This window comes from Oncorhynchus tshawytscha, linkage group LG05, assembly GCF_018296145.1.
Source record: "Oncorhynchus tshawytscha isolate Ot180627B linkage group LG05, Otsh_v2.0, whole genome shotgun sequence".
NCBI classification, from domain to species: domain Eukaryota; kingdom Metazoa; phylum Chordata; class Actinopteri; order Salmoniformes; family Salmonidae; genus Oncorhynchus; species Oncorhynchus tshawytscha.
In genome coordinates, this window is record NC_056433.1 from 14,081,924 (window position 1) to 14,154,012 (window position 72,089).

The 72,089-nt window shown below is 42.1% G+C and overlaps 2 protein-coding genes across 3 annotated transcripts; one reads left to right on the forward strand and one right to left on the reverse strand.

Moving 5' to 3' along the window:
• Nucleotides 1-4,752: 4,752 nt before the first annotated feature.
• LOC112249977 (protein FAM177A1) lies at nt 4,753-9,565 on the reverse strand. 2 transcript variants are annotated; one of them, XM_024419758.2, is made up of 5 exons: nt 9,412-9,565; nt 8,901-9,098; nt 8,689-8,755; nt 8,463-8,560; nt 4,753-6,739 (listed from the first exon to the last, which is right to left on the reverse strand). In XM_024419758.2, the coding sequence occupies exons 1-5, from the start codon at nt 9,478-9,480 to the stop codon at nt 6,527-6,529; spliced, it is 645 nt and encodes a 214-aa protein (XP_024275526.1). In that variant the 5' UTR covers nt 9,481-9,565; the 3' UTR covers nt 4,753-6,526. The 2 variants fall into 2 exon arrangements, with proteins under 2 accessions (XP_024275526.1, XP_024275525.1); XM_024419757.2 differs by having other exon boundaries at nt 8,895-9,098.
• A 20,355-nt stretch (nt 9,566-29,920) lies between these two features.
• On the forward strand, nt 29,921-56,693 carry LOC112249839 (doublecortin domain-containing protein 2-like). Its single transcript, XM_024419560.1, has 9 exons — nt 29,921-29,991; nt 30,562-30,693; nt 30,973-31,122; nt 31,270-31,330; nt 43,920-44,043; nt 45,297-45,397; nt 45,688-45,807; nt 48,111-48,281; nt 56,637-56,693. Exons 2-9 carry the CDS (start codon nt 30,650-30,652, stop codon nt 56,691-56,693), a joined length of 828 nt encoding a protein of 275 aa, XP_024275328.1. The 5' UTR covers nt 29,921-29,991; nt 30,562-30,649.
• Nucleotides 56,694-72,089: the final 15,396 nt, after the last annotated feature.

Consider the following 72,089-nt stretch of genomic DNA (forward strand, 5'->3'; position numbering starts at 1 on the left):
TCCCTCCCACCCACAACTCCCTGACCTCACCCATATGACCATGGGGTGGCAGGTAGCCTAGTAGTTAGAGCATTGGGCCAGTAACCGAAAGGTTGCTAGAGCAAATCCCCAAGCTGACAAAATCTGTCGTTCCGCCCCTGAACAAGGCAGGTAACCCACTGTTCATAGGCCGTCAGTAAATAATAATTCGTTCTTAACTTACTTTCCTAGTTAAATAAAAAAAAATGTAGTGTGGGACGTACTGTAGCTCTCCCTCCCACCCACAACCAAGGCTTGGAGTACTTCCTGGTCCAACATTTTCACAACACCCAAATCTCACCATTCCCTAGCCGCAATCCAAACCACGTGTCTTCAACACGACGGTAGACCTACACTACTATGGTATCACCATGAGCCTGGCAAGGAAGGCTTTATTCACCCAAACTATTTACTTTCAATTTCTTAATTATCTTAGTTTCTTAAGTCTGGTGGCCAGGGTTTTTTCCTCAGTTGATTAGAATTATTGCAGAGATCAACAGAACACAAGACCAACATATATAGATATAGATATAGGAAAATGTGAGGAGAGGAACACTTTTCTTTGTAGAGCCAGACCGTGTCATTGAAGTGCATTTGAGAGTTGGACAATCGGAACATCTTGTCCAGGGCAAAAGGATGGTGAAAAGGACTACAAACCTCCTGAGTGGGACAGGAGGAAATTCCCTGCTTTTGTTGTGCCTTACAACAATCCACGCAACATGGGGCGGTAAAACCATACATATTTTTAGCGCAGGTGGGTATAATTACCTGCTAGCCATACTCATTAAAGTCTAAACTGTTATTCACATTTTTTGTACTGGATTTTCATGGCGAGTTAAGGCTTTGAGTGGCTGTGTTTGTAGCTGCATGCTGCGAGGCTCTGCGGTGAGATTATTTTCATTCTTCCCTAACCAGAGTGAGGAGAGGACACGTGGTGAGGTGTAAGACCTTGGGGTATTGCACTTTATACTTCTGAGCTGAAGACAGAGCTTGTCTCTCCCTCAGATGCAGTATATTTACCTTGACTAGGGCTTTTATATCTGGCTCTTTCAACCTCCCAACACAAAGGCATTGGTCCCGCGCCTCCGTCTGTCCATCTGTTTGTCTGTCTCACTGTCTGTCTGTGAGGAAGTGAGGATAGATGCATAGAATTGGGGGAAGGATGGGGAGATGAATGATTAACGGAGGAAAGCGAGCACCTCCCTTTGTTCTGACTTCTTCAGGGAATCATTATACTAAACAACGTGTGGCGGCACAGAGAGGAATTCCCCCTGTTCAACTTCAAACTATCACAGATGTGCATCTGGTCTATTTGTACTACATACAGCTGGCCCAGAACTACCCAGAACCCCCATCCTTCTCCACGGTATAGTAGTGCTATTGGCCTCCGCTCTGCCCTGCTCTGAATCTGGAAAATCACTTTAGCTGGACATAAACAGAGCCAGTACCAGCCCTAGGCCAATCCTACTACACACAGACAGAGGCAGAGCTAGCAGCAGCTCAAGCCCTACTTCTAGCCAGGCCACCAATTGCAGACTCAGAGCAATTGGCGGATGCATGGGAGTCAGTCTCAGTCTCAGTCTCAGTCTGTGAAGCACATTATCTGCTGCAAGCTGGTATAAAGGATGAAATGTGGCGGAGGGAAAGTCTGGGGGATTTCAGAGAGATCTACGGTGGCCAAATCAGGAAGTAAAAGTCCTACTAGAGGTCAATGGTCATTTGGCACCTCGCTCTGTGAATTAGTGAAGTAGTGTTTCTCATTACACACTGCAGAGTGTGCATCCCAAATGGTACCCTATTCATGACACCCATAGGGCTCTGGTCAAAAGTAGTGCACTATATAGGGAATAGGGCACACACTAAGAATTTCTCTGCCATGTCTGATGAGAAACAGTGTTAGCCAGGGCTTTAGAATTGGTTTATGGTTTAATGGACATTTGGCCCATGAATATGTCAGCAGCTGCAGGTCAGTATAGTTTGTGAATGCATGGTTGCATATTATGTGTCAGCTATGGTGGCACCTACTGTATGTTATTAGCGGCCTTGCTGCTGTGTGTAGGCTGTGCAGAAAGGAGGCCGTGCAGATCAGTGGTGTCTGGGACTTTCCAGACCAGGGTTGTGTGTGTGAAGTGCACTAGTACAGATTGTGCCATTACTGAAGAACTCACTTAGCAAGTCTGACCAGACAAGCAACATTGACCTATTACAAAACAGTCTGCTCAAACGACAACAAAAAAACAGCCTATATGGTACTCATTAAGGATCTAAAATTATCCCCATTTCATTTTGCCTTTGATGCCATTAACAATTGTTTGAAGTTATAAGAACTATTAAAGAAATACCACCATGCTGTTTAGGTTGCTACTTTATGCTGTTTTATGGAATGTGCCTCATGTTACTAAAAGACCAGTCTTCTCCTAGCAGTATGCAAAGTATACAATTCAAAGCAATAAACTTCAGATTATGACTAGAATGTAACATGCAAAGTTGAGAAGTTAGACACAATAACACTTTGCATGAAACTGCGCAATACCAACTAACATGCATATTGTCCCTTTCCTCCATTTGGTCTGTAGGAATGTGTTAAAATGTTCTTGAAGGGTGTTCCTCAGCTCCAAGACTTCCATGCCATGCATTCCAGGTTTGTAGTATTCTTATTCTATGTTGTTTTGCCCCAGGAGAGACAGGGAAGAAGAGGAGACCACGATTTTAGTCAGGCTGTTAGTAACCTTATAAGGAAGCATTCACACACATACACACAGACAGACAGACAGACAGACATGCACACACGACTGAGTGGTGTGGAAATCCCCTTCTCCTCTGACTGACAGTAGGGCCTAAATAAGAGGCTTGGCTGACCGCAGCAGAGCCCCACTGTGGAGGAGGCAGAGAGGGGGATGGCTGCTGCTATTCTCATCTCTCAACTCAGTGGGCGTCTGGCTGGGCTGGTTGGCTAAGCAGGTAGCTGTTCAACTCTGCTATGCCCTCCTATTAAAGAGTCTGCTCTAGTGATTACTGTGCCATCTGGAACTAGAGGATGTAGTTACATCAGATATGAGAGCTAGAACCTGGACGACTGTGTGTTTCCGCTTTAGCAAAGTCGTCAGGCCTTGTCTGACAGACTCAACCAGCCAGGTACCATTCGTCTGGTCCTATACTACTCTATGAGCTGCAGCCAACTCCTTTATACTGGAGTTGTCATGCCAAACAGTGGGACCAGGCTAAGGTACAATGGCTGGATGAGGGAAATGAGGAAGATGCACGTGTTGTTCCCAGACTGAGATATATGTAAATATTTGAGATATAAAGTATAAGCAAATATTTGACGCATGCATGCAAACACACACGTACACACACACAAGAAATGGCATTGTGGCGTTAATCTGGATTTTCCCTCCTTAATCACACACATTATCACACACACTGTCCCAGATGACTGCTGTGTTTATCAATGTCTGCCAAGCTCAGGCCAGGGAATAAGAGGATCTTCTCTTCACACACAACTGCCAAAAGACTTCCAACAGGCTTAGAATATTTTATACGTATTGTTCTGAGATAATCTTCCTCAGCTATCACTTTTTGTGAATTGTGAAGTATTTGTGTAATCAAAACAAGCACATAAAGGCTTCATAATTCATAGAGGTCATGTTAACTGACTGATATTATCCTAAACCCCTGTTAACCTCAGACCTTATTTTTGGCATTTATCCCAAAACCCAATTCATTACCCCCATAGCAATGGCTGAACGAACCAGAGGTAACTCATTTCTGTTTTTTAGAACTACAAGATGGCGAGCTCTATTCGTTGTCTCACAGTAACCCCTCAGCCTCCTTTATAATTATACAATACCACCCTCTGGTGGAATATTTGTGTATTGCTAGTATTTGGTCACTAGATTAGAATTTCTAGAATCTAGTGGAATGACAGTGTGTAGCGTCTCGAGTTGGTCACCCAATAGTTACAGAGCTGTTACTCTAACATATCATCTAAACCCCAAAATACATAATGATCCACTGCCAGTCTCAGTCTGGTGTATGAGTGCCACTCTGTCTGTCTATAGCTTCTTTTGTTGCCGTAGTGAACTGTCCGTGAGTGTCACTGTGTCCGGCCGTGCTGACTGGACAGTGGGATGACTGAGGGTTTGTTTGCAGTATAAGGCTGTCCTTGTGTAGTTTGGCTGGATGCTTTCATGGCACAGACCCCCATACGCTACGCAACGCTGAGTAACGATGAACTGTCTGTCTCACCATGGTACAACCACCCAGAACTACAGTGCCATAAAGTATGAATAAGCTTAGCCTAAAACGGGTGAATTGCCAATATGGTGTATAAATTAAATATAGTTACTTTTGGCTATTATGATCCATAGGGAAATCACACCTACATTCTCCTATGAGACACTATATGTTCTATGGTAAGTGAATGGAGATCAGCTGGTCACGGTGTATGGGTTTCTAGCTATCTCTTAATGTTGACAGAGGTCATAGCTGTAGGTCATTCTGGACTACAGAGAGAAGCCCACACACTGACCTGACCTGGGATTGGCTGCATTGGGAGGTTAGCCAACAGAATGTCACCTCAAGCAGTTCCAGAAAAGAACACAGAAGTCTTTGTTAACCAATAAAGACAATCACGTGTCACTCACTGACAGTACCACCACATGAGCCAGAGAGAATCCACCACAGATCCTAGCTGACTGGCCAACATGACAGACAGATGAGCAAATACTGTAGTTAAAGCATAGTTAAGTATATTTATTAACAGTTTATCAAGGTGTTGTTACATAAAGTACGTTGTAAAAAAGTGCTCAGAAAATACAAAAATAATAATAAATATGTGAATATCAAAATAAAAGTTTAACATAAAGTTCCTTTACAACAAGGGCAACTGTGCATTAGGCCAATGGACTAGTAAAAACAAATATGACAGATTATACTGCCTTTACAAAATCTCAGCTACACCAACAGCCTGAAAAGATGTTCCAAATTACAAGTCACCAAGTGACCACAAGCCAGTAATGCTACACAGGGAAACAACACACCATGTTTAGGTCAGTGCTCAACAACGTATTTAAACCAATGTTGTCTAAATTAAAACAAAGTGAGTGGCATGCTAGTAGTAGTGTATAAAGGAGGAAGGCTTCCTGTGTTCGAGTGCATTAAGGTTTAGGCTACTACTTGGCTCTGTGGTTTAGGTTAAAAAAACACAGCCCTTCAGAGGCACCAGATAGATAGACACGAGGTTGGAATGTTAGGACCAGCCTCCAGTTAGGGGTAAGGCCACTGGAGACACATAGTTAAATGACACAGTACTCCTACCGTACCACACTGTGCCTGTACTATAGGACTACAGAAAGGACAGTGGCACTGCCCACTGAAGGCTAGCCCTGGTAGTCGGATCACTGAAGGCTAGGCATGGTAGTCGGATCACTGAAGGCTAGGCCTGGTAGTCGGATCACTGAAGGCTAGCCCTGGTAGTCGGATCACTGAAGGCTAGGCCTGGTAGTCGGATAAGCTTCTGCTTCAACCGACTCAAACTTCTTTGTCGCTACTCTGTCATCGTCCTTCACGGTTTGTTGTCATAGTTCTTTGTAGTCTGGTATTAATGACATGACAGAGGCGTGGACTAAAGCAGTAGCAGGTCTGACTCCCAGGTTTATAGATGGCTCCTTCATATCCACAACCAAATGTGAGTTCAGAGAGTAGTGCTGAGCGATTAGTGTTATTTGAGGTCGGTTCTGTTTCGGTTCGATCATTCAAAAATAATCATGGTTTTCAATTTCGGTTTCAATAATTTTTGCAAACATTAAATGCAATATGCATTATGTGGGTTGAATGCTGTAACACAGAATACAACTATTAATAAAAGTACCATGGTGGTAGTGACGGCCCATTACACTTATTAACCATCATTTATTCACATGACTTTAATCAAATATTTCAGTTGTGTATATTACATTTGTTTTATTTGATTAATTTATATTCAATTCCAAGACATATCTGTAGAGCTGCTGCTTGACAAAATCACTATTTATTAATGTAGTTCTTAAAATGTAAATAAGGCATACTTTTTGACGGCTGAATACCAAGTGATTCCTACCAATATCAATCACTTAGATCATGTATTTTCAGGTAGATACACCGCAAAGCAACAGCTGCTCTCTAGATCACCTCACAATCTCGCATTCTTCTCTCTTCCGTAGAAGCAGTAAAAGAAACAGACTGAACAAGTAGATGCGCAATGGATTATGGGTATTATAGTTAATTACCACATTTTACACGCTAAACTATGTAGAATATTGGCCTGTTGGAAACTACAATGCCGTACTACATCGCACAGTTCAGTCTGGATCTGATTTATCTCTAGAGAAACTGTGCAATGTGCACACAAAATTTCAGTTAATCGTTCAGCACTATCAGAGAGACAGACCCCAGAGCGCCTCCACCTCCTTGACAAATTAAAACAAAACAAACATGGACAACACATAATCATCTCTCCAGAAGTTAGTTAGGTTGTTGTCGTGACAATGGCTGGGACACTGATGGCAGTAGGCGTGGCCTTGGCCTCTTTCTCAACTTGATAGGTGTCCGTGGAGTGGGGGGTGGTAGCGGTTCCCTCTGGCTGATCCGTCATTGGTCCATGGATCTCCTCGTCCTGATTCTCGACAAAGTATTGCTCCGCCTCCTCTGATAACCGGTTGTCCTCATCTTCCTCCTCCTTCTGCGAAGAAAAGACAAGAAGTTGTTAATGGAACGCACATAAACACAAACATGTGAACCATCAATGCCCTTTAGGCATCCATTTCAAGTGAATGTGGCTCCGTCTTAGTGATCTCATAACCGAAACCCCAGCCAGATGTAGTGTGATCAACGTGAGACTAGTAATTTCATACTGATTTAACCATACTGATTTGACCATCTGTACTTGGTCAGGGAGGTGACCAAGAACCCGATGGTCACTCTGACAGAGCTCCAGAGTTTTTGTCGAAATGGGAGAACCTTCCAGAAGGACAACCATATCTGTAGCACTCCACCAATCAGGCCTTTATGGTAGAGTGGCCAGACGGAAGCCACTCCTCAGTAACAGGCACATGACAGCCCGCTTGGAGGTTGCCAAAAGGCACGTAAAGGACTCTCAGACCATGATTCTCTTGTCTGATGAAACCAAGATTGAACTCTTTGGCCTCAATGCCAAGAGGAAATCTGTAACCATCCCTACGGTGAAGCATGGTGGTGGCAGCATCATCATGCAGTGGGGATGTTTCTCAGCAGCAGGTACTGGGAGACTAGTCAGGATCGAGGGAAAGATGAACAGAGCAAATTACAGAGATCCTCGATGAAAACCTGCTCCAGAGCACTCAGGACCTCAGACTGGGGTGAAGGTTCACCTTCAACAGGATAACGACCCTAAGCACCCAGCCAAGACAACGTAGGAGTGGCTTTGGGACAAGTCTCTGAATGTCCTTGAGTTGCCCAGCCAGAGCCCGGACTTGAACCCGAGAGAACATCTCTGGTGAGATAGCTGTCAGCGATGCACCACATAGAGCTTGAGAGGATCTGCAGAGAAGAATGGGAGAAACTCTCCAAATACAGGTGTGCCAAGCTTGTAGCGTCATACTCAAGAAGACTTGAAGTTGTAATCACTGCCAAAGGTGCTTCAACAAAGTACTGAGTAAAGGGGCTGAATACTTACGAAAATTGTATATTTCTGTTTTTTGTTGTTGTCAATATGGGGTATTGTGTGTAGTTTGATAAGGTAAAAAAAAACAATTAAATCCATTATAAAATAAGGCTATGACCAAATACTTATTTTCCACCATAATTTGCAAATAAATTCATTTAAAAAATCCTACAATGTGATTCTCTGGATTTTTCCCCCTCATTTTGTCTGTCATAGTTGAAGTGTACCTATGATGAAAATTACAGGCCTCTCATCTTTTTAAGTGGGAGAACTTGCACAATTGGTGGCTGACTAAATAATTTTTTGCCCCATTGTATATATATATTTTTTAACCCATTGCAATTCCCCCGGGTGGCAACACCAATTTTGAATACCACTGTCGTAGTATACTAGTGTTTTTGACCTGACCAAGATCTGTTTCTGTTTGAAACGTAGTCAATAAAGTGGTGAATTAGGAGCTTTAACAGTGTGAGGGCCTTATTGTTCTATACTAGTATTCTTTATTAGCATTTTTCAAAGTCCCATCTAATATACCTGCAGCAGGCTCGCTCTCCCACCCTTTCAATTTCCACTTGTTGCACAGTGTTTCCAGGCTCTATATGCAGTAGCAAATGAGCCTGGGGATTAGGTTACTGTTACAACAACACTCTTATAGACACATGCAAAGCATCTATGCCCTTCTATAATTCTATACACTTTAGGCATCCCTTCCAAGACGTAAGCCCTCTTAGTGATGGCCCTCATCTGCTTGTCGTGTACATACCTCTTTCCTCATCCTGTAATACTCGTCGATGGCGTACTGGTATTTGGCCGATGTGATTCCAAAGAGCGAGGCCATCCTCTCCCCGAGGTAGTCACAAGCTGAAATACACATTCGGGAGTTTTACCAACAGCATAGTATTCAAGGCAGTATCAAGGTAGTGTACGGCAGGAGAAGGCCATCAACCCTAGACGTTTATAATACATATTGTCTCATATCAGGCACCCACCTGAAACAGTGGAGGTAGCTGCTCTCCACATATGGAACCAGAAGTATGGGCCCCAGGTCAGCTTGTTCTGACACACAAACGTGGGTTATTACCAGGTTTTAGAACACATATTATAGGAAGTACAGACGTTAATCGTACATTTCAGTAAAATACACACAAACTAAAAACACACACACACACACACTTCTATTTAACACACTACACACCCTCACCGCATCGACAGGGGGGGACAGTAGGTCCTTCTTCTCTGGTTCCTTGTCCTCCCCCTCCTCCTCGTCTGTACTGTATTCTTCCATGGTTTCTCCACTAGAGAAATGGATGATCCTTCGTGGGGCTTTCTCTTCTTTCTGATCCCCCTTCTCCAGGTCTCCCAGCTCGACACTCTCAAAGTCCTTCCCTGTACTGGGGATCTGGGACACGGACACGCGCGCACACGCGCGCACACACACACACACACACACACACAGCTTGTTGATGACAGGCTGCTGCTTACACACAATTAGATAATCAACCATGTTTATCAATGTCCGAATTTTACATAGGCCTACCCGTAGTATGGCCTACGTTTTAAGCGTCAGCATGAGACGATGACAGGCACGAAAACATAGATGCACTGAATTGTAGTAACGTTAACTAGCTAACGCTAGCCAGCTGGTCTGAAGACACCGAAATATAAAGGACCGATAATAAACACTTTTCATAATCTTGACCTGCCGAGCCTACCTTCTCTGCGTCCATCGTTTGGCCCAGAGACACATTCACGTTGGTGAGATACAGAGATATTTCGGCCATGATGCCTCTTTCTTTGTATTCTCGGATGTTTAGTCTACCCTACACACCCATGCTTGTGGGCATTTAAGCCCTGAACGATGCCCGACAGGCAGCGCTGTCTCCTACGCTGCGTGCCGCCCCCAAGAACACAGCAAATCACATGCAAGTAACACTGTAGCTAACTCAGCTAGTCTTGTAAGCAAACGAGCTAACTAGTTAGCTATGTAGTCTTGTTAGCAAACTAGCTTGTTATCTGTACTGGTTGTTAGCTTGCATAACTGATTTGTGTATAATTATAAGAGACAGTTCATATGTTGTGGATTACATTTACAGAGTAAGTGAGCTCCATTCCTGATCAGATTCAATTTCAGCCTTAGAAATTGATCAGATTCAATAGCAGCTTCAGAGGCTGATAAGTCAGGATTCTGCCTAGATACCATAGACAGCAAGACCACCTAGTTAACTAGCTAGCTCACAAGATTAGCCAAGTTAGCTGCTATGTTCCTTGAATGCGATTGGCTGTGGTCTTGGGGGCGACGCGCAGCCTGGGAGACAGAGTTACCTGTCAGGCATTGTTCAGGGCTTAAATGCGCCATCACCTTCTTCTTCAACAATATATTGCTGTTCGCACAATTGAGTGTGCATGTCGCCACCTACTGGCTAGGAACATAACAATGGCAGTACATTTCTTGCCATCTGTAATCTTGACTTCAATTTGTGAGGTAGCTGTGTGGTCTTAGAGACCACCAGTAAGGTCCTTCTAGTGTTTTGATACTGTGTTAATTCGCAGGTTAAATGTAAGTGTTTGCTAAATGTATATTCATGCTTTGTAGTATTGTGTACACTTTGCTTGTGACTCTTTTTATACTAGTTAATTGTGCTTTCACCTGTGTGCTGTGCCATTGAGATACATTGAGAATTAAAACTGCTTGTGAAGACTGATTGTACTAGCCTCTTAGTGAAGAGCCACTGACAAGACCTGTGGCTCTTTGTGGAATCCTGCCAGCCCCGTAACCCGTTTCAACAGGTTAGGCTGTTGATGCAGGGTGATCCTGTAAGAGCATGGACATCTCCAAATGGGATATTTTTGTTGAAACAGAAGTATCCTGGTCAGGGACAGAGGTTGTTTCTCTGTTGAAGCAGAGAAGTGACCATGGGAGGATATGACAGGGTTACGAGTTATGTGATCCCAGGGCACAATCCTGAGATAGAAAAAAATATATATTCCTGCAGGTAAAAAAAATGTTTTTTTTTAAAGAAAATGTATTAATCAGTGTACTGGTAAGATTTTGAAACCAGCTATAAATGTAAGCTATAAAATGTAAAATGACAATAATAAAAAATAAAAAATGATCTAATTTGAATTATAAGAAGGAAGACGTTCTTAATTAAACACTGTTGTTTTGCTCAAGGCTATTTGCCACAGATAAAATGACATCAAATCACGTTATATCTACAGTAGCTTTGATTGGACTGTAAAATATTTTTTAATCCTTGTCATATGAAGAGAATTAATGATGAGAAATGATAGATAAAACGTATCGGTGCTCATCAGCCATTGGACAATAACATTACACAACAAGTTGGAAATCGCTAATTCACTAGCCTGCTATTCAGTGGAGTGGCTGTATGGTCCCAAATCTGGGATTGTGTCTCTTTTCCAAGTTTAAAATAATAAACGTTCAACATTGGCCATGCTGTCAATGAAGCATGATATGTGCTTGACTTCAGTGAGTTCAAGACAACTGGGAATTCCGGAAAAAATTAACTCCATCTGGGAAATGTGTGTTGAACAGTCATCCAACCTGGAATTGTAAGTTGGGAACTTGGGCCTCTTTCTAGAACTATGACTTGAAGATCAATGACGTCATCATGATTCAACCATGTTTTTTTCAGAGTTTCCAGTTCTCTTGAAAACACCATAAATCCAGAGATTGCCAGACTTTGATGACAAAATTTGCCCATGAAGGACCGCCTTTCCACTTTCCTGTTCAAGTGAGTACAGCACCACAAGGTGAGTCCAAAAATGTCTTGTATGCCGCTGAAATGATGTAATATGCCAGGGAGATATGTACAGTGCCTAGCGAAAGTATTCGGCCCCCTTGAACTTTGCGACCTTTTGCCACATTTCAGGCTTCAAACATAAAGATATAAAACTGTATTTTTTTGTGAAGAATCAACAACAAGTGGGACACAATCATGAAGTGGAATGACATTTATTGGATATTTCAAACTTTTTTAACAAATCAAAAACTGAAAAATTGGGCGTGCAAAATTATTCAGCCCCCTTAAGTTAATACTTTGTAGCGCCAACTTTTGCTGCGATTACAGCTGTAAGTCGCTTGGGGTATGTCTCTATCAGTTTTGCACATCGAGAGACTGAAATTCTTTCCCATTCCTCCTTGCAAAACAGCTCGAGCTCAGTGAGGTTGGATGGAGAGCATTTGTGAACAGCAGTTTTCAGTTCTTTCCACAGATTCTCGATTGGATTCAGGTCTGGACTTTGACTTGGCCATTCTAACACCTGGATATGTTTATTTTTGAACCATTCCATTGTAGATTTTGCTTTATGTTTTGGATCATTGTCTTGTTGGAAGACAAATCTCCGTCCCAGTCTCAGGTCTTTTGCAGACTCCATCAGGTTTTCTTCCAGAATGGTCCTGTATTTGGCTCCATCCATCTTCCCATCAATTTTAACCATCTTCCCTGTCCCTGCTGAAGAAAATCAGGCCCAAACCATGATGCTGCCACCACCATGTTTGACAGTGGGGATGGTGTGTTCAGGGTGATGAGCTGTGTTGCTTTTACGCCAAACATAACGTTTTGCATTGTTGCCAAAAAGTTCAATTTTGGTTTCATCTGACCAGAGCACCTTCTTCCACATGTTTGGTGTGTCTCCCAGGTGGCTTGTGGCAAACTTTAAACTACACTTTTTATGGATATCTTTAAGAAATAGCTTTCTTCTTGCCACTCTTCCATAAAGGCCAGATTTGTGCAATATACGACTGATTGTTGTCCTATGGACAGAGTCTCCCACCTCAGCTGTAGATCTCTGCAGATCAGATCAGGCCCTGAAGCCAGGATATGCATATAATTGGTACCATTGGAAAGAAAACACTTTGAAGTTTGTAGAAATGAAAATAATGTAGGAGAATATAACACAATAGATATGGTAGGAGAAAATCCAAAGACAAACCAACCAGAATACATTTGTTTTGAGAGACCATCCTCTTACAATGGCAAGTATACGGTCATACGGAAAATTAGCTCCCTGGATGCACTTCCTTTCTCTTCCACGGGGTGTCAGCAGTCTATGTTCCAGGGTTTAGGCTTGTAACTTCAAAAAACGAATAAGAAATAACAGTTTTAGTAGAAGGACACAGTCTTGGAAATTCTGGTTTGCGCACGCCATTAAGATAGGACGCACCTGCTAAAATCGGTTTCCTATTGAACATACTTCTTTCCGTAAGAAATATTATAGTTTGATTACATTTTGGGGTATCCGAGGAGTGATTAGAAACTTTTAACTTGTTGAAATAAATTTTAGGGGTAGATTTTCAGATTCCTTTCTTTTTTTGTATGTTGAACGAGTGGATTACTCAAATCGATGGTGCCAACTAAACTGACTTTTTGGGATATAAAGAAGGATGTTATCTAACAAAACGACACTACATGTTATAACTGGGACACTTTGAAAAATCAGAGGAAGATTTTCAAAAAGTAAGTGAATATTTAATTGTTATTTGTGAACATATGAAACCTGTGCTGGTGGAAAAATATTTTGATATGGGGTGCTGTCCTCAAACAATCGCATGTCATGTTATGACTTTAATAGCTACTGTAAATCAGACAGTGCAGATAGATTAATAAGAATTTAAGCTTTCAACCAATATAATACACTTATATGTACCTAAATGTTTAATGTCCACAATTTGTATGATTATTTAGCGGGACGCCAAGCCCTAAAAGGTTTTATATCCGGTTGCCTGGGGCCCTTTGGGAAAAATGCAAATTTGTTTTCTTCACGTCTGCCGATAAAAGGAAAAATATATGTTGGTAATGGTTGACAGTTACTCCAAATGGGTTGAAGTTTTTCCCACCTAGAGTGATGTGTATTGTTTTCCCCACCTCTAGTTTTATATAAAGAAGTGCATTGCTGTTGTTGTGTTTTTTTGTTTGTTGTTGTCTTGCTTCCTTAACAAATCTCATCAGATTGGGTCTGCTGTATCTCCCTAAGGGTTGGCCCTCTAACTCCCTGACCCTGTAACTGCAGTGAGATTGCCAAGATGGTAGGAGAATATAAGCCAATTTCGTAAAAAATGGTTTCAACTGTGTATTCTTATTCTCTTTGACAGTTGTTTTAAAAATTTGTATTAAGAATGTAGCTAGATGTAATAATTTGTCATACAGTAAATAATTTGTCTGGATTTCCTGATTCAGAAATGCCCTAAACTAAACTGTTGTTCTGGTCTGTCCTCTCTTGAGGTTATAGTGACCACAGATGGTATAGATGCATGGAAGGGCTAATTTTACCAAGAACAGTGAACCTCAACCCTCCCTAATCGGCTGAAGTAATGGCGACAATGGCGTTCAGTATGGTCCTGCACCACTTCTACCTGAGTCCGAGCCAACAACCTGTACACAGCATCCTGTCAAAGCTATCAACTGCCTTTTCTCACATGCCTTTTCTCTCAGGAGTGCGACATTAGTCCACTTGGAGTGAGTATAGAGAGAGATCCCGTCAAAGCTTCTTTGAACATGTGCCAAACAAACTGAAACACTGTCTGAAGAAGAACATGAAGAAGCGCCAGAAGGATGAATGGTGGGAGGGAGGGGGGCTGGTCAATTGTTAAAGTTTTCTTGTGCTTTTTATGGAGTTTTCTTAATGTTCTGGGAACAATTTGAGAACATTAATTTAAATTTAACCATGAAGTAACCCGTAGGAAACGTTATGCTGAAGTATTGAAATTCCCACTGAAGAATGTTGCTTTTTAACGGTCTCTGAACTATTATATTTGAGAACATTCCCAATGTAACCATGTTTGAACTTTTAGAAAACCTTCTGTTAAAGTAATGAAATTCCAAGAAAATAACTTGTTTGTCAAGTTCCTTAAATGTGCTGAGAAAGTTCCAAACCCAAGAAACTATCCCGCACCATTCCCAGAAAGTTGCGGGAAGGTTGTATGCAAAATAACCATAGGATAGGCACACTCTCTGTGCTAGCTGTGTAACGCTTGTCTGTGGTGGAAGAAGAGGAGGACCAATGCGCAGCGTGGTAAGTGTTCATATTTTTTTATAAAGTAATTGAACACTGAACAAAACAAATAGAATGACAAACGAACAGTCCTGTATGGTGCTGAAAAAACACTGGACAGAAAATAATCACCCACACCACACAGGTGGGAAAAGGCTACCTAAGTATGATTCTCAATCAGAGACAACTAACGACACCTGCCTCTGATTGAGAACCATACCAGGCCACCACAAAAACACCACATAGAAAAAGGAACATAGACAACCCACCCCAACTCACTCCCTGACCAACCTAAAACAAAGACATAACAAAAGAACTAAGGTCAGAACGTGACAGTACCCCCCCCCGCCCCCAAAGGTGCCGCAAAACCTGAACCTATAGGGGAGGGTCTGGGTGGGTGTCTGTCCGCGGTGACGGCTCTGGCGTGGGACGTGGACCCCACTCCACCATAGTCTTAACCCACCTTCGTGGAGCCTTTCGAGCAGCGACCCTCGCCGCCGACCTCGGACTGGGGACCCTAGCAATGGGTCCCGAATGGACAGGAGATTCCGGTAGCAACGGACAGGCGGAAGACTCTGGCAGCTCCGAAGTGAAAGGCGATTCCGGCAGCTCCTGACTGACCGGCGACTTGGCAGCTCAGGACAGACGGGCGACTCTGGCAGCTCAGGACAGACGGGAGACTCTGGCAGCTCAGGACAGACGGGAGACTCTGGCAGCTCAGGACAGACGGGAGACTCTGGCAGCTCAGGACAGACGGGAGACTCTGGCAGCTCAGGACAGATGGGAGGCTCTGGCAGCTCAGGACAGACTGGAGACTCTGGCAGCGCTGGACAGGAGGAAGACTCTGGCAGTGCTGGACAGGCGGGAGCACCTGTAGAGGGAGACGGAGAGACAGTCTGGTGCGGGGGGCTGCCACCGGAGGGCTGGTGCGTGGAGGAGGCACCGGATAGACCGGCCCGTGGAGGCGCACTGGAGGACTCGAGCACCGAGCCTGCACAACCCTACCTGGCTGGATACTCCCCGTAGCCAGGCCAGTGCGGCAAGGTGGAATAGACCGCTCTGGGCTGTGCTGGCGAACCGGGGACACCATGCATAGGGCTGGTGCCATGTACCCCGGCCCGAGGAGACGCACTGGAGACCAGATGCGCTGAGCCGGCTTCATGGCACCTGGCTCGATGCCCACTCTAGCCCGGCTGATACGAGGCGCTGCGATGTAACGCACCGGGCTATGCCTGCGCACCGGGGACACCGTACACCTCATGGCATAACACGGTGCCTGCCCGGTCCACTTCTCTCCGCGGTAAGCACGGGGAGTTGGCGCAGGTCCCCCCCAAGACATTTTTGGGGCTGCCTCTCGTCCCAGCAGCGCTGCCGTGCTAGCTCCTCATAATGCCGCCTCTCGGCTTTCGCTGCCTCCAGCTCTACCTTGGAGCGGCGATATTCCCCAGCCTGTGCCCAGGGTCCCTTGCCGTCAAGTATCTCCTCCCATGTCCAGGAGTCCGGAGATTTCTGCTGCTGCCCAATACCACGCTGCTTGGTCCTTTGGTGGTGGGTGATTCTGTAACACTTGTCTGTGGTGGAAGAAGAAGAGGACAAATGCGCAGCGTGGTAAGTGTTCATATTTTTTAATAAAGTAAATGAACACTGAACAAAAAAAATAAAATGGCAAACGAACAGTCCTGTATGGTGCTGAAAAAACACTGGGCAAAAAATAATCACCCACACCACACAGGTGGGAAAAGGCTACCTAAGTATGATTCTCAATCAGAGACAACTAACGACACCTGCCTCTGATTGAGAACCATACCAGGCCAAACACAAAAACACCACATAGAAAAAGGAACATAGACAACCCACCCCAAACTCACGCCCTGACCAACCTAAAACAAAGACATAACAAAAGAACTAAGGTCAGAACATGACAAGCTGGGTATTTTGCGATAATACTGTGTGGTGTGTTTCCAGTTCAGTGCCCAGTTCAGGTCTACATTAACTCCACCCTACCTAAAATAACCTTCTTGTTACATTAATTCATAGCCTTGGTAATGAATATATACAAAGGGAGACATTTCTACAGACTATTTTAACTGGGATACCTTCTTTAGGTATGGGTGATAGATGGGAGACTGTGGACTAGACAGACCCAAAAACGTGGAGGTAACATCTGAGCTCAGAGTTTGGTACATGCTGTAGAATGGACTTATGTTCAGTAGACCAAGACCCCAAAATTATTTTCAAAGGAAACCATTTACTGCAAATGCAAACGTTTACTGCAAACGAGAGTTTCTATTGGACAAATTCAGGTAGGTTGGTCCCCTTTTCTGGTCCCCGTTTGCTTTTGTTGCCTTCCATTTGGTTCGTAGTAAATACACCCCCAGCGCAATAGAGACAAATAATTTCAAATAGAGTAGTTAGGACACACACACACCATCCCTGGTGCCCTCTTTTCACTCACACTGAACCACTGTAGTCAAATACTAGATTTTGAGTAGTCTGCCAAGTTACAATGTTACAGGCATTGGTTACATGTTATTATAATGTAACAGGTTAGGTTACACAAGCTATCACAATGGAAACATCCACAGGTCGTGGTAAACACATTGGCCCACTGTACATACGGTCTACTGAGATGTAAGTCATCCCACCAGACAGAGCTTGTGTTACTCTAACTGTATCATGATGTCAACATGATGAAGGAAACTTCCCAGACTCCTGTAAGATCGAAGCATGCTATTTGACCCGTGAGGAGTGGCATCATGTGGCTGCGTCCGAAATGGCACCCTATTCCCAATATAGTGCACTACTTTTGACCAGAGCCCTATAGTCAGTAAGCCCTATGGGCTATGCTCAAAAGTAGTGCATCATTTAGGGAATAGGGTGCCATTTGGAACACAGACATGTGAGTTGCAGGTGGAGCAGCAACCATGGACACAAGTGGCAGGGGCTCCTGCCCCCACAGAAAGCATGTCAACCATTTCCTTAACATTCACTCCATTTGATTCAATGCATGGACATTTTCCTCTGGAAAGTATATTATTATAAAGTCAACATCTTAATGAATTGTGTATTTAAATATCCATATTCCAGACAGATGGAGAGAAATGCAATTGTGTGTTTAAAAGCTTATTAGTTAATTAAACAATATTCAATGTGTATGTACTGTATAATGAATAAATCAGGTCTTGGCAAATGTAAGGAAGATAGATAGATATGTCTTATTCGAGAGGTGTTGTGCTTGACAATTATTCTCTCTCTAATGAATTGCAGCCAAGTTTCTGTGAAGTGAAATGGCTGCCAAGTTGGTCCGGCAAGTCGGACATTTTACCCTCCATGCACCAGTATATTCTGCCTCAGGACTAAAACGACTATTAAAACCAGTGATGATATACAGTAAAGGTATATCAGCCAATCTTAGTCTTTCGATCTGTCTTCTCTCTCTGTCTTTTTCTCTCTCCCTCTTTCATATTGTCTCTCTATAACAAACTATAACACATCAATTTTATGTATTTCCTTTCCGTTCTAGTTTCAGGCCCATTACATGCACTTCTAGGGGTTCGGGTGATTCGCTGGTGCTGCCTGGACCTGTAAGTCACACGAGTCTGGTCATTACCCCAGATGAAGTTATTAGATGAATGAGACTCTGAGGTCATCCAACCTCCACCTTCTCTACTAAGCAGCCAAGACACAGAACGTGAGGCTTGGAAAAGAAAGTTTAATCTACTAGGCCTAGTTGATGAAAAAGAGTGGAATTTAATATGTCATGTGTTATATTGAATTGAGAGGATCAAGTAATAGGCCCTAGGCTTAATTTGAAGACCATAGATTATAATTGTCGCTGGTAGGATTTAATGTCTATGTATGCACTAGTAACATTCAGATAACAGATGAGCAAATTCCAAATAAAAAAATTCTATGCCCCTTGGTTGATTATGACATCATAAACACTTAGCCTCCGTTACCTGATTAGTTTCCATGACAATACACTGTATCAATCACCTTCTGTGTGTCACAAACAAAATAGCTTCTGCAAACCTATCTGTCCCTAGATAAACTCCATGAATACCTGATAAGATGCTCCTGCACAGTCGGTTGAACACTGTAGCCTTGATTCTAGATACCCCAGGGTATTACCTAACCACTGGCTAATTCAACTTCTTCTGACACTTGACCTCTGTGACAGGCTGAAAGGAGTTCCACCATCTGTGCTGCCTGTCTGCTAGTTTGTAACCTGCTGAGAATATAGAACCATGTCTGCAATCCCAGGTAGAGCGACATCTCGCTCCCACCCCTCACCTATCAAAACCGTGGTGGTCTACAGGAACGGTGATGCGTTTTTCCCCGGAAGGAGGTTTGTGATCAATCCGCGCCAAGTGTCATCTTTCGATAGCTTTCTGAACACCGTTACTGGAGGAGTGGAGGCACCATTCGGAGCTGTGCGGAATGTTTACACACCTAGGGAGGGACACCGGATTCAGAGTTTGGAGACTTTGCAGCATGGAGAGATATATGTTGCAGGTGGGACAGAGCGTTTCAAAAAAATGAAGTAAGCATTTTTTATGCCATATATTCCACACGGTTAAACATATCTTCCTTTCTCTATGCAATAGCCTAATGTTAATAAATGATCACTTTTGTTATAGTCAAATGAAGAAAAAAAAGCCTATAGACTTAGACCAATATCGTGTGAAAGTAAAGATGTCACTTGACTCACATCGTTTTGGTGCCCTTTAGTTACTTTCACATCACTTTGAAGAAGCCCCAAAGAAAGAAGAGTGATGTGGTAAGTAAAGTGTCATTCAGGTGCTACATATTCTCTAACTCTCAAAAACTATAGAGCCCCACATTGGAGGTGTCATAACCAGAAAACCTTGCGGTCAAACCTTGCGGTCATACAGTTTTTCCACCATTCATTTTCCCCGTAAGGAATTTTAGAAACCCTTAACATAAGGGCTGTGTTTAATTTAGTCTTACCCTGGCGTGACATTTTGATAACCATGTAAATCTCTCTCGGACAAGGTGAGCTTTATCAATACATTCAGCTCTATTTACTGTCCGATTCCAAAATGCTAATTAGCATCAAAATCATTGAAATGCTAATTAGCTTTATTATATTTTTTTTATCGACATCATGCCAAACCTCAAATCCCTGCAAGTTCCTGCATATCATCTCTAGCTGACACCTTTGCTAACAGGTATTGTGTCATTTTAAAACTTACACAATTTATTCATTACTACATTTAGCTAACATTAGATAGTTATCCAGAAATTCTTACCTTTGCCTCGATTCGGCTGTTTTGTCCAGATCATCATTTGTAGTTCTTTATGATAGCCACATTAGCAGCTAATTAGCATTTCATTTTGGGGGGTAAATACAGGTGAATATATTGATAAAAGTCACCTTGTCTTAGAGAGATTTACACAGTTATCAAAACGTCATGCCAGGGTAAGCCTACACAGCCCTAAAAATCCCCTATGGGAAAAATGAATGGTGGAAAAATGATTGGAACCATTTCTCTGTTTGACCAATAGGTTTTATCAGTATTACCACTCAAACTATGGTACTCCATTGGTGGCATTGCAACCTGGTCTCAGATTATTTCATATTATTCTGTACATAAATGCGGGACACCCCATTTAGTATCATATGTTACGGTTAGTATGGTATGTATTAATTTGTGGATGTCATCATTCATTTTGTATGATATGTTACGAATTATAATTAGTATAACATGTTATGAATTTACCAAAAGTACAACAGAAGGCTTGCAGTTGATGTACGATGCCTAGTGGCGGCCATGTTGGAAGACCACCGCATTAATTCTGCAGGACAACAACAGCCAAGTGGCTACTCCAAACTGTATGATAACAGTGTCTAAAACTAGTTGATTTTCCCCACAGTGATTATCTGTGGATTATTTTGCTATCCTAATAAGGCAGGAAACACAATGGGAAAAAATGTGAGCCGTTTCAGGAATCTAGGCATATGTCGCAAGACTTCACAGGAGAGGCATTTTAACCATTTAAATGTTTTTAAAAAATCAAAATGTGTTTTTTGGCAGAAATGCCTTCTGGAAAATGTGAACTTTCATATGCCTTAATAACTAATTTGTATGTCATCTGTAAATGCGAATCAAATTGTTAAATGACGAGCCTTGCTGTTTAAGCCACAGATAAAGGAAGCAACCTTCCCACTAGCCATGATTGGCTGAGATAATGAGTGGGCTGGATATGCCAAGAGAGGAGTTCGCATTGGTCTGCCATATAGAAGGCTTCTGTCTATTTGAGCTGGTCAGTCTGTGTTGGTAATCCTGTCTAACGCGGCTTTAAAAAAAATGTATAGTGTAGTGGAGCTGCATAAGTGTTGCTCTCGACTTTCTGGAGGATCGAGTTTTGAAATCAGTGGAATTAGAGTATGATAGCTAAAGAGATGAAGTAGACACCTGTTTCCGGATTACATCTTCAAACCAAGGGCAACCGTAGCATGACATCCATGACAGGGAGACGCGTCCATCATGCATGATGATGAGGGAGTCTAGCGTTAGCTAGCTACATTTTCAGATATTACACATTTTATAATTTTGACAGAAAGTGGTTTAATTTCAAACTAAAATGTACTGTTAGCTTGCTAGCTAACGTTAGCTGGCTGGCTTCCTAGCCAACGTTAAGAGTATGACGTTATTATTCGTATCCCAGAACCGTTTGCTTTGCTAGTTAACATTTAACCTGGTTGGTTAGCTCCCAGCAGATTCATGCAGGGTAGTCACGACATGATTTGGCACTATATTCATTGTTGTTTAACTAGCTAACATTAGCTGGCTGGCTCGTTAGCTAACGTTACATGACAAGTGTGATCTTACACGTTGTTTACCTAGCTAGGTTCATTGTTTACCTAGCTAGCTAGCTACATGTCTTAAGCTAAAGTGTACAACACCTGTTGAATATGGCCGGTGTCAGTAAACATCGGCAAAATAAAAGTCGGTAAAAAAGTGCAATGAAATTGTTGCCAGCAGAGCTGGTTAGGCTGTTTCCATGTTATCTAGAGGTTAACAAATCATTGGCCAAAGTATCAAGTGTGCGAGATGGATGGGGCTAAAGCTTAAAAGGGTGTGAATGATGCTGAATGGGTGTTGACAAACAAGAGCTCTTTACTAGATAGCATAACATTCAAAGGCCATTTTCTCGAAAGTTTATCAACTTTCAAAGCAGAATTACTTTCTCAGTGTTCCTCAAAAGTGTAGTGTACCATTTTGTAGCTCTGAGTCTACTTTTATCCAATGCAAAAAAAAAAATGAAATTTTGATACACAAGACCGAATCCAGGTGGTGAGTCACAAATATGATTACAGATTCCCCGCAATTATGAAACACCATTGTTGATACCAATGAGATAAGACTCAAGAACTCTCAGAAAAGCGAAGAAACCTTTATGCCTGTCAAGACCTAAACCCAGACAGCTGTCAGTACAGGGTCTACAATGATCATTTCATCACAGGTAAGGCAAGTCTGATTGATTTCGAGTTTAGTTTAGCTGTTATGCTAATCAGCTGTTTACAACACTACAGTACGTTTGCCAAAATTTGCCAGCTAGATTGCTTAAAGTCTAGCTATTAGCATGTGTTGTGTGAGTTACATGTTTGGGGAAGAAATTATTTTCACCATAAAAACTTTGCTTTATAACAAAGGATTGCATGCCTCTATCATCGCATTTACAGACTAATGTAAGCCTACTATTCCTAATGTGATGAGTAGATTGGATAGTAATAATTTAGGCTATTAATAAGAGTGTAGTGGCATAGGCTTATAGGCTATATCAGAGATGTTTCTTTCCTTTGCACGGGAAAAATATGACCTTTGATATACATTTTATGCTACTACTACACTTTATATGACTGGAGATATTAGCATATATATATATATATATATATACTCTACTGACACTGACAACAGGTCAATAAAAACGACCTTGTCTTGAATGCAGCCATGTAATATAGGCCCGAAAGGGGGTCCTGGCTAAAAGGGATCCAGCCTTTGTCAAATGAACGTCAAAAGTAATTTTGGGGGATTTTAGCTAACCCTTTTCTTAACCTTATCCTAATTATCCTAACCTGCTACGCTAATCCTCCTAACCTGCAGCGTACATTTTCCTAATCTGCTATGAAATGTCAAATATTACGTTAATTTTACAAAAGATGGATCCATTTCAGCCATGACCATGAAAAGGGGAGACACAAATTCTACGATATGATGCCCATATAGCCTGGAGGACATTATTGTCCAAAAAACTTCAGTGGTTACCATATATTCATATAATAACCCAATGATAATTTGTTAAGAACTTTCTTCATAAGAGGAGGGAAAATGTATGGTCATAGGACTAAGGCCTCAATGGGATAGGACAACCTGCTGTGTTGACTATAGATGTATTTAATCTTTATATGACTAAAACACCTGAATGAATTTAACACAACCAAACACTTAAGTGGCCTGATGGTATAGGTGACCTGAAGAAGTGACATTGTAACATCAGGCGTTTCATTTGTTGATGTACTATTGTAGGTTCACCAGCGGATCTTTATCAAGACACCCATGTTGACTGGATTCCCACCTTTATCAAGACACCCATGTTGACTGGATTCCCACCTTTATCAAGACACCCATGTTGACTGGATTCCCACCTTTATCAAGACACCCATGTTGACTGGATTCCCACCTTTATCAAGACACCCATGTTGACTGGATTCCCACCTTTATCAAGACACCCATGTTGACTGGATTCCCACCTTTATCAAGACACCCATGTTGACTGGATTCCCACCTTTATCAAGACACCCATGTTGACTGGATTCCCACCTTTATCAAGACACCCATGTTGACTGGATTCCAACCTTTATCAAGGCACCCATGTTGACTGGATTCCCACCTTTATCAAGACACCCATGTTGACTGGATTCCCACCTTTATCAAGACACCCATGTTGACTGGATTCCCACCTTTATCAAAACACCCACGTTGACTGGATTCCCACCTTTATCAAGACACCCATGTTGACTGGATTCCCACCTTTATCAAGACACCCATGTTGACTGGATTCCCACCTTTATCAAGACACCCATGTTGACTGGATTCCCACCTTTATCAAGACACCCATGTTGACTGGATTCCCACCTTTATCAAGACACCCACGTTGACTGGATTCCCACCTTTATCAAGACACCCATGTTGACTGGATTCCCACCTTTATCAAGACACCCATGTTGACTGGGTTCCCACCTTTATCAAGACACCCATGTTGACTGGATTCCCACCTTTATCAAGACACCCATGTTGACTGGATTCCCACCTTTATCAAGACACCCATGTTGACTGGATTCCCACCTTTATCAAGACACCCATGTTGACTGGATTCCCACCTTTATCAAGACACCCATGTTGACTGGATTCCCACCTTTATCAAGACACCCATGTTGACTGGGTTCCCACCTTTATCAAGACACCCATGTTGACTGGGTTCCCACCTTTATCAAGACACCCATGTTGACTGGGTTCCCACCTTTATCAAGACACCCATGTTGACTGGATTCCCACCTTTATCAAGACACCCATGTTGACTGGATTCCCACCTTTATCAAGACACCCATGTTGACTGGGTTCCCACCTTTATCAAGACACCCATGTTGACTGGGTTCCCACCTTTATCAAGACACCCATGTTGGCTGGGTTCCCACCTTTATCAAGACACCCATGTTGACTGGATTCCCACTGTGAAGATCAGCAATGCTGCAGCAGCATCAGTTTCTACTTTGTCCTTTTCCAGATATGAAAGGAGACATCACTCAGTTATGCAAGATGGTTGATATATGAATGATTCTGTTGTGCCATTTGAGCAGAGAGCACCTTCACCTTGTCTTCATGACTAAAGTGCTCCCTTAAACCGTATGAAAATAGAAGATGTAATTTGGAACATGTAAAATACTATTGTTCATGATATTGTAAACATACTGTACTTTAATGATAGGCTATATTGTTGTATGTGTGAAATTAAAATGATTTTGTCATCTCTGCTTTGCCCCATTGAATAAAAAAGTATTTCTTATAGCCCAACTATTTTCTTTATTTTACAATTTAAACACATTTAGAATAGACAATGTACCTGTTGTGTTAGTCTTAGGCAAACCATCTTCATTATCACGGTAGCACCTCCAAGTGCCACTCAAACCTTCTGGGAGAAAAGCATCTGGCATTGAACTTGGTGGTGTTAGTTGTGTGTATGTTTTAAGATAAGGACCCCATCATCTCCTACTTCCAGACATTTTACCACCTAGATTACAAGGGTTGGATTTGACAAAACAATTTCATGTAAGCACAAGGCATGTACAAAATACAGGATAATGGTGAGCCTCATATTCTGTACATTGTCCACCGGTATCATTTTTAAATTGAGAACATATAGCTGAAAAATATGTAGACAATGTGTGAGTTAAGCTGTTCTCTGCTTCAGATGCACAATGTCAAGGGGTGCATTGCAAATGTTCCGTAAGGCTAATGCCATCATACTGCAGGGCAGTGGTTTCCAACTCCGGTCCTCGAGTACCCCCAACAGTACAGTTTATTGTAGCCCCGGACATACACACCTGATTCAACTTGTCAACTAATCATCAGGCCCTTGGAGTTGAATCAGATATGTTTGTCCGGGGCTACAACAAAAATGTGTGCTGTTGGGGGAACTCAAGGACTGGAGTTGGGAACCACTGCTGTAGGCCTATGGCTGCATTGGCATTGCATGCCATTATCAGCTGCAAAATGGGTTCACATGGCTCATATACTAAAAACATTGTGACAATCAAATAAACTAACTGGAGAGCTTATGACGGAACCGAAAAGTCATGTTCATTTGAAAATACAACGCAGAAACAGATTCCCTTCTATATTGCAGGATTGTGATCTGTGATTAATCGACATTAGTTAGTCTCGAATAATAGTTAAGTTATTATTTAAAACAAGTTTAAAATTTAACTTCAAAGAATCAACACTTTCATATAATTTCAAAGTGTACAAGTAGGCTAACTAATATGTAAAGGTCAGACATTTTATTAACAAGTAGGCTACTATTATTATAATATATTTTAAAAATAAATGTAGGGGTTGGAACATCTTTAATATTGCAAATCGATTGTGGCTTCTATCAATGTGACTGTCTGTATCATTTCCAATCCCACATATACAGTGCCTACGGAAAGTATTTAGACCCTGACTTTTTCCACATTTTGTTACGTTACAGCCTTATTCTAAAGTTGATTAAATATATTTTTTCTCGTCACAATCTACAGACAATACCCCATAATGACAAAGCAAAAACATTTTAAAAAAAATGTTTGCTAATTTATTGAAAATAAAAAACGTAAATATACATTTAAATAAGTATTCAGACCCTTTACTCAGTACTTTGTTGAAGCACCTTTGGCAGTGATTTACAGCATTGAGTCTTCTTGGGTATGATGCTACTAGCTTGACACACCTGTATTTGGGGAGTTTCTCCCATTCTTCTCTGCAGATCCTCTCAAGCTCTGTCAGGTTGGATGGGGAGCGTTGCTGCACACCTATTTTTAGGTCTCTCCAGAGATGTTCGATCGGGTTTAAGTGGTTGGTTGGGTCACTCAAGGTCCTTCAAAGACTTGTCCCGAAGCCACTCCTGCATTGTCTCAGCTGTGTGCTTAGGGTCATTGTCCTGTCCTGAACCTTTGCCCCAGTCTGAGTTCCTGAGCGCTTTGGAGCTGGTTTTCATCAAGAATCTCTCTGTACTTTGCTCCATTCATCGTTTCCTCGATCCTGACTAGTCTCCCAGTCCTCGCTGCTGAAAAACATCCCCACTGCATGATGCTACCACCACCATGCTTCACCGTAATGATGGTGCCAGGTTTCCTCCAGACATGACGCATGTCATTCAGGCCAAAGAGTTCAATCTTGGTTTCATCAGACCAGAGAATCTTGTTTCTCATGGTCTGAGAATTTTAGGTGCCTTTTGGCAAACTCCAAGCGGGCTGTCATTTGCCTTTTACTGAGGAGTGGCTTCCGTCTGGCCACTCTACCATAAAGGCCTGATTGGTGGAGTTGAACTCAGGAGCTCTGTCAGAGTGACCATTGGGTTCTTGGTCACCACCCTGACCAATGCCCTCCCCCGATTGCTCAGTTTAGCCGGGCGTTCAGCTCTAGGAAGTCTTGGTGTTTCCAAACTTCTTCCTGCTAAGAATGATGGAGGCCACTGTGTCCTTGGGGACCTTCAATGCTGCAGACATTTTTTGGTACTTTTCCCCAGATCTGTGCCTCAATACGGAGCTCCACGACAATTCCTTTGACCCTCATGGCTTGTTTTTTGCTCTGACATGCCCTGTCAACTGTGAAACCTTATATAGACAGGTGTGTGCCTTTCCAAATCATGCCCAATCAATTTAATTTACCACAGGTGAACTACAATCAAGTTGTAGAAACATCTCATGGATTATCAATGGAAACAGCATGCACCTGAGCTCAATTTTGCGCCTCATAGCCAACGGTCTGGAATACTTATGTAATTAAGTGTTTTATTTTAAATAAATTAGCTAACATTTCTAAAAACCTGTTTTTGCTTTGTCATTATGGGGTATTGTGTGCAGAATAATGAGGGGGAAAAAGCAATTTAATCAGCTTTAGAATAAGGCTGTAACATAATTTTTTTAAAGTCAATGGGTCTGAATACTTTCCGAAGGTACTGTATATATTTTCCTTTATTATTTTCTTTCTATTTTCTTCCCCTAATTTGAGTAAATCTAATTGACAACAACATTAGTTTAAAATGGTGCCAGAGAAGAAGGCTGATGTTTTATATGTCCCTAAACGATTGTGTTTGTTTGTTTCTTTGCGTTGTTTGCAACTTATTTTTTTACTTATTTTCCACATAATGTTGCTGCTACCGTCTCTTATGACCAAAAAGATTTCTGGACATCAGAACTGCGATTACTCACCACTAACTGGCAGAATCCTTTTTTTCCTTTAATGAGTCCGTCGAGCCTGACGTGAATGACATACTACTTTCCAGGGAACAGACCCCGATCCCCATCATTTGCAGGAAGAGAAGGCAGAGAAAAATGGGTCGGAGCATGGGCTGCCTTCTGAGAATTTGTAGGCGATCGAATAAACCCCCCACTGCCTTCCATTCTGCTAGCAAACGTGCAATCTTTGGAAAATAAAATCGATGAACTACACAGAAGATTAAACAACCAACGGGACATTCAAAACTATATCTTATGCTTCACGGAGACGTGGCTGAACGACGACACTATCAACATACAGCTGGCTGGTTATACACTGTACCGGCAGGATATAACAGCGGCGTCTGGTGAGACAAGGGGCGGCGGACTATGCATTTTTGTAAATAACAGCTGGTGCATGATATCTAAGGAAGTCATGCGGTTTTGCATCCCTGAGGTAGAGTATCTCATGATAAGCTGTAGACCACACTATCTACCAAGAGAGTTGTCATCTGTATTTTTCTACATACCACCACAGACTGAAGCTGGCACTAAGACCGCACTCAATGAGCTGTATTCTGCCATAAGAAAACAGGAAAATGCTCGTCTAGAGGTGGCCAGGGTCTTTATTGCAGGGAAACTTAAATCTGTCTTCCCCTTTTTCACTGCCTTCCCTTCATGCAAATGATGGGGATCTGGGTCTGTTCCCGGGAAAGTAGTATGTCATTCAAGTAAATGTGCAACCAGGGGGAAAAACACTCTGGACCACCTTCACTCCACACACAGAGACGCATACAAAGATCTCCCCCGCCCTCCATTTGGCAAATCTGACCATAATTCTATTCTCCTGATTCCCGCTTACAAGCAAAAATAAAAGCAGGAAGCACCAGTGACAAGAAAAAAAGGTGGTCAGATGAAGCAGATGCTAAGCTACAGGACTGTTTTGCTAGCACAGACTGGAACATGTTCCGGGATTCCTCCGATGGAATTAAGGAGTACACCACATCAGTCATTGGCTTCATCAATAAGTGCATCGATGACGTCGTCCCTACGGTGCCGTACATACCCCAACTAGAAGCCATGGTTTACAGGCAACATTCGCATTCGAGTTAAAGGCTAGAGCTGGAGTGGGACTCTAACCTGGAAGCTTATAAGAAATCCCTCTTGCAAGTAATTGTAATTGCAAAGTAGCTAAAAAGCAGTTGAAAAAAAGCTGATTTGAACACGCAACCTTTGGGTTGTTAGACACCTATCCATCCACCCTGACCAACCACCCTCCTTTTCTTTTTGTCTTAAGTAATCTGTCTTATGTAACCATGCCAAACGTAACGTATCATACAAATTTTAGTGTCCCACGACTGCATCATTTGAATTACAAACCCGACGCTGTGTTTTAACATTTAGAAATGTCAATAATCATCGCTAGCGATACGGTTTTCGAAAACATATGGCCCCTCATCTTTCATCAGAGAGAAAGAATGCTTCAAATAAAAAATACACTGTTTCCGTATCAGTTTTGCACAGATCCGTTACAATAGGTGCCCCCAGCCGATTAAACTACACTGCCTTTACTCTTACCGAGTTACGATTACACACAGGTGTCCGGAGCATGCTAGATAGCTAATTGACATAGGTGGTCACCTCTTGTCTTCCGTCTGTTTTCCATAAACAAGTGCTGTAAAATGGAGATATGGCCATGTGGGAACGCTAATCCTAACCCTATCAAGGTGTGTATCAATTGAACCTGTTTTTCTGATATGAAAGATAAGGTCCTTATGCTTCCAAAACCATACCGCATGCGATGCATGTTAATGTTCCGACCGAGCATCGGGGATCTTAACCGAACTCCTCCCTACAGAAGATGCCTTTGTCCAATGTGTCATGGAACTGAGAATCGTGATCATGGGCTATGTATTCTTTGGATATGCCCATTGCTGCCACTACCAGGCATACTGGAAAAGAGCATAGTATACATTCCAGCAATGAAATTATGCTGTGCAACATTGCTACAAGAAGCTAAAATATACCGTTGGTTTCCAGTGACAGTGTGTAGCTAACCTTGCAGTTATGAATTTCACATTTGTACATCAGATAATTGAAATAATTTTGAATACTATGAAATACTGTGAGATGGAGCGAGGGACAGAAGTCAGAATGAATGGGGTTGTGGTTATCTCTTTTTTTATCCCTCCTTTCAGATAAAACCAGTGGTCCATAGCAGAATAATCGTGCCTGCACGGTGGAGGAAGTTTCTCCATGAGTCATGCACTATCAAGTCAGTACCGATTTCCCCAGTCGTCCCTTTACTAATGGGACTCTCCATGGGTAGCGTCGCAAACGTCACCCTATTCCCTATATAGCTAGTTCACTACCTTTTACCAGGGCCCATGGGTCTCTGGTCAAAGACACTGCACTATATAGGGAATAGGGCATTGTTTGGGACGTGGAACACACACAGCACTCCATTACTAACAGATTCCACCCCTGAGTCAAGCTAATAGAAGACTGCACACATGCCTCATTGAACTGATTCAATTGAGATTGGATTGGAATTGCAAAGCCATTTGTATTTAACTCATGGTGTTCATCTAGTCGTGGTACAATCAGCAACGCTTGCACATCATTTAACTTTGAGAAGAAAAGCGAATGTCCTTGTAGGATGATATTGTTCTTCATGTTAATAATGGCATGGTAATGGAGACAAAAACAGACACATAATATGCTACAGCCTCAAGCCCTCAACAGTTGGGTAGCTATGGTGGAAATGAAGATTACTGTACATGTAGACAACCTTGTTGATGAATGGAGCCACTGAATGTTGTGTTGTTGTATTGTTTTGTTGTAGTGTTTTTACCAATGGAGATGTCTTGGTTCCTCCAGCTCGGATACTTATACCAAAGTATACTCTAAGGAGCTGGGAGAGAGTACTGGCCATGGTGACGGAGAAAGTGCACCTTCGCACTGGTGCTGTGCATAGGTAGGTCTACCCAGTAGACTGTATCTCTCAATGATTATCCACAGGCGTTTTGTTTGGCTTTTTTTTTACAACATTTGTATGTCCCAAATGGCAACCTATTCCCCATAGAGTGCACTACTTTTGACCAGAGGTCCTGGTCAAAAGTATTACACTATATAGGGAATAGGGTGCCATTTGGATGCATGACACTAACTGTAGTAACACCGCTGCCGCCGATGGTTAAACTATATACTGTAGTCTACTTACCAACCATGTATTTTCTGTGTGTTCTCTCGTCAGATTGTACACATTAGATGGGACCCCATTATCCGGCTCAGTGGAGCTAGAGAACAACCACTACTACGTAGCGACAGGAGTGGAGAGGTTCAGGCTCCTACCATACTCACACTGGGTACCCAGGAAAGGACTCATCCAAGACATCGGCCTAGGGTAAGTAATACATACCCTATGGTGCTTGGTCAAAAGAAGAGGACTAAATATAGGTTGCCATTTTGTTTACAGACAATGTTTTGCTGTGTGTCACAACACAAAAAGGGTAAATATTGAATCCATCTGAAATATGTATTTTTCCCCCAGTGTCCACAGTGACTTTCTACCACCAGTGATGAGGAAGGGAAAGCAACACACAAGAGAACTGGTAAGTCCTCTGTAAGTGATAACGTTAAGAATGTTTTATTTATAAAAAAAAACTAAGCATTGCTTAGGCAATAACAGTAGTTTGTGTTGAATTATTGATAAAGTAATTTATAAAACTAGAGAGGTAGCTTGAAATGTTCATCTACAGCTTCAGAATGTTATATTAATAGTCTGAGTGAAAAGATGCTCATCAGAATTGGATAGGATACTATATGATTATAAGTTGGTTGATGTAATCCTGTCTATAATAAAGTGATCACATCATCATATGCATGTTGCCCTTTTCACCAACTACTAATAGTTTGACTATGTCTTCTCTGAATATGGCCTATTTTTTAAAACATTTTATTTAAACTTTATTTAACTTGGGAAGTCAGTTAAGAACAGATTCTTATTTACAATGACGGGGAAAGTGGGTTAACTGCCTTGTTCAGGGGCAGAACCACAGATTTTTATATTGTAAGCTTGGGGATTCAATCTAGCAACCATTCAGTTACTGGCCCAACGCTCTAACCACTAGGCTTCCTGCCGCCCCAAAATACAGACCATAAATACAGACCGTCAATACAGACCGTCAATAGAGTACTGTTAATACAGACCGTCAATACAGACTGTCAAGAGAGTACTGTTAATACAGACCGTCAATACAGACCGTCAGTAGAGTACTGTTAATACAGACCGTCAATACAGACCGTCATTACAGACCGTCAATACAGACCATCAATAGAGTATTGTCAATACAGACCGTCAATACAGACCGTCAATAGAGTACTGTTAATACAGACCGTCAATACAGACCATCAATAGAGTACTGTTAATACAGACCGTCAATACAGACCGTCAGTAGAGTACTGTTAATACAGACCGTCAATACAGACCGTCAATAGAGTACTGTTAATACAGACCGCCAATACAGACCGTCAATACAGACCGTCAATAGAGTACTGTTAATACAGACCGTCAATACAGACCGTCAATAGAGTACTGTTAATACAGACCTTCAATACAGACCGTCAATAGAGTACTGTTAATACAGACCGCCAATACAGACCGTCAATAGAGGACTGTTAATACAGACCGTCAATACAGATCGCCAATACAGACCGTTAATACAGACCGTCAGTACAGACCGCCAATACAGACTGTTAATACAGAACGTCAATAGAGTGCTGTTAATACAGACCAACAATACAGACCGCCAATAGAGTACTGTCAATAGAGTACCGTCAATAGAGTACTGCTATTACAGACCGTCAATAGAGTACCGCCAATAGAGTACCGTCAATAGAGTACTGTTATTACAAACCGCCAATAGAGTACCCCCAATAGAGTACTCTATCAATGGCTGTCTGTTATTACAGACCGTCAATAGAGTACTGTTATTAGAGATCGCAAATAGAGTACTGTTATTACAGACCGTCAATAGAGTACCGCCAATAGAGTACTGTTATTACAGACCGCCAATAGAGTACTGTTATTAGAGATCGCAAATAGAGTACTGTTATTACAGACCGTCAATAGAGTACCGCCAATAGAGTACTGTTATTACAGACCGCCAATAGAGTACTGTTATTAGAGATCGCAAATAGAGTACTGTTATTACAGACTGTCAATAGAGTACCGCCAATAGAGTACTGTTATTACAGACCGCCAATAGAGTACTGTTATTACAGACCGCCAATAGAGTACTGTTATTACAGACCGCCAACAGAGTACTGTCAATAGAGTACTGTCAATAGAGTACTGTCAATAGAGTACCGCCAATAGAGTACTGTCAATAGAGTACTGTCAATAGAGTATCGTCCAATAGAGTATTGTTAATACAGACCATCAATAGAGTATTGTCAATACAGACCGTCAATACAGACAGTCAATAGAGTACTGTTAATACAGACCATCAATAGAGTATTGTCAATACAGACCGTCAATACAGACCGTCAATAGAGTACTGTTAATACAGACCGTCAATACAGACCATCAATAGAGTACTGTTAATACAGACCGTCAATACAGACCGTCAGTAGAGTACTGTTAATACAGACCGTCAATACAGACCGTCAATAGAGTACTGTTAATACAGACCATCAATAGAGTATTGTCAATACAGACCGTCAATACAGACCGTCAATAGAGTACTGTTAATACAGACCGTCAATACAGACCATCAATAGAGTACTGTTAATACAGACCGTCAATACAGACCGTCAATAGAGTACTGTTAATACAGACCGCCAATACAGACCGTCAATACAGACCGTCAATAGAGTACTGTTAATACAGACCGTCAATACAGACCGTCAATAGAGTACTGTTAATACAGACCTTCAATACAGACCGTCAATAGAGTACTGTTAATACAGACCGCCAATACAGACCGTCAATAGAGGACTGTTAATACAGACCGTCAATACAGATCGCCAATACAGACCGTTAATACAGACCGTCAGTACAGACCGCCAATACAGACTGTTAATACAGAACGTCAATAGAGTGCTGTTAATACAGACCAACAATACAGACCGCCAATAGAGTACTGTCAATAGAGTACCGTCAATAGAGTACTGCTATTACAGACCGTCAATAGAGTACCGCCAATAGAGTACCGTCAATAGAGTACTGTTATTACAAACCGCCAATAGAGTACCCCCAATAGAGTACTCTATCAATGGCTGTCTGTTATTACAGACCGTCAATAGAGTACTGTTATTAGAGATCGCAAATAGAGTACTGTTATTACAGACCGTCAATAGAGTACCGCCAATAGAGTACTGTTATTACAGACCGCCAATAGAGTACTGTTATTAGAGATCGCAAATAGAGTACTGTTATTACAGACCGTCAATAGAGTACCGCCAATAGAGTACTGTTATTACAGACCGCCAATAGAGTACTGTTATTAGAGATCGCAAATAGAGTACTGTTATTACAGACTGTCAATAGAGTACCGCCAATAGAGTACTGTTATTACAGACCGCCAATAGAGTACTGTTATTACAGACCGCCAATAGAGTACTGTTATTACAGACCGCCAACAGAGTACTGTCAATAGAGTACTGTCAATAGAGTACTGTCAATAGAGTACCGCCAATAGAGTACTGTCAATAGAGTACCGTCAATAGAGTATCGTCCAATAGAGTATTGTTAATACAGACTGTCAATAGAGTACTGTCAATAGATTACCATCAATAGAGTACTGTCAATAGATTACCACCAATAGAGTACTGTCAATAGAGTACTGTCAATAGAGTACTGTTTTTACAGACCGCCAATAGAGTACTGTCAATAGAGTACTGTCAATAGAGTACCGCCAATAGAATACTGTTATTACAGACCATCAATACAGTACCGTGAATAGAATACTGTCAATAGAGTACCATCAATAGAGTACTGTCAATAGAGTACTGTTATTACAGACCGTCAATAGAGTACCGCCAATAGAGTCCCCGACTTGAGTACCGCCAATAGAGTACTGTCAATAGAGTACTGTCAATAGAGTACCACCAATAGAGTACCGCCAATAGAGTATTGTTATTACAGACCATCAATAGAGTACCGTCAATAGAGTACTGTCAATAGAGTACCATCAATAGAGTACTATCAATAGAGTACTGTTATTACAGAAAGTCAATAGAGTCCGTCAATAGAGTACTGTTATTACAGACTGTTAATAGAGTACTGCCAGTAGAGTACTGTTATTACAGACCGTCAATAGAGTGCCGCCAATAGAGTACTGTTATTACAGACTGTTAATAGAGTACCGCCAATAGAGTACTGTTATTACAGAACGTCAATAGAGTACTGCCAGTAGAGTACTGTTATTACAGACCGTCAATAGAGTGCCGCCAATAGAGTACTGTTATTACAGACTGTTAATAGAGTACTGTTATTAGAGATCGCAAATAGAGTACTGTTATTACAGACTGTCAATAGAGTACCGCCAATAGAGTACTGTTATTACAGACCGCCAATAGAGTACTGTTATTAGAGATCGCAAATAGAGTACTGTTATTACAGACTGTCAACAGAGTACTGTCAATAGAGTACTGTCAATAGAGTACCACCAATAGAGTACTGTCAATAGAGTACCGTCAATAGAGTATCGTCCAATAGAGTATTGTTAATACAGACTGTCAATAGAGTACTGTCAATAGATTACCATCAATAGAGTACTGTCAATAGATTACCACCAATAGAGTACTGTCAATAGAGTACTGTCAATAGAGTACTGTTTTTACAGACCGCCAATAGAGTACTGTCAATAGAGTACCGCCAATAGAATACTGTTATTACAGACCATCAATACAGTACCGTGAATAGAATACTGTCAATAGAGTACCATCAATAGAGTACTGTCAATAGAGTACTGTTATTACAGACCGTCAATAGAGTACCGCCAATAGAGTCCCCGACTTGAGTACCGCCAATAGAGTACTGTCAATAGAGTACTGTTATTACAGACCGTCAATAGAGTCCGTCAATAGAGTACTGTTATTACAGACTGTTAATAGAGTACTGCCAGTAGAGTACTGTTATTACAGACCGTCAATAGAGTGCCGCCAATAGAGTACTGTTATTACAGACTGTTAATAGAGTACCGCCAATAGAGTACTGTTATTACAGAACGTCGATATAGTACCGCCAGTAGAGTACTGTTATTACAGACCGTCAATAGAGTACCGCCAATAGAGTCCCGCGAATAGAGTACCACCAATAGAGTACCGCCAATAGAGTACCGTCAATAGATTACCGCCAATAGAGTACCGCCAATAGAGTACCGCCAATAGAGTGCTGTTATTATAGACTGTCAATAGAGTACCGCCAATAGAGTACGCGAATAGAGTACCGCCAATAGAGTGCTGTTATTACAGACTGTCAATAGAGTACTGTCAATAGACTACCACCAATAGAGTACCGCAAATAGAGTACCGCAAATAGAGTACCGCCAACAGAGTACCGCCAATCGAGTACCGCCAATAGAGTACCACCAATAGAGTACCGTCAATAGAGTACCGCGAATAGAGTACCGCCAATAGAGTACCACCAATAGAGTACCGCCAATAGAGTACCACCAATAGAGTACCACCAATAGAGTACCACCAATAGAGTACCACCAATAGAGTACCGTCTATAGAGTACCGCGAATAGAGTTCCACCAATAGAGTACCGTCAATAGAGTACCGCGAATAGAGTACCGCCAATAGAGTACCGTCAATAGAGTACTGTCAATAGAGTACTGTCAATAGAGTACCGTCAATAGAGTACTGTCAGTAGAGAACCGTCAATAGAGTACTGTCAATAGAGTACCGTTATTACAGACCGTCAATAGAGTACTGTCAATAGAGTACCGTCAATAGAGTACCGTCAATAGAGTACTGTTATTCCAGACCGTCAATAGAGTACCGTCAATAGAGTACTGTCAATACAGTACCGCCAATAGAGTACCGCCAATAGAGTACCGCCAATAGAGTGCTGTTATTACAGACTGTCAATAGAGCACTGTCAATAGAGTACCACCAATAGAGTATGCGAATAGAGTACCGCCAATAGAGTGCTGTTATTACAGACTGTCAATAGAGTACTGTCAATAGACTACCACCAATAGAGTACCGCGAATAGAGTACCGCCAATAGAGTACTGCTAATAGAGTACCGCCAATAGAGTACCGCCAATAGAGTACCGCTAATAGAGTACCGCCAATAGACTACCACCAATAGAGTACCGCCAATAGAGTACCGCCAATAGAGTACCGCCAATAGAGTACCGTCAATAGAGTACCGCGAATAGAGTACCGCCAATAGAGTACCGCCAATAGAGTACCACCAATAGAGTACCACTAATAGAGCACCACCAATAGAGTACCGTCTATAGAGTACCGCGAATAGAGTTCCACCAATAGAGTACCGTCCATAGAGTACCGCGAATAGAGTACCGCCAATAGAGTACCGCGAATAGAGTACCACCAATAGAGGACCGCCAATAGAGGACCGCCAATAGATTACCGCCAATAGAGTACTGTCAATAGTGTACCGTCAATAGAGTACTGTCAATAGAGTACTGTTAATACAGACTGTCAATAGAGTACCGTCAATAGAGTACCGTCAATAGAGTACTGTCAATAGAGTACTGTCAATAGAGTACCGTCAATAGAGTACTGTCAATAGAGTACTGTCAGTAGAGTACCGTCAATAGAGTACTGTCAGTAGAGTACCGTCAATAGAGTACTGTCAATAGAGAACCATCAATAGAGTACTGTCAATAGAGTACCGTTATTACAGACCGTCAATAGAGTACTGTCAATAGAGTACCGTCAATAGAGTACCGTCAATAGAGTACTGTCAATAGAGTACTGTCAATAGAGTACTGTCAATAGAATACTGTCAATAGAGTACTGTTATTACAGACCGTCAATAGAGTACCGTCAATAGAGTACCGTCAATAGAGTACCGTCAATAGAGTACTGTCAATAGAGTACTGTCAATAGAGTACTGTCAATAGAGTACTGTTATTACAGACCGTCAATAGAGTACCGTCAATAGAGTACCGTCAATAGAGTACTGTCAATAGAGTACTGTCAATAGAGTACCATCAACAGAGTACTGTTATTACAGACCGTCAATAGAGTACTGTCAATAGAGTACTGTTATTACAGACCATCAACACAGACTGCCTATACAGACCGTTAATACAGACCATCAATACACTAAGTTCTGTTAATAGGGTGTCCTTTTAGAAAACTGCACTATTAAATGTGTGTATAATTGGGATTGAATCAGGTAATTACAGCATATATGACTCCTCCTGATACGTCCTTATAAAACAATTCTCTGAAATGATTTGCGGCTTAAATGACTTCACATTGCAAATGAGTTAATGAAGCATGATCAAGTCATTGGAAGAGGAGAGCAACATCACTAAGGAGGAAAAGCATCTCTCTCTCTCTCTCTCTCTCTCTCTCTCTCTCTCTCTCTCTCTCTCTCTCTCTCTCTCTCTCTCTGTCCTTCAGATCAGATGAGTTATTGTTGGGCGCTAAGCTGTCAGTTTCCATGGTAATAAAGAGATATTTCACGTTGACCTTTTCTAAAACCAAAGAGTTGAGTCGGCATACTAGCTCACTCCCCTCAGTCATTTAAACCCTTATATCTGAGACACTTATCTTTATTCACACCGGGGTGTCCAGGAGTAGTGACAACACAGAGTACACTGTGTGTGTGTGTGTGTGTGTGTGTGTGTGTGTGTGTGTGTGTGTGTGTGTGTGTGTGTGTGTGTGTGTGTGTGTGTGTGTGTGTGTGTGTGTGTGTGTGTGTGTGTGTGTCCTTGCATGAGTGAGTATCATATGTTGTAATTAATCACAATAGAGATTGTTTGGCTCAAGAGGAATTAAGGATGTCGGTTGGTTGTGTTTTCACGCTAGGTCAATCTGTTGAAGGGCATCTAAAGCTGCCTGAACCATTCTGAATGAAAACCTCATCAATATTTGTTGTGGTTTTGACATTAAAGCCACTTAACGTTTTTGATTGGACACATGATGCAAGGAGACACTTTTATACCACTAATTGGTTATTTCTACTACGTTACACAGATTAGGCTGGTTCCAAATGGCATCCTATTCCGTCTATAGTGCTCTACTGTTGTCCAGAGTTCACACACTGACTGAAACTATTTCAATATCTGATTAACCAGGACTTGAGATGGCAATACTCTACTTTTCAATAAATTGAATATAATCCAGATGGGCTCATTAGCGTTTCATCACATTACTTTTGGAGTTTTGCCAAGTCCTGAACAAAATTAATCAATCTTTGGTTTGAAAATTCTGCATTGCTTCAACTGATGTTGTCTTCTCAGTACATACCACACGGGGGCGATAGAGGATCGGCTATTGGCTCATCAGCCCTTCAGGGAGTCAACAACTCATATTCATTCTTTCTTTCTTTCATTCTTTCATTCTTTCATTCTTTCATGACTGTTTCTCTCACTGGCACTTTTTTAACTACAGCTACATCTTGTCTAATGCTTCTTGGCCGCTGGTGTCTGTTCTGTACAGTACATGATGATTGAAGTGCTGTCTGGCTCCATAGCTTTAGATCAGAGGTAGGCAACAGTTGGCCCGTTGGTCAAAACCGGCCTGCAAGTATATATTTTTTGCTCCCCCCAAGGTTTAAAAAATATTACAAAATTGTATTTGGTAAAAAAATACAGTACAATCACCAGGAATTCAGCTTAAAATTAGTTTAATGTAGGAAATATGTTCCCAGGTATTCCCACAAATAAAAAAAAGAGATATGTGATTGTGTCTCAATGTAATCAAGGTATAAATAATTATTTTCACATGCAATATATTTTTGGGCTTAGTTGTGGTACATTTGCAGTGTACAATTATAATTGTGTTCCGGCCCCCTGACTATTTGCTCCACCAAAAATTGTCCCGCGGCTGAATCTAGTTGCCTACTCTTGCTTTATATGTAATGTCCATGCTGCCCCTGCTGTGTGGCGGCCCTTCATATAAAGCTGTTTGAGAAGGGAGCCTATGGCGAGGTCATTAGCCCAGTCCATCACTCTAATGCTGAGTGTTTGATCGTGCAACGCTGGCTGGGGCAGATAAATGCAAGAATTCTTCTTACTGTAGCTTATCATTCATCAGACGTTTCTATTTCTTGACTGTTGTCAAGAAATGTATCAGATGTGTTCTATTTAATAGGCACCAAACATAACCCAAACAGGGATGCACTTACATGAATTTGATCATTAAAATATGCTTGTTTTCCTTTTTCGTTGCAAGTAAAGCCCCCCTGCCAAACCCTCCCCTAATTCGGACAACGCTGGGCCAATTGTTCTCAGCCCTTTTGGACTCCTCATCACAGCCAGTTGTGATACAGCCCGGGATCAAACCCGGGTCTGTAGTGACACCTCTAGCACTGCGATGCAGTGCCTTAGACCGATGTGCCACTCGGGAGATCCCAGACAGAAATATTCTGTTCGCTAGAGTTTTTCTGCAAGACATGACTACTGAACTCTTCTACTTACAGCATCTTACCAGTGATCGGGATATGTGCTTGTTTAACCTACTTTGATTGAATGCACTGATTGTCAGTCATAACGGTAGCTACAGCAGTTGGCTGGTATTTTCACTCGATGTTCATTTCTAGCCAATGTTCATTTCTCATTTCTGATGTATCTTGTGTGATGTCCACTTTGACTTGCTGTGTGTAGTATATTATTGTATATACAGTGTAGCCTATATTTCTGCCCTGTTTCCATCCAATGTTAGATCCACAATGTCATGGGGATCTGGATGAATTCATAAACCCTTCAGAGTGCAAATAGGGATTTATGAAGGTCCAAAATGGCATGTTATTGCCACAGGGAGGCGTGTTGGAAACAAAGACCTGTAAATATTGAACAGAATCGCAACCCCTCAAACCTAAAGCAAACAGGTGTAATAAACTGAGATGAATATAAATATCTTCGGAGGGTCAGTCATTGGCATTGAGAAATAGAGAACTGTTTGAACTTTGCTCCTAGTGTAGCCCGAGCCTCCGTCAATATCTGCCTGCGGTCTGAATAACCGATGCCTGCTCTTGCTACTCACTGAGGGGCGTAGAAACAGACAGAATTCAAAGGAGTTGATCAGTGAACTTAGCCTAGCTCCCTGGGCTGCCTGTGTTTCTATAAGGTCTCCGTCCCAAATGGCACCTTATTCCCTATATAGTGCACTACATTTGACCAGAGCCTTATGGGCCCTAGCTGGTCAAAAGTAGTCCACTATGTAGGGAGTAGGGTGCCATTTGGGACACATACATGGAGTCTAGCTAATAAACATCCTCCGGTTCCCCAGACACCACATTAGCGCACTAACAAACACCAATGCCTGCAGTGCAAGGCTTCAGAAAGACACACAAAGAAGATCAGTTCTCTTCACCCCTAGATCCCCCTGCGAGGAGTCAACTAAAAGCACCATGATGGAAGAAAATAAATAAAACATACACTTTCTATTCTTCTTTTCCTCTTCCCGTTCCCCAAAGAACAGGGAATATTTCACCCACAGACGCCTTGTGTTGATAACGCATGTGACATGCTGATTGGTTACCCTCCCACCCAACAACATCCTCCTCCTCTCCCTTTACCCTTCCTCCCCCTCCTCTCCCTTTACCCTTCCTCCCCCTCTACCCTTCCTCCCATCCTCTCCCTTTACCCTTCCTCCCCCCTCCCTTTACACTTCCTCCTCCTCCTCTCCCTTTACCCTTCCTCCCCTCCTCTCCCTTTACCCTTCCTCCCCCTCCCTTTACCCATCCCCCCCTCCTCTCCCTTTACCCTTCCTCCTCTTCCTCTCCCTTTACCCTTCCTCCCCTCCTCCCTTTACCCATCCTCCCCTCCTCTCCCTTTACACTTCCTCCTCCTCCTCTCCCTTTACCCTTCCTCCCCCTCTACCCTTCCTCCCATCCTCTCCCTCTACCCCTCCTCCCCCTCCCTTTACCCTTCCTCCCCTCCTCTCCCTTTACCCTTCCTCCCCTCCTCTCCCTTTACCCTTCCCCCCTCTTTTACCCATCCTCCCCTCCTCTCCCTTTACCCTTCCTCCTCCTCCTCTCCCTTTACCCTTCCTCCCCCTCCTCTCCCTTTACCCTTCCTCCCCCTCCTCTTCCTTTACCCCCCTCCCTTTACCCTTCCTCCCCCTCCCCCTCCTCTCCCTTTACCCTCCCCCTCCCTTTACCCTTCCTCCCCCTCCTCTCCCTTTACCCATCCTCCCCTCCTCTCATTTCTTCCATTAATAACTGGCTGTGGGGCTGCCATAAAAAGACAGATATTCCCAGGAACTATTTTTTTCCCCTCTGAGCACATTTGCATTTTTCCTGTTTGATCAGGACTGCTAAATGAGACGAACGCTATTAGACATTAATGGCTGCTCCAAATCTATCAATAAATTATTAGTTTGCAGTGCACTGATTGGCTGTGCATGAGATGTATTGGAACCAGACTCATTCAATGGGCCAGTCACTGGGGAACAGCTAAGCTAATCAGCACCACCACCTCAACAACAGAGCACTGGTAGAAACAAAGAGCCAGACATTAAAAAACACACGTTGGCTTGGCAGTCTGAATGATTTCATAACAACAGTGGGTGTAATTCATTAAATTCATCATGTTTATTTAACTCTGTGCATGGCACACAGTGTAGTTGAATATTAATCATGGTTCTCCATGATCAGTTACTGTACCCAGTCAGTCAGTCAGTCTTTAGTCAGTCTTTAGTATGTGTGCAAGATTCTCTTATTGCCACTGTCAGTGTCAAGTCAATGTATCCCACGAGCCATGAAAACCAGGTCACATTCTATGTAGATTAAATTCCCCAAGTAATCAAAATGGTAACCTTTGCAATTACACTGCAATAATTACACTGCGCCTGCTTGCTTAATCTGTCATTCTGCCCCTGAGCAAGGCTGTTAACCCACTGGTCCTCGGGCACCGAAGACGTGGATGTCGATTAAGGCAGCCCTCCTCACCTCTCTGATTCAGAGGGGTAGGGTTACATGTGGAAGATCATTACATTTGAATGCATTCAGTTGTACAACTGACTAGGTATCCCCTTTCCTTATGTAACTTCAATACATAGATATATGTTAAGGACACTTATTTCAAAGTGGGACCAAACCATAAATAAGTGGATTCAAACAACATACTAATCAATGTTTTTATCATGTATAAGGTAACTGGTTTGAATTCCAATGAGGGACATGTAGTGAGACAGTCTGAGACAAGTCGTGCATCCCAAATGGCACCCCATTCCCTATGCAGTGCACTACTTTTGGCCAGTGCCCAGAGGGACATAGGGCTCTGGTCAAAAGTAGTGCACTATATAGGTAAGAGGTTGCCATTTGGGAAGCACACAGGTTACTGCATTAGAACAAAATTCTCATGCATAAAGATGCATCAGAATCAGTAGATATATCTCTGTATAGGAATGTTCACTACAGAGCCCCCCAGCAGTGGTGGTAAAAGTACCCAACTGTCATACTTGAGTAAAAGTAAAGATACCTTTTAATAGAAAATGACTCAAGTAAATTTGAAAGACACCCAGTAAAATACTACTTGACTAAAAGTCTAAAAGTATCTGGTTTTAAGTATACTTAAGTATAAAGTAAAAGTCAATGCTATAAATCCTTTCAAATTCCTTATTTTAAGCAAACCAGACGGCACAATTTTCTTGTTTTTTAAATTTATTTAAGGATAGCCATGGGTACAGTCCAACACTCAGACATCATTCACAAACAAAGCATTTATGTTTAGTGAGTCCACCAGATTAGAGGCAGTAGGGATGACCTGGGATGTTTTCTTGATAAGTCTGTCAGTTAAACCATTTTCCTGTCCTGTTAAGCATTCAAAATGGAACGAGTACTTTTGGGTGTCAGGTAAAATGTATGGAGTAAAAAGTACATGATTTTCTTTAGGAATGTAGTGGAGTAAAAGTAAAAATAGTATGAATAGTAAAGTAAAGGACAGATACCCCCCAAAAAAAATACTTAAGTAGTACTTCAAAGTGTTTTTACGTATTTACTTTACACTACTACCCCCCAGTAGCTTTGTTCCATGTGTAGTTTGCAGATCACAGACAACAGGCAGACTCTGTGTTCTACCCCAAGTCTGAGAGAGAGAGAGCTGCCATGAAGCAGCAGCCAGTCTCCACCACCTCAACCCCTCTCCTCCTCCTCTCATCAGGGGGTATGTAACACACGCATGCCATCACTCACCAGACACATGTCTCTCTCCCGCTTAATGCACCTCCATCTCTTTTTAGTGTGTGTTTTCATGCGTACAAATGTGTATATAGGTGTGGGGGCCCCGGTGTGAATACACTCGAGAGCCCCTCTGTTAAATCATAGCAAAGGTGTCCCGGGCGCCAGAGAGAAAGGTGGCGACGCTGCAAGGTGAATATTTTACCTCATCTCAGCCTCAAATAGGATCATAAATGAATTCACTGCTAGAGTCTTGTCAACCTTGCCTGATATGGCTCTCTTCTGTTCTCCTTCTCTTCTCTTTTCTGGGTGTTCTATAGGGAGGAGGCAGGATGCCAATCAATCATTATTTTCATCACAACTCCATCAGACAAGAGATTGTTGTGGATGGCTTTCTGCATTTTAATAATGGCTATACTGCTGTCTATTCGTTGTCTGCATTGTCGACTGAAAGACTATTCTTATTCGTGATGGGCGGAGAACCAAATTGCCCCCTATTCCCTATAGGGACTACGCCTACTGTACTTGGGAAATAGATTTCCATTTGGGACACAAATGTTCCTTCTGATATTATTTTTATCACATAGTCTACATGTGTATTAACAGGAACATGAACATGACAATATGAACATGATTAAGCTATCATTGCACCTATCTAAGAATGGTGCTACCGTAGCTGGTGGCCGAAGTACTGCTTTCTGGTTAGCACAAAAGACATTGCCATAGACATGTATGGCATTCAAGAGCGATAGCCTAACAATTTAGCTAGCTAAAAGTTTTTGGGATTGTACAAGCATCTTAAAGAAAACAAAGACCCGCACACTACTCTTTCCCGTCATAACTTTAGTTTATTTAACCTTACATATTGGCATATGGCCTTCGTCAGAGCTTCTGTGGGGTAGAGACAGGAAGGAGCGCTCAAGCCAACCGTTTAGGTTTGAGAACAGAGCCTGACAGTGTAAGGAAGTGGACAGGATGTTAACCCTGACTGACAGGCTCATTGATTAGGTCACAGTTAAAGGAGAAATAAGAGAGAGCAACAGAGGATGGTACCACAGACAGACAGACTTGGCTGTGACCCAAATGGTACCCTACTCCCTATAAAGTTCCCACAGGGTTCTGGTCAAAAGAAGTGCACTAATTAGGGACTAGGGTGCCCTTTGGGCCCTAGGTGGCTGACTGACTGAGTGTCATTAGAAGGACTAATGGTGATTAATGGTCTGGTTGGTCTCTCCTCAGAGGACAGTGTGTTCAAAGCCAAATCAAGGAGGAGGGAGACGGTCGGGGTGGCAGAGATACAAGAGGATGGACAACTAACAGTGGACCTGCCAATCGACCAGGTAACATGGTGTGCATCCCAAACGGCACCCTATTACCTATTTATTGCACTACTTCTGACCAGGGCGCATAGAGATAAGGGTGCCATTTGGAACGTGTCCATGGATGGACCCCCAGAGATATGAACATTTAAACACAGTCAATATAGGAAAGAGAAATAAACAGCTGGGTGAAATTATAGGGGCTACTTTTAAATTCCAAGCAAATAGACTAGACTTTAGAGAGACATTTGCCTACTGTAAAGTGTGTGTTCTTCAATGAGATAGTAACATCAGAGGTTGGACCCTGGCAGGTGGAGGCCAAGGTGGTGGAGGAGCAGTGTGATGTCATCATGGCGTTGTCTCCTCAGCAAGACAGTGGTGGAGGTGAAACGTTCTGCTCTATAGTACCGAAGTCAGCCAGCTCCAAGAAGGTCAGTCTTATTGTGTGCACACACACACGCACACAAACACACACACACCACACCACACAGCCTGGTCTCATAGATTAGACATAACATAGTAAACATAAATTCAGGACACTCAAATTAGTATGATATGTTACGTTTGGTATGATTACTTAAGGCAAAAAAGTGAAAGGCGGGTGGTTGGTCGGGTTAGTGTAGGTAAACTTTTGTCTTGAAGCCCAAAGGTTGCATATTCGAATCTCATCATAAACAGCTTTTGCATTTGAGCTAATTAGCAACTTTTCAACTACTTACTACTTTTAAGATACTTTGCTACTAGTTAGCATATTAGCTAACATTAAGCCTAACCTTAAAACCCTTTAACCTGTTGAGTGTAGGAGGCAGTATTTTGATGTTTGGATGAAAAAACGTACCCAAATGAAACTGCCTATTTCTCAGGCCCAGAAGCTAGAATATGCATATAATTAGAATCGGATTAGGATAGAAAACACTCTAAAGTTTCCAAAACTGTCAAAATATTGTCTGTGAGTATAACAGAACTGATATTGCAGGCGAAAACCTGAGGAAAATCCAACCCGGAAGTGCCTCTTATTTTGAAAACTCCCTGTTCCATTGCATGCCTTCCCTCCATTTAAAGGGATATCAACCAGATTCCTTTCCCTATGGCTTCCACATGGTGTGAACAGTCTTTATACATAGTTTCAGCCTTTTATTCTGAAAAATGAGCGAGAACGATCACATTGTGTCAGTGGATGGCTTGGTGTCACCAGAGTTTTGCATGCGCAACAGCTTGGAGCAGACATTTTCTCTCTCTCTCCTATTGAAAAAGCTACGGTCCGGTTAAAATATTATCGATTATTTATTGTAAAAACAACTTGAGGATTGATTATAAAAAATGTTTGACATGTTTCTACGAACTTTACGGATACTATTTGGAATTTTCATCTGCCCGACATGACCTGCACGAGCCGGTGGATTACTAAACAAAACGCGCCAACCAAATGGAGGTTTTTGGATGTAAAATTATCTTTATCGAACTAAAGGAACATTTATTGTGTAACTGGGAGTCTCGTGAGTGCAAACAACCAAAGATCATCAAAGGTAAGCGATTAATTTTATTGCTTTTCTGACTTTCGTGACCAATCTACTTTGCTGCTAGCTGTTTGTAATGTTTTGTCTGTTGAGAGAGATGTCCTCACATAAATGCTTTGTTTGCTTTCGCTGTAAAGATTTTTTGAAATCTGACACGCCAGGGGGATTAACAACAAGCTAAACTGTGTTTTGCACTTGTGATTTCATGAAAATTAAATATTTTTTCTAATTTAATTTAAATTTGGCGCTCTGCAATTCAGCGGATGTTGACAAAAATGATCCCGCTAACGGGATGGGTGTGCCAAGAAGTTAAGCTAACCTTTCCCTAGCCCTTTAACCCAATTCCTGAACATAACCTTAACCCTAAATCCTAACGCTAACACCTAGCCTGGGTAACATTAGCAAGCTAGCTAATGTTAGCTCCTAGCTACCTAGATAACATTAGCCACAACATATTTGAATTTGTAACATATCATACATTTTGCAAACTCGTAACATATGGTACTATTGGCAACTTCGTAACAAATTGTACATTTTGGAAATTCGTAACATATCATACGAATTGTAATTTGGAACACATGATACTAAATGGAGTGTCTCGGATTTACGTACAGAATAATATGAAATGCTCTCAGACCAGGTTGCACCACACACACTCACTCCCATTGTCCCCATCGTCCCTGTCCCCTTCCCAAGGGACAGCCATGTGTTGCAGTCAGTGGCTACATCCCAAAAAGCACCCTATTCCCTATAGTGCACTACTTTTGACCATGGCCCATACGGCTCTGGTCAATGTTGGGAATAGGATGCCATTTGGGACACGTGTTTGCTTCACAGACCCTGGCCGTTGCAATGAACTAGATGGATTTGTTAGTTCCACATAAAGGCCATAGACAGAATGCCAACCGTAGCTGTTTTATCAGTGGGAAGAAACAAGAACATTTATTTTTTACTCAGCATCTTTATGTAGGGAGTGACTCCCTGGGCTCTGTGTCCTCCGCTTTATGTGGAGGCATTTGTGTCCGGTTCCATTGGTATCCTATTTGTTTAAACTATTTCTATACTTTTATACTTTTAAGATTTCATTTGACTTTTTTATTTTCAAACATCACAGGACAGAAACTAAGACAATACAAAACAATATCCCAAACAACAACCTCATCTATCTTTATTAGAGCGATGTATCTTGACTGGTGATGTACTTTCTTGTACTGTAGGCCTCGGCCAGACTGACCAGTGCCTTTCCTGAGCAGTCAGCACCCCAGGCCGGGCCCCCAGAAACGGGTCGAGTCACCCGAACCCTCACCCACTCCCCCGCAGGGACCAGCCCCACCACACCTACCAGAGACACAGAGCCCCTACAGACACATGGCAAGACTGAGCCACAGGTACGTGAATACTTCATTGAGTAATGGCAAGGTGAGCGATAGGGACTCAAAACACAGTGGTATCCGCAACTCAAATGGCACAACAATATTCCCTATATAGTGCACCAGGGGTACAACTTACACTGGGGGCAGTTTTGCATTTTTGTCCACACCAGTTTTACTTTGGCTTTTTTCCTATTTTGTTGCCTTACAACCTAGAATTAAAATAGATTTGTAGGGTGTTTGTATCATATGATTTACACAACATGCCTACCACTTTGAAGATGTAAAATATTTTTTATTTTGAAGCAATCAAGAAATAATACAAAAAAACAGAATACTTGAGTGTGCATAAATATTTACCCCCAAAAGTCAATACTTTGCAGAGCCACCTTTTGCAGCAATTACAGCTGCAAGTCTCTTGGGGTATGTCTCTGTAAGCTTGGCACATTTTATTTCAACTTTATTTAACTAGGCAAGTCAGTTAAGAACAAATTCTTATTTTCAATGACAGCCTAGGAACAGTGGGTTAACTGCCTGTTCAGGGGCAGAATGACAGATTTGTACCTTGTCAGCTCAGGGGTTTGAACTTGCAACCTTCTGGTTACTAGTCCAAAGCTCTAACCACTAGGCTACCCATCTAGCCACTGGGATTTTTGCTCCAGCTCCTTCAAGTTGGATGGGTTCCGCTGGTGTACAGCAATCTTTAAGTCATACCACAGATTCTGAATTGGATTGAGGTCTGGGCTTTGACTAGGCCATTCCAAGACAATTTAATGTTTCTGTTTAAACCACTCGAGTGTTGCTTTATCAGTATGCTTAGGGTCATTGTCCTGCTGGAAGGTAAACCCCGTCCCAGTCTCAAATCTCTGGAAGACTGAAACAGGTTTCCCTCAATAATTTCCCTGTATTTAGCGCCATTCACCATTCCTTCAATTCTGACCAGTTTCCCAGTCCCTGCCGATGAAAAACATACACACAGCATGATGCAGCCACCACCATGCTTCACTGTGGGGATGGTGTTCTCCGGGTGATGAGAGGTGTTGGGTTTGCGCCAGACATAGCGTTTTCCTTTACGGCCAAAAAGCTAAATTTTAGTCTCATCTGACCAGAGTACCTTCTTCAATATGTTTGAGGAGTCTCCCAAATGCCTTTTGGCAAACATTTTAATAAGCAATGTCTTTTTTTCTGACCACTCTTCTGTAATGCCCAGCTCCATGGAGTGTATGGCTTAAAGTGGTCCTATGGACAGATACTCCAATCTCCGCTGTGGAGCTATGCAGCTCCTTCAGGGTTATCTTTGGTCTCTTTGTTGTCTCTCTGATTAATGCCCTCCTTGCCTGGTCTGTGAGTTTTGGTTGGCGGCCCTCTCCTGGCAGGTTTGTTGTGGTACCATATTCTTTCAATTTTTTAAATAATGGATTTAATGGTGCTTTATAACCCAACCCTGATCTGTACTTCTCCTCAACTTTGTCCCTGACCTGTTTGGAGAGCTCCTTGGACTTCATGGTGCCGCTTGCTTGGTGGTGCCCCTTGCTTAGTGGTGTTGCAGACTCTGGGGCCTTCAGAACAGGTGTATATATACTGAGATCGTGTGACAGATCATGTGACACTTAGATTGCACACAGGTGGACTTTATTTGATAAACTATGTGACTTCTGAAGGTAATTGGTTGCACCAGATCTTATTTAGGGGCTTCATAGCAAAGGGGGTGAATACACATGCACGCACCACTTTTCTGTTTTTAATTTTTGTATTTTCTTCTTAAACAAGTAATTTCACTTCACCAATTTGGACTATTTTGTGTATGTCCATTACATAAAATCCAAATAAAAATCTATTTAAATTACAGGTTGTAATGCAACAAAAAAGGAAAAACACCAAGGGGGATGAATATTTTTGCAAGGCACTGTATCATTGGAATGTGATACGAGGCAATGGTGTGGATATATACAAAATAAAAATGATAATATATGCCCCCCCCACTTCTAAAACCAAAGTTGCGCACCTGTAGTGCACTTCAAAGTAGTGCTCTATAAAGGGAATAGGGTGCCATTTGGGATGGATCATTTGTTCAGAGCAAGAAACACATCTGTGTCAGAGAAAAACTTTTAATTCAGTAACAATATCTTGAAATAGATTTTCAGGGGAAGTGCATTGTAAGCTGAGAGGAAGTATCTTCAGCATTGTCAATAGTGATGGAAATGGCTTACTGTTATATATCCCGCTCAAACGGACATTCAACTGTAAGCTGTTTACCTACTCTACCCTCACACAGCCTTACAATCCATGAAGAGAATTTACAACAGGGAGAGCAAGGTTAACATAAAGCCCCATTTTCTCCTCATCACAATCATTTATTTAGATTTAATGGTATCGGCTGCTTTATCCATCAGTCAACAGTGCATTTCTTCTTAAGTAATAACGTGAGATATGCCAATACAGAGAGGGGATGCCGGATCAATTGTCGCTCTCTTCAGAAATTAGCAATACAAAATCAAATAGCCATTGATCCGTTCCTCATTGATTTCCTTTAGTCTTTTCCACCACAATTATCTCTTGTCCATCTCGCTGTGTTTTCTGGTTCCTATCCCGTCGGCTCAGTTTAGCTGCTCTTCAGGCTCTCTCTGAAGCTCAAGGTTAACTTTAATCAACCTCAGGCACTGTCACCGGCAGGCTGCAAGCTACAGCCCTGGAGCCTTCTGGTGTGTGTGTGTGTGTGTGTCCATCCAGCCTGCAGGCTCTATTCCTCTGGGTCCCTCCAACTGGATCAGAGAATTAACTCTAGTGTTCATGAAGCACTTACTCACTGAAGTATACTACAGCACTCATTACTCACCCCCAGCTCAGGGGGTCTCTACCACAGGCCCATACTTCATGAGCTCCCTCGCACATCATTCTCCAGCTCAGAGGGCTTCTATTGAGGATGTGGGTTCTCTGTCCCCCATCTCCCGTTGGTCCTTTTTTATAGTATTTTTTATTTCACCTTTATTTAACTAGGCAAGTAAGTTAAATAACTTATTCACAATGACGACCAACCCCGGCCAAACCCGGACGACACTGGGCCAGTTGTGCGCTGCCCTATGGGACTCCCAATCACAGCCTTATGTGATATAGCCTGGATCAGGCTGTCCTCAAGGAGGCTCAGAAAAGGCCGGACGTCCACGGCCACTCACCTTCCTCCAGTAATCATCATTGGTCGTTCCATGGTGAGGCACACCTTGGTTCCTGGAGCAAAGACTCTGTGCTACCCGGGGGCTATGGTGAAGGATATCGTAGCTGCTGCTGCTACTGTAGTGCATGTGGTATCAAATGACATCAAAAAATGTAAATCATGATTTTATTGTTCTGATCAACACCCTAAAAGGCTCTTGCGGCTGCAAAAGGTTCAGCAGGCTCTTAGCACTTTAAATCTTGCTCAAAGACTACTGCCACTCTGTTGGCATAACTTTTATAGATAGCTTTGAAACCTGCTAAGCTTACAAAAAGTGTGTGCCCTCAGGTCTGGAGGGAAGCAAAAGTCATACCCCTCCCGAAGAAAAGTAAAGCACCCTTTACTGGCTCAAAAAGCCGACCAATCAGTCTGTTACCAACCCTTAGTAAACTTTTGGAAAAAATTGACCAGATACAATGCTATTATACAGTAAATAAATTAACCACAGACTTTCAGCACCCTTATAGGAAAGGGCATTCAACATGAACAGCACTTACACAAACTATTGATGATTGGCTGAGAGAAATTTATAATAAAAAGATTGTGGAAGCTGTTTTGTTAGACTTCAGTGCATCTTTTGACACTTTACACTATACTGTGGTTTGAGAGTTACCTGTCTAACAGAACACAGAGGGTGTTATTTAATGGTAGCCTCTCCAACATAATCCGGCATTCCCCAGGGTAGCTGTCTAGGCCCCTTACTTTTTTCAATCTTAACTCATGACCTGACACTTGGCTCTGAGTTTTAAGCCTGTCTATGTATGCGAATGATTCAATACTATACTTGTCAGCTACTACAGTGAGTGAAATCACTGCAACACTTAAGAAAGAGCTGCAGTTAGTTTCAGAATGGGTGGCATGAAATAAGTTAGTTCTAAATATAAACAATAAATAAAAGCATTGTATTTGTGACAAATCATTCACTAAACCCTAAACCTCAACTAAATATTGTAATGAATAATATGGAAATTGAGCAAGTTGAGGAGACTAAACTGCATGGAGTAACCCTGGATTGTAAACTGTTATGGTCAAAACATATTGATGCAACAGTAGCTAAGATGGGTAGAGGTCTGCCTTCTTAAGAACAATATCAACAAGGTAGGTACTACAGGTCCTAGTTTTGTTGCACCTGGACTACTGCCCAGTCATGTGGTCAGGTGCCACAAAGAACTTGGGAAAATTAAAACTGGCCCAGAACAGCACAGCTGGCCCTTAAATGTACATGTAGAGCTAACATTAATAATAATGTGCACTACTTTTTACGTCGGCCCATAAGGTGAGAACAGGGTGCCTTTTTACCAGGGCCCATTGGGTGAGAACAGGGTGCCTTTTTTACCATGTCCCATAGGGTGAGAACATGGTGCCTTCTTTACCATGTCCCATAGGGTGAGAACAGGGTGCCTATTTTACCATGTCCCATAGGGTGAGAACAGGGTGCCTATTTTACCATGTCCCATAGGGTGAGAAGAGGGTGCCTTCTTTACCATGTCCCATAGGGTGAGAACAGGGTGCCTTTTTTACCATGTCCCATAGGGTGAGAACAGGGTGCCTTTTTTACCATGTCCCATAGGGTGAGAACAGGGTGCCTTTTTTACCAGGGCACATAGGGAGAGAACAGGGTGCCTTTTTTTACCATGTCCCATAGGGTGAGAACAGGGTGCCTTTTTTTTTTACCATGTCCCATAGGGTGAGAACAGGGTGCCTTCTTTACCATGTCCCATAGGGTGAGAACAGGGTGCCTTTTTGCCAGGGCACATAGGGTGAGAACAGGGTGCCTTTTTTACCATGTCCCATAGGGTGAGAACAGGGTGCCTTCTTTACCATGTCCCATAGGGTGAGAACAGGGTACCTTTTTTACCATGTCCCATAGGGTGAGAACAGGGTGCCTATTTTTACCATGTCCCATAGGGTGAGAACAGGGTGCCTATTTTACCAGGGCACATAGGGTGAGAACAGGGTGCCTTTTTTTTACCATGTCCCATAGGGTGAGAACAGGGTGCCTTTTTTTTACCATGTCCCATAGGGTGAGAACAGGGTGCCTTTTTACCATGTCCCATAGGGTGAGAACAGGGTGCCTTTTTTTTACCATGTCCCATAGGGTGAGAACAGGGTGCCTTTTTTACCATGTCCCATAGGGTGAGAACAGGGTGCCTTTTTTTTACCATGTCCCATAGGGTAAGAACAGGGTGCCTTCTTTACTATGTCCCATAGGGTGAGAACAGGGTGCCTTCCTTACCATGTCCCATAGGGTGAGAACAGGGTGCCTTCTTTACCATGTCCCATAGGGTGAGAACAGGGTGCCTTTTTTACCATGTCCCATAGGGTGAGAACAGGGTGCCTTCTTTACCATGTCCCATAGGGTGAGAACAGGGTGCCTTTTTTACCATGTCCCATAGGGTGAGAACAGGGTGCCTTTTTTACCATGTCCCATAGGGTGAGAACAGGGTGCCTTTTTTTTACCAGGGCACATAGGGTGAGAACAGGGTGCCTTTTTTACCATGTCCCATAGGGTGAGAACAGGGTGCCTTTTTTACCATGTCCCATAGGGTGAGAACAGGGTGCCTTTTTACCATGTCCCATAGGGTGAGAACAGGGTGCCTTTTTTTTTTACCAGGGCACATAGGGTGAGAACAGGGTGCCTTTTTATACCATGTCCCATAGGGTGAGAACAGGGTGCCTTTTTACCATGTCCCATAGGGTGAGAACAGGGTGCCTTTTTTACCAGGGCACATAGGGTGAGAACAGGGTGCCTTTTTTACCATGTCCCATAGGGTGAGAACATGGTGCCTTTTTTTTACCAGGGCACATAAGGTGAGAACAGAGTGCCTTTTGGGATGTAACTGTGGAGTATTCCGATGTGTGATCCTACAGAGTAATGTTGTGATGCTCTACTTCTATGGGGAGGTTTCTCAATAAGAGCATTGAGCAAGATGATAATGGCCCTGTCACTGTATGTCTTGTAAAGCAATTAATAGCCACTTTAGTGAAGTGATCAGTGATCAAGGACCTATGTCTATAACAACCCAGGTCGAGACCCAAATGCAGACACAGGAGGCAGGCAGATGGTTAGAGTCTTTGATATTTATTAATAGAAAAGGGGCAGGCAAGAGGCAGGTCGAGGACAGGCAGAAGTTTGTAAACCAAGTCAGAGTCAGATGGGTACAGGACGGCAGGCAGGCTCGAGGTCAGGGCAGGCAGAATGGTATGGCAGGTGGGCTCGGGGTCAGGGCAGTCAGAAAAGGTCAGAATCGAGAGGACTGGAAAACAGGGACTAGAAAAATAGGAGTACGGAAAAATACGCTGGTAGGCTTGACGAGACGAACTGGCGACAGACAAACATTTATACCACCGGTATAAATACACAGGGGATAATGGGAACAAATGGGAGACACCTGGTGGAGGGTGGAGACAAGCACAAGACAGGTGAAACATCAGGGTGTGACACTTGTCACACACACAAACCACACACAGGCAACTTGATGAAAAATATGTCCTACTCTACCTTTACTGTAATATTCTAATCACAACAACAGTGGCCAGACATACACCACCCTCTCATTCACAACATTCTCAATGTACGGGTAGCTAGTCTCTTTCTCAGTGGACACAGAAACACAGCAGATCATATCATCTTTTATACCGCACACCCAATGACACTTTAACTCCGCTGGTTCCTCTCTGCTGGTCCGCGGTACTGTATTTAGCTAGCTAGTTTTAAAGGCCCCCTCTCCTTTAAAAGAGTGGCAGGAGTTAACGGGGATCCCTAATAAATACGAATACAACAAGTTATTGGCTGCATTGTGAGCAATGAGCCAGTGATGTACAGTGACCCAGGCAGCCTGCTGCTACCAGTCATAAAGCAGAGTGGTGATTCAAGGCAAAAATGTGTGTTCAGTCATCATGACATGTCGTAATCTGCACACATGCTCTCTCTCTCTCCCTCTCTCTCTCTCTCTCTCTCTCTCACACAGACACACACACACAGACTTATGCTTACAGGTGTTAGCATTTCTGTGGTGTTAGCATTGCTGTGGTGTTAGCATTGCTGTGGTGTTAGCATTGCTCTATGTATGTCACTTGGTTCTGTGGCTCTGCTCTTGCTCTCTGATGTACAGTATATCACATGCATATGCAAGATGATGATGACGATGATGCCCTTCACACTCATTGGAATTTCCCTGTGTGTGTAAATCAAGTGTGATTTCTCTCTCTCTCTCTCTCTCTCTCTCTCTCTCTCTCTCTCTCTCTCTCTCTCTGTCTCTACTGAGGGTTGGTTGTGGCATCAGTTGAACTACTAAGACATATCCTGTATTGTTTTTATCTGCATCTAAGAATGTTGAGTTACCAACAACCCCTGCTTGATCTGCATCTTCTTGAGAATCATTCCAAAGCATGAAATGTCACTGGGGAAAGATTTAATCAGTTACACCAAAACAACATTTTGTCACATTGGTGTTTGACCACCTAAAAAAGGCAAAGGTTTAAAGGAAAATCTGCTTATTTGGGTAGTTGTCGTTGGTTCTGAGAGAAGGGATAGGTCCCTGTTGTTTGTGTTGAAACAGCATCTCAAATGGCACCATATTTCTATGTAGTGCCCTATGGACCCTGGTCAAAGTAGTGCACTATACAGGGGATAGGGTCCCGTTTGGGGCTGGACTGTGGAGTGTGCTAACCAGCTCCTGCTGTTGACCCTCCCTTCCTCTCCTTATAATCACATCCCACTGCTAGTTTGATGCAACTCACAAACCAGATTTGAGTTACATAAATTATGACAGAAATATTAACTAAATGCACAATTTGTCAGGCTTGTCTACGAACCGGAGCTAGCTGATGTATTTTCCTCCTGGTGAAACGTCAAGAGGGCCACGAGACATGCTGAGATTAAGTTCATCTATAATTTATCACAGAGTGCATCTCAGACCGCCCCTTCGCACTCGAATGTAATCTGACATTATATACCTCAAACGCATGCACACACACACACACACACATATACCCACACACACACACACACACCACCCTCATCTTCAAACCACACTCCAGTATATGAACCCAGCCCCTCTATATAGCATGCAGGTGGAGTGTCGCGTTTTAAACATGATGTTCTTAATTCAACTGTCTCTTAATGCATCCATTGTGTTTCTCTTTTTTTCGTCCTCTAGAATGTAAAGAAAGCCCCCAAGGTGGCGACGAGAGCAGAAGACACAAGACGTCAGTAGTCTAGCTTTACTTCAGTACAATACCCAATAAACATGTCCATCTCAGCAGCCCACTTCATTAAGATACCACTGTACATATACATTACTGTTGTTGTGCTTGTGATGGTTGGGGTTGTTGTTGTTGTGGATGTTGTTGTTGTGGTTGTCTGAGTCAAGAGACATAAATTAACCTGAGTGCCTGTGATTACAGCATACAGGTGATTAGTTTGCCCAGAGGCATGCTTTTCTCTCTCTCTCTCTCTCTCTCTCTCCCTCTCTCTCTCTCTCTCTCTGTGTGTGTTGCATTTTCTCTGCAGTATTCAGATAAATGGTTTTGTTATTTCTCCTAATGCCTAAATCAACAGCCAGAGAAAGTGTGCATGTCTGTAAACGTGTATGTGCGGGTGTGTATGTGCAAATGCGTGTGTGTTTATGTAAACCTGTTTGTGTGTAGAGACATAGCAAGGCCTTTCTTTATACAGTACCTTGTCCTGTGATGGGTGGCAGGTAGCCTATCAGTTGGAGCATTGCGCCAGTAACTGAAAGGTCGCTAGTTTGTATACCTGAGCCGTGAAGGTGACACATCTGCCGATGTGCCCTTGAGCAAGGCACTTGACCCTAATTTGCTCCAGGGGCTGACCCTGTAAAACAACACATCACTGCACCTATCACAGGCTGTTGATGTGACCATACAATAGAAAAAGATGCATCGGCCGGCTGATTAAAACTGACATCATCTAATAAGCTGATGATATTTAACTGATGGGGGAAAAAACACTCTGCACACATCTATAGATATTAAAAACCATGAGGACTAATGATGCAGAAAATAAAGGTGTTGATGTTTCAACCCCCAGGCTGTATATGTAGCCAGTGATACAAATGAAAAATACAATCCTGTGTGTGTGTGTGTGTGTGTGTGTGTGTGTGTGTGTGTGTGTGTGTGTGTGTGTGTGTGTGTGTGTGTGTGTGTGTGTGTGTGTTGTTTATGGACCTAGTGTGAAAATGTCACCTGCTGAAGATGTGAGGTTTAGTCAGTAGTACTGTAGCTCTATTTTAACACCAGACAAGCAAGTGTGTAATGTTATTCATCTTGCTATTGTTTCACTGCTGGATCCATACCTATAAACTATTGTACATTGTGTGTGTGTTTGTGCCTGTAAATATGTGTGTGTGTAAATGTGCATGGCTGTGTGCGTTTCTGAAGAGGGGACACAGAAATTAGTGGTAGAGAACACTCTAGTTTAATTTCAGCTCATCAGAAAATATAATTTTGGCTCTTATAGCATGTCTGTATAATGAACACTTTATGACCTTCTAACAGAGCTAATCAGAGTAACAGCTTGTGTTCTGGTACATTGTATAGACTCATTCTTTACTAGGGCTTCAGAGAGAGAGAGAGAGAGTGTGTGTGTGTGTGTGTGGTTTCTGTAGGATAATTAATGTATTCCCCAGGTTGTTTTCCTGGCTTCCAATATGTCTAGAATAGAACACTGTAATGCTCAGTGTTTAATTCCTCTGTTTTATCAGGGACCATGCGATCTAATGTGTGGCAAATTGCAGCCATTTCACGAGGATGACACGTAATAAAATGTGTATTCATTTGAACACTTTGCCTGATCGAACTGACTAAGGGTTAATTGTTCAAGCGCACGGGCTGCATGTAGATGAACTCAAACTCCCACTTCCCAAATGGCACCCTATTCCCTACATAGTGCACTACATTTGAGTTCTATGGGCCCTGGTCAAAAGTAGTGCACTATATAGAGAATAAGGTGCCATTTGGGATGCAGACCCTAGTCTAGTTAGTATCAACCAGGAAAGGATGCTACTTTACAACTTCAAACCAGATACTGTATGTAGTGGAGTACAATTCAAGCTATTGTACCTGGTTACTGCACTACATCACACAGGTCCATAACATAGAAATACAATGAGTTTTGTTAGTTCTCATTTTAGTTCTGTGATCCACACAGAACTAGGTAAATTCGTTTTTAGTTTAAACCAGTGGCTGGAACTGGTTCAGGGAGCAGAACCGAGAACCGGAAAATAACAACATTTTTCAAGGAACAAAGATGGAACCGGGAACGAAAATGATCCATACTGTTCCGGAATAGAACCGTTATTTGTAAAAGGGGCGGCAGGGTAGCCTAGTGGTTAGAGCGTTGGACTAGTAACCAGAAGGTTGCAAGTTCAAACCCCCAAGCTGACAAGGTACAAATCTGTCGTTCTGCCCCTGAACAGGCAGTTAACCCACTGTTCCTAGGCCATCATTGAAAATAAGAATTTGTTCTTAACTGACTTGCCTGGTTAAATAAAGGTAAAATTTAAATAAAAAAAAAAAGCATGGGAACTGTTTAATAACATTATTTTACATTCCAGACATTTTTTTTCTAGCTCCACAAAAAAAACGCAACAAAGCGCCTATGCAAAGCCCTCACTCAGTCACTCAGAAACCTATTCCAGTGTCTGCCTGCAAACTACTTTGCCAGTGTGTGTGACTGTATAGGCTACCTGCCCTCCCACATCCAAAGCATGGGCTACTGTACTGACGTTACAAGTGTGATTCAGAAGATGGGGATATATTTTTCATTAGCTAGAAAGGAATGGGTTAACTTTTTCAATGCTAGTTAAGGATACTATAGGCTAGTTATCACATTTTCACGTTGGATTTATTAACTACAAATAGGTACAGTAAGACGTGCTTTAGATTCTCGTGCCGCTATGCACACACAAGCCTGTTAGCTAGCTAGTTCAAAAGGACATTCAAAGTTCCTCCATAGAAGCTGCTCCTCCTAGGTACAATTCTGTGGACCTAATTCAGATAACGTATGTCATAACAAGATGCCCAGCGGTTCAAGCCTCCTCCACAACCCTATCTTGCTCTCTCCCCACCGGCAAAATGTCTGTTGCATCTTGCGACATAGGCTACACTTGTCTTTCCATCACGCATGTAAACAACTTGCTTGCCTGTACTATCCGCACTGATTGGTGAAGTCATTTAATATGCTAATGTAAACTCACCCCATTCCGTACAAATGTGCGCAACCTCAACATTCAAATGAGGCTACAAAGAAAATGAATGGGATTGTAGCGACTGTGTTGACGTCAAAATCGAGGGTGTGAACTAGGTTTCTATTCAAGCGTTGATCTACATGGTAATGGCTCTTTTGGAGAAAAGTTGAAAAAACTGACTCTCCGTTACATCGTGACGTATCATGCCGTAACGTACAGCACACATAAAGCAACTATTTCTGTCTTACAATCTCTCTCCACCAGGTGTACCACTTCTCTCATCCTTTAAAAACAAGAAATGGACAGTGACAGGGGTAAGGGGGGATACCTAGTCATTTTTTTCATCATCATTGCATGCGATCATCATTCTCAAAGCCGCTGTTTACTTCTAAGATCACTTTAGCACCGCCCTAAAAACCCGATTCAAATTCGACACAAACCTTCAAATAGGTATGTAATGACACATTATATAAACTCTTTATAGTGTTTTATTTACATTTTAGAGAAGATAAGGTGATAAGTTGGACAGATCGAGTGAAAAAAAGCTATTTTCCCACACAACATCTCTCCTTCTCACTGTCACGCATTAGTTTCGCTTCCCCACCCGCCATTTTTAACAAGACCCGACGGGGCTCATTGCCTGCTTGAATTATGCAGAAATGGGCAGCGTTTAGGTCATGTAATTGATTTTGTTGGGAAGGGGAGAAATTGTGCTTTACAATGGTATTGATATTACAGTTAATCTGGAAGTATTACGTTTTTGGGGAGCTAAAATAAGGGCAATTGTACGGACCAAGGCGATGTGCGAGTTTACGTGAGTATACTTAACATTTAAAAAACGTCATTTCACAGGTTAAAAAGGAACAGAAAGGAACAATTCTAAAACAGTACTTTTTGGGGGTTCGAAACCGGTTCAGAACTTTATTTAGCTGGGTCAGAACAGCTGAACGAAACGGAATAAATAGTGGTTCTGTTCAGAATGAAACACTTCACATTTTTGGAATCACTTACAAAATTCATTACATTTGGATTCCCTGGTGCCACTAGGGCAGATTAAAACCCTGATGATAAATGAGTTCACCGAGGTGTGCAATTGTTTTGATTGACTTTAATTATGATGCCTGTGATGTTTGTGAAGTTCTAATGTAATGTAGTTGTTATTGTATCTTTTATTTTATTTGATGTCCTCAGGGCGCCATTGAAATTGAGACCCTGGTCTCCCCTGATTAAATAAAAGTAAATAAAAAATACTTTCTGCTACATCAATACTAACCCTAATCTCTCGTGGAAAGATTCTGCGTGCAAACCGAGAGAATCTGTCAATGACTGAATAGTATGTGTATTACAACAGCAGCAGTAGTTCTGGTGTTTGGATTTTTCATCACCAGTAGTGTATTTTGGCATGTAAATGTTGGTGGGGCAAACTTATAACTAATTTTTTTTAGATACATGCTAGCGAAGCCAATACACAACACAACACTAAACAATACATTTATTGCACTATACCGGTGACAATCGGTGACCACAAACTGTTAGGCCCTACATAAAGCTGTCCCAACAGCAGAGCTTTCTTTTCAGCACCATGGAGGGAATCCTTACCACCGCTACACCTGGATATCAGCAGAGCCTTGTCTGGCAGCGAAACAGCTCATTCAGCCTCATTTACTGCTTAAAAACAAAAAGCTGATAAGGCGGAGTTGCTTACATAAATATGGTTTCAAATGACTCCTTGTGGATTTGTGTAACTCGGTAAGAACCACATTGTCCTTCAATAATAATGAATGCCGACATGAGATTTGTCTTTTGAACAATACACAAACATTTTTACATTTATGTTCAGTAAATTCATAGTGATTGTTCTTATCATTAACACTTAGCTCTAAATATAACAAGAGGAAGCAAATGAGCTGCGAACAGCTAGGCCTATACATTCAGCTCTTCTGAAATGGCCAGCGACAGCAATTCAGATAGATGTTAGTTCAGATAAATTCAGCAAGATGGGAGAGAGGTGTTAGCTTACCATTTGAAGTATTTTATTATGGGGTCTAAAAAGGAAGGATCCCCTTTTTTCATGGGGATCCCCTTTTATAGACAATATACTGAGGCACAGACAGCGCATTGCACAAACAAAACAATCTTCACAATATGAACAGAAATGACTATTACTGAATCTTTTTGATAAACAAATGGGAAGAGATTGTCTCTGGTAAACATGGTTCCAGACCCAACAACATTATATATTATCCCCTCCTCACGGTTAATGACCCAACAGCATTATATAGTATCTCCTCTTCACGGTTCCAGACCCAACAACATTATATAGTATCTCCTCCTCACGGTTCCAGACCCATCAACATTATATAGTATCCCCTCCTCACGGTTACAGACCCAACAACATTATATAGTATCTCCTCCTCACGGTTCCAGACCCAACAACATTATATAGTATCTCCTCCTCACGGTTACAGACCCAACAACATTATATAGTATCCCCTCCTCACGGTTACAGACCCAACAACATTATATAGTATCCCCTCCTCACGGTTACAGACCCAACAACATTATATAGTATCCCCTCCTCACGGTTACAGACCCAACAACATTATATATTATCCCCTCCTCACGGTTACAGACCCAACAACATTATATAGTATCTCCTCACGGTTACAGACCCAACAACATTATATAGTATCCCCTCCTCATGGTTACAGACCCAACAACATTATATAGTATCCCCTCCTCACGGTTACAGACCCAACAACATTATATAGTATCCCCTCCTCATGGTTCCAGACCCAACAACATTATATAGTATCCCCTCCTCACGGTTACAGACCCAACGACATTATATAGTATCCCCTCCTCACAGTTACAGACCCAACAACATTATATAGTATCCCCTCCTCATGGTTCCAGACCCAACAACATTATATAGTATCCCCTCCTCACGGTTACAGACCCAACAACATTATATAGTATCCCCTCCTCACGGTTACAGACCCAACAACATTATATAGTATCCCCTCTTCATGGTTACAGACCCAACAACATTATATAGTATCTCCTCTTCACGGTTACAGACCCAACAACATTATATAGTATCTCCTCCTCACGGTTACAGACCCAACAACATTATATAGTATCCCCTCTTCACGGTTACAGACCCAACAACATTATATAGTATCTCCCCCTCACGGTTACAGACCCAACAACATTATATGGTATCTCCTCTTCATGGTTACAGACCCAACAACATTATATAGTATCCCCTCTTCATGGTTACAGACCCAACAACATTATATAGTATCTCCTCTTCACGGTTACAGACCCAACAACATTATATACATTATTTCTCCTCGTGGAGAAAGGCACATGGGCTAATTGTAATACACAAAGTCAGCAAAACAATGAAATGCATAATTGTAACATTGCCTAAAATGATGACTAAGATAATGAGATAGACCCATATAAGCAAAATAACAATGTATAAACTAACCATGGTGTAAGGGAACGAGGAGCGGATAAGAGAGGAGCCGTAATGTAGATTAAGACATGAGCGAACTGAGATGGACGTAGCCTATATGTTCTGCACTTTTGAAATGGACAGCGACAGAATTCAGAACATGTGCTGTTCTTACAGTATTCTCCTGTACACCAAATCAGAACCGTAGGCTAATTAACAGCGGTGCATAAGTAGACGATGAAAGCTTTTACAATATTCAATGATGACATTTCTCTATAACAGGCTATAGGCTACATGTGAAGTACCAAGTGAATCTCTGAATTTCTAAATTGGAATCTTTGACGTCAGAATGGTAGGCTAAGTTCTGTGGGAGAGAGGGGGCAAATTTTTAGGGTGAAACACATAGGCTACTAACAGTTTACTACACAACAGCTACAGTATACAGTGGGGTAAAAAAGTATTTAGTCAGCCACCAATTGCGCAAGTTCTCCCACTTAAAAAGATGAGAGAGGCCTGTAATTTTCATCATAGCTACACTTCAACTATGACAGACAAAACAATTTTTTTTAAATCCAGAAAATCACATTGTAGGATTTTTAATGAATTTATTTGCAAATTATGGTGGAAAATAAGTATTTGGTCACCTACAAACAAGCTAGATTTCTGGCTCTCACAGACCTGTAACTTCTTCTTTAAGAGGCTCCTCCTCCTCCACTCATAAACTGTATTAATGGCACCTGTTTGAACTTGTTATCAGTATAAAAGACACCTGTCCACAACCTCAAACAGTCACACTACAAACTCCACTATGGCCAAGACCAAAGAGCTGTCAAAGGACACCAGAAACAAAATTGTAGACCTGCACCAGGCTGGGAAGACTGAATCTGCAATAGGTAAGCAGCTTGGTATGAAGAAATCAACTGTGGGAGCAATTATTAGGAAATGGAAAAAATACATGACCACTGATAATCTCCCTCGATCTGGGGCTCCACACAAGATCTCACCCCGTGGGGTCAAAATGATCACAAGAACGGTGAGCAAAAATCCCAGAACCACACCTAGTGAATGACCTGCAGAGAGCTGGGACCAAAGTAACAAAGCCTACCATCAGTAACACACTACGCCACCAGGGACTCAAATCCTGCAGTGCCAGACGTGTCCCCCTGCTTAAGCCAGTACATGTCCAGGCCAGTCTGAAGTTTGCTAGAGAGCATTTGGATGATCCAGAAGAAGATTGGGAGATGTGGTCAGATGAAACCAAAATATAACTTTTTGGTAAAAACTCAACTCGTCGTGTTTGGAGGACAATGAATGCTGAGTTGCATCCAAAGAACACCATACCTACTGTGAATCATGGGGGTGGAAACATCATGCTTTGGGGCTGTTTTTCTGCAAAGGGACCAGGACGACTGATCCGTGTAAAGGAAAGAATGAATGGGGCCATGTATCGTGAGATTTTGAGTGAAAGCCTCCTTCCATCAGCAAGGGCATTGAAGATGAAACGTGGCTGGGTCTTTCAGCATGACAATGATCCCAAACACATGAATGAAGGAGTGGCTTCGTAAGAAGCATTTCAAGGTCCTGGAGGGGCCTAACCAGTTTCCAGATCTCAACCCCATAGAACATCTTTGGAGGGACTTGAAAGACAGTGTTGCCCAGCAACAGCCCCAAAACATCACTGCTCTAGAGGAGATCTGCATGGAGGAATGGGCCAAAATTCCAGCAACAGTGTGTGAAAACCTTGTGAAGACTTACAGAAAACGTTTGACCTCTGTCATTGCCAACAAAGGGTATATAACAAAGTATTAAGATAAACTTTTGTTATTGACCAAATACTTATTTTCCACCATAATTTGCAAATAAATTCATTAAAAATCCTACAATGTGATTTTCTGGATTTTTTGAATCAATTGGTGTCTGACTAAATACTTTTTTGCCCCACTTTTTTACCCCACTCCCTGGCATATTACATCACTTATGCAGCAATATACAAACGTATTTTTGGACTTACCGCTGTTGTGCTGTTCTCACTTGAACAGGGCGCCCACACTCTGTGCTTTCGCTGCCCCCCACCCCACACCACCACAGAAACGGCTGTATTCTGGAGCTGCCTTACTCAAAGAAGGAGACAATGTTTGTATGCTGCTCTATTGACTCAAGGATATATATTTTTGACATTGTTTGCTAAACTGACATGTGACACGAATTAATGCCAGAATTACATGCATAACAGGCCATTTAAAAAATATATGCTTACTGGTGGGGCTATGGCCTGAATGAAGGGTCGCCACTGTTTGTCACTGGTTATTTGGACAAATCACGACCCCCCCCCCCAAAAAAAAAAATGTAACCAGGCAAGTTAGTTAAGAACACATTTTTATTTACAATGATGGCCAAACCCAGACAACGCTGGGCCAATTGTGTACCGGCATATGGGACTCTCAAATCATAGCCGGATATGATACAGCCTGGATTTGAACCAGGGATTATATTGACCCCTCTTGCACTGAGATGCAGTGCCTTAGACCACTGTGCCACTCAGGAGCCTTATGTTGCTCTTTCTAGCATTTCAACTATCTCTTAACATGTATGGACACATAATTATTTTGAGCAGCTGACCAATTACGTGAGACATGGTTTAATTGATAGCCCTAACCCGCATGGTTTAATTGTTATCCCTAACCCACATGGTTTAATTGATAGCCCTAACCCACATGGCTTAATTGATAGCCCTAACCCACATGGTTTAATTGATAGCCCTAACCCACATGGTTTAATTGATAGCCCTAACCCACATGGTTTAATTGATAGCCCTAACCCACATGGTTTAATTGATAGCCCTAACCCACATGGTTTAATTGATAGCCCTAACCCACATGGCTTAATTGATAGCCCTAACCCGCATGGTTTAATTGTTATCCCTAACCCACATGGTTTAATTGTTATCCCTAACCCACATGGTTTAATTGATAGCCCTAACCCACATGGTTTAATTGTTATCCCTAACCCACATGGTTTAATTGATAGCCCTAACCCACATGGTTTAATTGATAGCCCTAACCCACATGGTTTAATTGATAGCCCTAACCCACATGGCTTAATTGATAGCCCTAACCCGCATGGTTTAATTGTTATCCCCAACCCACATGGTTTAATTGTTATCCCTAACCCACATGGTTTAATTGATAGCCCTAACCCACATGGTTTAATTGTTGTCCCTAACCCACATGGCTTAATTGATAGCCCTAACCCACATGGCTTAATTGATAGCCCTAACCCACATGGTTTAATTGATAGCCCTAACCCACATGGTTTAATTGATAGCCCTAACCCACATGGTTTAATTGATAGCCCTAACCCACATGGTTTAATTGATAGCCCTAACCCACATGGTTTAATTGATAGCCCTAACCCACATGGTTTAATTGATAGCCCTAACCCACATGGCTTAATTGATAGCCCTAACCCACATGGTTTAATTGATAGCCCTAACCCGCATGGTTTAATTGTTATCCCTAACCCACATGGTTTAATTGATAGCCCTAACCCACATGGTTTAATTGATAGCCCTAACCCACATGGTTTAATTGATAGCCCTAACCCACATGGTTTAATTGTTATCCCTAACCCACATGGTTTAATTGATAGCCCTAACCCACATGGTTTAATTGATAGCCCTAACCCACATGGCTTAATTGATAGCCCTAACCCACATGGTTTAATTGATAGCCCTAACCCGCATGGTTTAATTGTTATCCCTAACCCACATGGTTTAATTGATAGCCCTAACCCACATGGTTTAATTGATAGCCCTTACCCACATGGCTTAATTGATAGCCCTAACCCACATGGTTTAATTGATAGCCCTAACCCACATGGTTTAATTGATAGCCCTAACCCGCATGGTTTAATTGTTATCCCTAACCCACATGGTTTAATTGATATCCCTAACCCACATGGTTTAATTGATAGCCCTAACCCGCATGGTTTAATTGTTATCCCTAACCCACATGGTTTAATTGATAGCCCTAACCCGCATGGTTTAATTGTTATCCCTAACCCACATGGTTTAATTGATAGCTCTAACCCACATGGTTTAATTGATAGCCCTAACCCACATAAAAAAATACTACAGTGTACTATAGAATTTTACAGTACTTACTATAGAATTCTATAGTAAACTATAGTATACTGTAGAATAATATACTGCACACTGTAGGATCCCTCGATCATGTTTAGTACTTCCTATAGAATTTTGTAGAATTATCCACAAAAAAACACTGAGGTAAATACTACAGTAATGTCTGCAAAAACACTACAATCTGCAAAAACACTACACTTTTTCAACTATAGTAAAACCGACAGTATTTCATTTGCATATATTCTGCCCATTCTCATCCCCCATGTTGCAAATTGTGCACCCATATGTGAGAAACCTACATACCAAGTATAGCCCATGCTGTGCCTTCAGAAAATATTCACACCCCTTGATTTATTCCACATTTTTTTCTTACAGCCTTATTTCAAATGTATTAAATATATTTTTCTTCTCACCGATCTACACACAATACACCATAATGACAAAGTGAAAACATGTTTTTACACAATTTTGCAACATCATTGAAAATTAAATTCAGAAACATCTAATTTATATAAGTATTCACACCCCTGCATCAATACATGTTAGGATCACCTTTGGCAGCAATTACAGCTGTGAGTCTTTCTGGGTAAGGCTCTAAGATCTTTCCACAGCTCGATTGTACAGTATTTGCACATTACTATTTATAAGCTCTGTCAAGTTGGTTGTTGAATATTTCAATGTCGTCTAGGTAAGCATCTCCAGTGTATATTTGTCCTTGTGTTTTAGGTTATTGTCCAACTGAAAGATGAATTTGTCTCCCAGTGTCTGTTGGAAAGCAGACTGAACCAGGGTTTCCTATAGGATTTTGCGTTAGCTCTATTTCAAATCAAATCAAATCAAATCAAATGTTATTAGTTATTAGCCCGAATACAACAGGTGTAGACCTTTCAGTGAAATGCTTACTTACAAGCCCCTAACCAACAATACAGTTTAAAAAATATGAATAAGATTGGGCTCTGGGCGCCGTTCTCAGATTATGCTTTTTCCGTAAAGTTTTTGGGAAATCTGACACAGCGGTTGCATTAAGGAAGAGTCTATCCTCGGAGTGTGGTGTCAGGAAAATAACCTCACACTCAACGTCAACAAAACTAAGGAGATGATTGTGGACTTCAGGAAACAGCAGAGGGAACACCCCCCTATCCACATCGATGGAACAGTAGTGGAGAGGGTAGCAAGTTTTAAGTTCCTCAGCATACACATCACAGACAAACTGAATTGGTCCACTCACACAGACAGCATCGTGAAGAAGGCGCAGCAGCGCCTCTTCAACCTCAGGAGGCTGAAGAAATTCGGCTTGTCACCAAAAGCACTCACAAACTTCTACAGATGCACAATCGAGAGCATCCTGGCGGGCTGTATCACCGCCTGGTACGGCAACTGCTCCGCCCTCAACCGTAAGGCTCTCCAGAGGGTAGTGAGGTCTGCACAACGCATCACCGGGGGCAAACTACCTGCCCTCCAGGACACCTACACCACCCGATGTTACAGGAAGGCCATAAAGATCATCAAGGACATCAACCACCCGAGCCACTGCCTGTTCACGCTATCATCCAGAAGGCGAGGTCAGTACAGGTGCATCAAAGCTGGGACCGAGAGACTGAAAAACAGCTTCTATCTCAAGGCCATCAGACTGTTAAACAGCCACCACTAACATTGAGTGGCTGCTGCCAACACACTGACACTGACACTGACTCAACTCCAGCCACTTTAATAATGGGAATTGATGGGAAATTATGTAAATATATCACTAGCCACTTTAAACAATGCTACCTTATATAATGTTTACATACCCTACATTATTCATCTCATATGCATACGTATATACTGTACTCTATATCATCGACTGCATCCTTATGTAATACATGTATCACTAGCCACTTTAACTATGCCACTTTGTTTACATACTCATCTCATATGTATATACTGTACTCGATATCAGCTACTGTATCTTGCCTATGCTGCTCTGTACCATCACTCATTCATATATCCTTATGTACATATTCTTTATCCCCTTAGACTGTGTATAAGACAGTAGTTTTGGAATTGTTAGTTAGATTTCTTGTTGGTTATTACTGCATTGTCGGAACTAGAAGCACAAGCATTTCGCTACACTCGCATTAACATCTGCTAACCATGTGTATGTGACAAATAAAATTTGATTTGATTTGATTTAGTTCTGTGAATAACAGTTGTATATTTTATCAATGTTTATTATAAGTATTTCTGCAAAATCACCAGATGTTTTGGAATCAAAACATTACTGCACGTAACGCGCCAATGTAAACTGAGATTTTTGGATATATATATATGCACATTATCGAACAAAACATACATGTATTGTGTAACATGATGTCCTATGAGTCTCATCTGATGAAGATAATCAAAGGTTAGTGATTCATTTGATCTATATTTCTGCTTTTTGTGACTCCTATCTTTGTCTGGAAAAATGGCTGTGTGTTTTTTTGACTTGGCTATGACCTAACATAATCATATGTTGTGCTTTCGCTGTAAAGCATTTTTGAAATCGGACACGATGGGTAGATTAACAAGATGTTTATCTTTCATTTGCTGTATTGGACTTGTTAATGTGTGAAAGTTACATATTTCCCAAAAATATTTTAGAATTTTGCACGCTGCATTTTCAGCTGAATGTTGCTGAGGGGTTCCGCTAGCAGAACGCCTGCGCTAGAAAGGTTAAAGGTCTTACTCACATCGGATAGGGTGATCACACAGTCGTCTGGAACAGCTGATGCTCTCATGCTTGTTTCAGTGTTATTTGCCTCGAAGCGAGCATAGAAGTAGTTTAGCTTGTCTGGTAGGCTCGTGTCACTGGGCAGCTCTCGGCTGTGCTTCCCTTTGTAGTCTGTAATGCAAGCCCTGCGACATCTGACGAGCATCGGAGCCGGTGTAGTACGATTCGATCTTAGTCTTGTATTGACACTTTACCTGTTTGATGGTTTGTCATAGTGCATAGAGGGATTTCTTATACTGTAAGCTTCTGGGTTATAGTCCTGCTCCTTGAAAGGGGCAGCTTTAGCTCAGTGCGATATTGCCTGAAAACCGTTGCTTCTGGTTGAGTTATGTACATACTGTCACTGTGGGGACGACATCATCGATGAACTTATTGTTGAAGCCAATGACTGATGTGGTGTACTCCTCAGTGCCATAGGAAGAATTCCGGGAACATATTTCAGTCTGTGCTAGCAAAACAGTCCTGTAGTTTAGCATCTGCTTCATCTGACCACTGCTGCCCTCTGCACTGAAGACAGGAACCACTGTCACCACTGACAAATCTACATTAATCAATCATTTCAATAAGCATTTTTCTACGGCTGGCCATGCTTTCCACCTGGCTACCCCTACCCTGGCCAACATCTCAGCACCCCCTGCAGTAACTTGCCCAAACCCCCCTCCGTTTCACCCAAATCCAGACAGCTGATGTTCTGAAAGAGCTGCAAAATCTGGATCCCTCAAATCAGCTGGGCTAGACAGTCTGGACCCCCTCTTTCTAAAATTATCCGCCGAAATTGTTGCAACCCCTATTACTGGCCTATTCAACCTCTCCTTCTCATCGTCTGAGATCCCCAAAGATTGGAAAGCCGCCGCGGTCACCCCCCTCTTCAAATGGGGAGACACTCTAGAGTCAAACTGTTATAGACCTATATCCATCCAGCCCTGCCTTTTTAAAATCTTTGAAAGTCAAGTTAATAAACAGATCACCGACCATTTCGAAATCTCACCGTACCTTCTCCACTATGCAATCTGGTTTCAGAGCTGGTCATGGGTGCACCTCAGCCACACACTAAACGATATCATAACCGCCATTGATAAAAGACAGTACTGTAAAGCCGTATTCATCGGCCTGGCCAAGGCTTATCGACAGACTCAATAGCCTTGTCTTCTCAAATGACTGCGTCGCCTGGTTCACCAACTACTTCTCAGATAGAGTTCAGTGTGTCAAATCGGAGGGCCTGTTGTCCGGACCTCTGGCAGTCTCTATGGGGGTGCCACAGTGTTCAATTCTCGGGCCGACTCTTTGTATATATCAATGATATCGCTCTTGTTGCTTGTGATTCTCTGAACCACCTCTACGCAGACAACATCATTCTGTGTACATCTGGCCCTTCTTTGGACACTGTTCTAACAAACCTCCAAACGAGCATCAGCACCATACAACACTCCTTCCGTGGCCTCCAACTGCTTTGAAATGCTAGTTTAACAAAGTGCATGCACTTCAACTGATTGCTGCCCGCACCCACCTGCCCGACTAGCATCACTACTCTGTACGGTTCTGAATATGTGTACCTCTGTACCTAGAATATGTGGACAGCTACAAATACCTAGGTGTCTGGTTAGACTGTAAACTCTCTTTCCAAACTCACATTAAGCATCTCCAATCCAAAATTAAATCTAGAATTGGCTTCCTATTTCGCAACAAAGCTTCCTTCACTCATGCTGCCAAACATACCCTTGTAAAACTGACTATCCTACCGATATTTGACTTTGGCGATGTCATTTACAAAATTGCTAGTTAAAGCCCCACCTTATCTCAGCTCACTGGTCCCCTTAGCAACACCCACCCGTAGCACGCTCTCCAGCATATACAGTATATTGCACTGGTCTTAATCAAAGCCAACACTTCCTTTGGCCGCCTTTCCTTCCAGTTCTCTTGCTGCCAATGACTGGAACGATTTGCAAAAATCTCTGAAGCTGGAGTCTTAATATCTCCCTCTCTAACTTTTAATGTAAATTGCACACCCAACTACCTCATCCCCATATTATTACTTACCCTCTTGCC

Coding starts and splice junctions, on each gene's coding strand:
- LOC112249977 (XM_024419757.2), bottom strand. CDS start 9,480: ATGGCCGAAATATCTCTGTATCTCACCAACGTGAATGTGTCTCTGGGC. Junction 9,099..9,411: donor AAACGATGGACGCAGAGAAG/GTAGGCTCGGCA, acceptor TCCGTGTCCCAG/ATCCCCAGTACAGGGAAGGA. Junction 8,561..8,688: donor AGCTACCTCCACTGTTTCAG/GTGGGTGCCTGA, acceptor TGTGTATTTCAG/CTTGTGACTACCTCGGGGAG.
- LOC112249839 (XM_024419560.1), top strand. CDS start 30,650: ATGGTGACGGAGAAAGTGCACCTTCGCACTGGTGCTGTGCATAG. Junction 45,808..48,110: donor AGTCAGCCAGCTCCAAGAAG/GTCAGTCTTATT, acceptor CTTGTACTGTAG/GCCTCGGCCAGACTGACCAG. Junction 48,282..56,636: donor ATGGCAAGACTGAGCCACAG/GTACGTGAATAC, acceptor TTCGTCCTCTAG/AATGTAAAGAAAGCCCCCAA.